General features: G+C 44.2%; 8 protein-coding genes and 2 long non-coding RNA genes across 20 annotated transcripts; 5 read left to right on the forward strand and 5 right to left on the reverse strand.

Moving 5' to 3' along the window:
- Positions 1-747: 747 nt before the first annotated feature.
- On the forward strand, positions 748-4,409 carry LOC113124211 (proline-rich receptor-like protein kinase PERK2). Of its 2 annotated transcripts, none has more exons than XM_026296741.1 (5): positions 748-937; positions 1,059-1,164; positions 1,991-2,114; positions 2,654-2,715; positions 3,299-4,409. In XM_026296741.1, exons 3-5 carry the CDS (start codon positions 2,057-2,059, stop codon positions 3,992-3,994), a joined length of 816 nt encoding a protein of 271 aa, XP_026152526.1. In that variant the 5' UTR covers positions 748-937; positions 1,059-1,164; positions 1,991-2,056; the 3' UTR covers positions 3,995-4,409. The 2 variants fall into 2 exon arrangements, with proteins under 2 accessions (XP_026152526.1, XP_026152527.1); XM_026296742.1 differs by lacking the exon at positions 748-937 and having other exon boundaries at positions 979-1,164; positions 3,299-3,856; positions 3,948-4,409.
- Positions 2,273-3,367, reverse strand: LOC113124215 (uncharacterized). Its single transcript, XR_003295010.2, has 4 exons — positions 3,279-3,367; positions 3,003-3,179; positions 2,573-2,688; positions 2,273-2,431 (listed from the first exon to the last, which is right to left on the reverse strand). It is a non-coding gene; the product is annotated as an uncharacterized LOC113124215 (long non-coding RNA).
- Positions 4,410-5,194: 785 nt separating the features above from the next.
- LOC113124210 (septin-1-like) lies at positions 5,195-8,863 on the reverse strand. The gene is made up of 3 exons (XM_026296740.1): positions 8,765-8,863; positions 7,805-7,850; positions 5,195-7,652 (listed from the first exon to the last, which is right to left on the reverse strand). Exons 2-3 carry the CDS (start codon positions 7,813-7,815, stop codon positions 6,785-6,787), a joined length of 879 nt encoding a protein of 292 aa, XP_026152525.1. The 5' UTR covers positions 7,816-7,850; positions 8,765-8,863; the 3' UTR covers positions 5,195-6,784.
- Positions 8,864-11,903: 3,040 nt separating this feature from the next.
- On the forward strand, positions 11,904-20,824 carry LOC113124433 (RILP-like protein 1). Of its 8 annotated transcripts, XM_026297277.2 has the most exons (10): positions 11,904-12,441; positions 14,051-14,198; positions 14,742-14,860; positions 15,139-15,384; positions 15,553-15,702; positions 16,473-16,523; positions 16,596-16,753; positions 16,965-17,072; positions 17,362-17,449; positions 18,386-18,523. In XM_026297277.2, the coding sequence occupies exons 1-10, from the start codon at positions 12,154-12,156 to the stop codon at positions 18,389-18,391; spliced, it is 1,362 nt and encodes a 453-aa protein (XP_026153062.1). In that variant the 5' UTR covers positions 11,904-12,153; the 3' UTR covers positions 18,392-18,523. The 8 variants fall into 8 exon arrangements, with proteins under 8 accessions (XP_026153062.1, XP_026153060.1, XP_026153061.1 ...); XM_026297275.2 differs by lacking the exon at positions 17,362-17,449 and having other exon boundaries at positions 18,386-20,824; XM_026297276.2 differs by lacking the exon at positions 17,362-17,449 and having other exon boundaries at positions 16,599-16,753; positions 18,386-20,824.
- A 687-nt stretch (positions 20,825-21,511) lies between these two features.
- LOC113124434 (N-lysine methyltransferase KMT5A-A-like) lies at positions 21,512-26,599 on the reverse strand. 2 transcript variants are annotated; one of them, XM_026297284.1, is made up of 7 exons: positions 26,377-26,599; positions 25,139-25,274; positions 24,687-24,939; positions 24,507-24,594; positions 24,304-24,363; positions 23,511-23,701; positions 21,512-23,272 (listed from the first exon to the last, which is right to left on the reverse strand). In XM_026297284.1, exons 1-7 carry the CDS (start codon positions 26,383-26,385, stop codon positions 23,062-23,064), a joined length of 948 nt encoding a protein of 315 aa, XP_026153069.1. In that variant the 5' UTR covers positions 26,386-26,599; the 3' UTR covers positions 21,512-23,061. The 2 variants fall into 2 exon arrangements, with proteins under 2 accessions (XP_026153069.1, XP_026153068.1); XM_026297283.1 differs by having other exon boundaries at positions 24,507-24,597.
- Positions 26,600-27,232: 633 nt separating this feature from the next.
- Positions 27,233-29,576, reverse strand: zcchc9 (zinc finger, CCHC domain containing 9). Of its 2 annotated transcripts, none has more exons than XM_033325462.1 (6): positions 29,508-29,576; positions 28,290-28,697; positions 27,852-28,002; positions 27,684-27,776; positions 27,525-27,593; positions 27,233-27,436 (listed from the first exon to the last, which is right to left on the reverse strand). In XM_033325462.1, exons 2-6 carry the CDS (start codon positions 28,686-28,688, stop codon positions 27,324-27,326), a joined length of 825 nt encoding a protein of 274 aa, XP_033181353.1. In that variant the 5' UTR covers positions 28,689-28,697; positions 29,508-29,576; the 3' UTR covers positions 27,233-27,323. The 2 variants fall into 2 exon arrangements, with proteins under 2 accessions (XP_033181353.1, XP_026152366.1); XM_026296581.1 differs by having other exon boundaries at positions 28,290-28,707; positions 29,508-29,570.
- On the forward strand, positions 28,741-32,396 carry LOC113124765 (low choriolytic enzyme). Its single transcript, XM_026297867.1, has 10 exons — positions 28,741-28,752; positions 30,172-30,204; positions 30,294-30,359; positions 30,490-30,539; positions 30,764-30,833; positions 30,905-31,019; positions 31,192-31,364; positions 31,803-31,884; positions 31,960-32,081; positions 32,236-32,396. The coding sequence occupies exons 4-10, from the start codon at positions 30,495-30,497 to the stop codon at positions 32,394-32,396; spliced, it is 768 nt and encodes a 255-aa protein (XP_026153652.1). The 5' UTR covers positions 28,741-28,752; positions 30,172-30,204; positions 30,294-30,359; positions 30,490-30,494.
- Positions 32,397-35,735: 3,339 nt separating this feature from the next.
- LOC113124124 (alpha-2B adrenergic receptor) lies at positions 35,736-37,316 on the forward strand. The gene has a single exon (XM_026296579.1). It carries the CDS (start codon positions 35,736-35,738, stop codon positions 37,314-37,316), a length of 1,581 nt encoding a protein of 526 aa, XP_026152364.1.
- Positions 37,317-43,480: 6,164 nt separating this feature from the next.
- On the reverse strand, positions 43,481-44,304 carry LOC113124126 (uncharacterized). Its single transcript, XR_003295003.2, has 3 exons — positions 44,119-44,304; positions 43,828-43,930; positions 43,481-43,580 (listed from the first exon to the last, which is right to left on the reverse strand). It is a non-coding gene; the product is annotated as an uncharacterized LOC113124126 (long non-coding RNA).
- A 17,590-nt stretch (positions 44,305-61,894) lies between these two features.
- Positions 61,895-66,059, forward strand: wdr45 (WD repeat domain 45). Its single transcript, XM_026296609.1, has 10 exons — positions 61,895-62,259; positions 62,532-62,606; positions 62,680-62,784; positions 62,904-63,009; positions 63,095-63,189; positions 63,365-63,444; positions 63,527-63,735; positions 64,394-64,495; positions 64,588-64,733; positions 65,030-66,059. Exons 1-10 carry the CDS (start codon positions 62,211-62,213, stop codon positions 65,137-65,139), a joined length of 1,077 nt encoding a protein of 358 aa, XP_026152394.1. The 5' UTR covers positions 61,895-62,210; the 3' UTR covers positions 65,140-66,059.
- The last annotated feature ends 1,569 nt before the right edge of the window (positions 66,060-67,628 follow it).

A 67,628-nucleotide genomic window follows, 5' to 3' on the forward strand; every position in this document is an offset into this window, starting at 1 on the left:
CTCCTCAGAGTGGCACCCAGCTGAGCGGCACCGTGGCCGGTCTGCAGGCGGAGAGGGAGGTGCTGCTGCGCTCGGTCAGGGATCAGGAGGCCGAGCTGAAGTCCCTCATACAGCAGGTGCAGCTCCACCGGAGCTCCCTGGACCAGGAGAGGCAGAGGAGCAGCATGGACCTGGGAAGCCTGCACTCCCAGTTACAGCAGCAGGTGCTGCGTCTCTGTCACATGTAGATACGTTGATGTGGTTTGATGCCACCTAGTGGTTTGTCCTGGAGCCGCTTCGATGCCTGGGAGACTCTGGAAGGTGAAGGCGGTACCCAGGTACTGGTTGGCTCCCAGTGGTGACCCCATCCACACCCTGACACCAACCTGGTATCCTGCCTACACCTGAGCTGCAAGTCACAGCAGAGTCTCCCAGGGCTGCAGCTTCTAGTCAGCTCCATCTGAGTGACCTTTGACCTGCTGCCTCACACCAAACACCAGCAGCCACACATCATTTCTGCTCCTTGAGTTAACATGAAGTCTCAGACTGTCAACAAACTACATAAGAACATGAATCCAGACGTACAGATTCTATTCAACCCAAACCAAACATACATGGGAACATTAGTTAAAAAGGAAAATCATCTTTTCTGAGTGACATCTGAAATCTATAGATCTATAGTCTATATGTGTTTTCACTGTTTGGGATATGTCTACACTGGCTTCAGCCTCAGACTGTGGCCTGGTTTATACCTGTGTGTGTGTGTGTGTGTGTGTGTGTGTGTTTATGTGTGTGTGTGTCCCTCACGATGAGGTGATGACAGTATCTAATGTTGATGTGTCGTCTCCAGATGCCAGTGGTTTGCTCAGAGCGGTCACCCAGTTCTCCCACCTCGCTGCTGATACGATTGTCAACGGAGCAGCAACGTCACACTCTGCTCCCACCGACCAGGCCGACCGTGAGACACACACACACACACACACACACACACACACACACACACACACACACACACACACACACACACACACACACACACACACACACCTGTTCTGATGGTCACGTGTTCTGGCTGTCAGAGAATCAGCTGATCGTGTCGTGGGTGAAAACGGAACCTTCGAGGAGCTCATCGCCTGTTCCCATGAGATCGCCGGGAGCACCGCCCAGTTAGTCGCCTCCTCAAAGGTACAGAACCTGCTGCTTTGTCTAATCACCGGTTAACTCAGACACCTGATACGTAACTTCAGGCAGAAACGGGGTCAGAGTTCGGTCCAGTAAAAGGTCCGGCTCAGACCATTTCAGGTCAGGTGACAAGTAGCAGGATTCGGGTCAGGGAGGAGTTTCAGAACCATCAGAATTTCAGAACTCATTTTTGAATCCGGTAAGAGGTTGCAGACAAGGGTTGAGGTCAGAAACTTTCAGAATTGCTACTCGGTTTGGATCAGACCGTGAGTACCAGACAGGAGTTAAGTCAGAAAAGGTCAATCCTGAGCCATAGTTCAATCAGGTCTGGCAGGGTCACTAAACAGTCCAGGTGCAAGATCAGGGATCAGATCCACAGGCACGGCTTAGTCAGAATCCGTCCAGTAACAGGGGTCAGGAGAAGATCGATAGGCAGAATCAGGTCCAGAAAACAGAATCAGAGCACAGTCCGGGTCAGAGAGCAGGTACAGGCCGACGTCAGGCAGAAAGGCTGGAGACTGATCACTCAAGGTAACAGGTGCTCATATCCTGCAACAGGTGAACCAGATCCTGGTAATTGCCAGGCAGACACAGGTGAAACCAATAAAACTGATTAATCCAAGTTACCTGAAAGTAACTGAGGGAGCACAGGAAATGAATATCAAAATAAAAGTCTGGAGCAGGAAGTCCAAGAACCAGGATCCTAATGATGAATTATGAGTTTTGCATATTTGTTCAGCTGACACACATGAGAGTAACTAAAACTAGTGACTATAATCAGCCACATGGCGACTACAGGTGCAGTGTGATTTAGGATTTTTACTTCCAGGTGAAGGCGGACCGCAACAACAAGAAGCTGTACACGCTGCAGCAGGCGTCCCGGCACGTCAACGACATGGCTGCTGTGGTCGTCACCTCCACCAAACATGGGCAGCAGCAGATCTCGAATCACGGTGAGAGAAGGAGCTGACACCGGTTTACAGCATCCACACCAGGAGCTGCCAACATGAAACCTATTTTATTTTTATTGGATGTTTAGTTTGGGAGCAGGGAAAACACTAAACACACAACAGCAACATATTATTACCTGATAAAGATGAAGTCCAGCCACAGACCAACCTGCTGGTCCATGTGGACCAGTGTCTGAGTCCACCTGTTGAGTCTCAGCCCAGTGTTCCCTCAGTTTGAGCTCTGGGTTTGGTCTCCACCACCTCCTGAGGGAAACCTCTGGATCTTTAGCTGCTAAATGCTCCACTATGTTCACCAGCTGCTGTTTCATCAGTGAGAGCAGGCACAGAAAATTTTGGTGAGTTAAAACCAAAACAATGAACCAAAAGACACTAAAATGATCTGCAGAGAGAAACTACAGTCGTGATTATTCTGGGATGGTTCATCTCTCGACACCTCTCACATTATTACTCCAGTTTCATCCACTGTTGTTTTGACCAGTGCAGCGTTAAAGCTGCTGTTGCTGATGCTGCTGTTGTTGCAGGTGTTATGGACTTCTCTGGCCTGTCTCTGATCAAGCTGAAAAAAGAGGAAATGGAGACTCAGGTCAGTTTTTCATTTTATTCACATTTTGTCTGGAAGTTTCTGCAGCTGACAGGGAGCATGGAAGTAGCTCAACAAATAGAAATTTATAACCACGTGTTGAGTCAAATACAAGACTTTAATTTAAAATGTGCATCAGAACAGAAACAGTAATATTTCTAATGAATTTTGTGATTAGTTTCTAAATTTAATCTTCTGTCCTAACACAGTGTAAAGTGGCTGCTACATGATTATGTTGAGGATTTTGGAAACAAATAAGAGTCAATTATTATTTTAAGATAATTTCTCACCTGTTTTTGTTGCTTGTTGTGACATTTCTTTGATGAAAACACCTAAAAGCATCACACACGTCTGGTGTCTGAATCCTGCTGCAATGTGGCGACAGCAGAGACGCCTCTAACCAGCCAGATGTTCTTATGGCTTCAGTTTTAAGGACCTGCTCCTCTGCTGCTGTGGCTTCGTTGCACCTGATTGGAAAATAGCACCATCATGTGGACAAACCAACTAATGTTCCCACAGTGACAGAAATGTGCATGAGTTTCACTTCCTGCTGCTGATTTTCTCACCTGCTGTGTGACTGTGTCAGGTCAAGGTGCTGCAGCTGGAGAGCCAGCTGGAGCAGGAGCGAGTCCGTCTGGGGGAGCTGAGGAAGAGGCACTACGAGCTCGGAGGCCCCGGGTCAGACGGAGGAACAGCGGACGACGCCGAGAGCTTCCCACCGCCGCCGCCACCCACCCTGCTGGACTCCACGCCGTTACCTCAGTCTTTCTCACAGACGCAGCCTTATCTGAACACCCAGAGCTTCACACCGACCAACACCTTCGCTCCGACTCCACAGTCATCCTTCCCCGTGTCTCAGTCCTTCCCCCTGTCTCAGTCCTTCCCCCTGTCTCAGTCCTACACACCAACAAGTGTCCACACTCCCTCACAGCCCTACGTCCCTGCTCAGCCTTTCACACCAAACCCAGCCCAGAGTTACCTCAAACCTCAGGCTTTTCCACTGTCACAGTCCTCGACTCTCACGTCCACGTCTCCCAGCCTCCCCCAGCCCCAGCCCGCCCCCCACAGCAGCTCAGAGGCCACAAAACCAGCCTCAAAGAAACACAACATCTTCACCAAATCTGGAAACCTGCTGAAGAACGCGGTGAGTGCTGCCTCTCGTCTGCTACAGCTCAATGTTCATCACATGCTGAGTAAGAGACGTGTTCATGAGTCTGTTTCTGTTCCGATTACAGTTCAAACGGGGGGAAACCGGAACAGGAGACTCCTGAAGTCAGACTGAGGAAGACGATGATTCGACTCTACGGCCAATTGAAAACAAAATGTTGAAGTTTAACTGATTTAACTTAAGTTTCCTTCTGATTTGAGTTTTATTTTGAAATCCTCTAATTCATTTCCACATGATATTTGTGATCACACTGAGGTTTATTTCCTGGGACTTGTCACTGTTTCCAACCAGTCAAAGTGAAATTCCTGCAGTGAATTTATTAAAACAATGTTTGGTTGTCACAGACTGACGTGTTGTGTTTCTAATAAACTGTTTGTATTTGCATGTTTTTCTCTTCCTGTGCACCAGGTGGACGACAGACACCGACACTTTGAAGAGAACTGAATAAAAACACATCAGAGATGCCAAACTCCAACTAGTCAAACTATGAAGGTCTAACTGTTCTCTAAATATGCAGTCGTTCTGAAATGATTTGTAGGTTCTTGTTGAATTTGATGGAAATGATTTTACACAAACCTTTAAATTGTTTAGAACAGACTGTTGTGCAGCTGTATTCAGATGTGAGGACGTTTTAAATGTGTATTAGTTGACGACCTGTGAAATTATATACAAAGATAAACAGACTGTCAAGTAAAAATAAGGTTTAAATAGAAAAAGTCAGAATAAAAGTAAAGAACATGCAGGAAACAGAACAGAATAATAAACTAATAAACACTAACAGACCAGCTGTCACTGAACCTAAAAACCAAGAATGAAGGAAGAAGGTGGTTGTTGGGTTTTAAACATCACATGAACATTATTTCACATAAACACAAATGTGTGTAATTTATTATATTAGTGGAGCAGGACGTCTGCCAAAACCTGAAGCTGAACCTCCAGATGCTTTTACATGGGATTAAATTTCTTCAGTTTGAAAACATCTGGAACAATTTGATGTCAGAAGTTGAATTTGACTCATTTTCCATGGTGTGAAAATCAAACGTCCCCACATTGAATCAAACACCAGTGATGAGCAGCAACATGTGATTCTGACCTATACAGTCTAGAGCTATAACACAGGGTGTTGGCATCTTCACCTCATGGTTCAGCAGCAGCACAGCTGGACACATGTTGTTGCTGAGACCTGAAGGAAGCTCAGCTGTGATGCTGCTGGGTTTCTGAGCTGAAAGAGGCTCAGGAACAAAGACCAACACACATTTACTGGAGACTGAAACAGCAGCTGAGGATCCAGTGAAGACACTGGGACCAAACTGATTCATGAAGCAGAGATTTTATTCAGGAGTCACAGGAAACTGCAGCAGCCAGGATCTGGTTTCATGGGCAACAACAGGATCCATGAAAAATGTCAAAGTGAACCAGGAAAACAACCAACCATTTTACTTGATGTCAAAAATATGAGCACACACGTCATTAATATGCTGATCCACAATTTAAATGCATTGATAACACACCATCTGTGAGCTGAACAACCAATCAATCAATCACCAATTCATCAATCAGCTACAAGTAAAAATGAACCTTAGCAAGAATCAATGAATATTCCAAGACAGATCAATAATAAACTGATATACAAAATATGATAAAGTCTCCATCAATAATCAATCATAAACAAACTGAATATATATCAATCATCCAATCATGAAGCAGATCAAAGATATTGATCAAAGGTTTAAATTGAATCTAAAAATGAAAAAGGTCCAAATGTGCTGAAAAACAGTGAGAACAATGAAAGTGGATAAAGTTGTCAGGAGAACGCAGAGAGAACGTCAGAGAAACGTTGAGCTGACAGAACATAAAGACAGATCCATGGATGTTGGTCCAGCTCAGTGGGACTTTAGTTGGTCACATCAGGGAGGGAGCTGCTGTCACTGACTGTGGTGCTGAGCATCAAACACCAGGGGGCGCCCTCAGTCTGGCTCCCAGTCCACTCCTTGTTAAAAGGTTTCTGTGACCCCCTACTGTCATTACTCAGACCAGGTTTCTAGCTTACATGGTGTTTAAGAGAATACGAGCTGATTACATTTCTTCATTACAGTGACATCACACTGACTGACAGGACAATGAATGAACCTTTGTGGTGTTTAAACATCTATATGGACAGATCACATCTGGTTGGTTACACTGATGATTGATTAGATTTTTTTAGAAAAATGTGTTGCAAGTGCTGTTAGTTTACTGCTCATGTATCTCAGAGCTGTTCTGGTTCCTTCATCCACTCTCCTTTCCATCTCCTCCAGCTTCCTGACCTGTCTCCTTTCTCCTTCATCCCCTGGATCAGGAAGTCCAAGTGGACATGAGTGGACACTGAATCCACATTCAGAGCGATCTGCTCCAGCCTGACAACATGTTGGTAGGCCTCTTCAAGCAGCTGATTTTTAACTGCTGTCAGGTTTCAAGAGTTTCCAACAGGCTCAGGTTCTTCTCACTTTCAGCTTTATTCTTTTCATACTTTTCTTTCAGCTCCTCTAAGGTTTTCTCAACTTTCCTGGTCTTGGTCACATAGATCCAGTTTTGTCTAACATGATCTGACACAGGACACTTCCCACTACATGAAGTACAGTGACCTCCTTCCATGACCTCACAGTGTTTAGGACTCCAGGCCACTGTGCATCCAGGATAGTGACAGTTCTCCTCACAGACAGAACAGCAGGTAGCTTTTGTGTCCCACCAAGCATTGATAGGTTCTTTATCTTTGTAGACCTCATCCACTTCTACTGTGAACTTCTCGTTCTTCTTCATCTCTTCTTCATGTTTCTTCAGAGCTTCCTGAGTCTGTTTGATTTCTGTCTGTTTGAGTTCGATCAACTTGATTCTGTCCTGCAGGTTTTGGATACAGGCTGTCAGTCAGATGCGTGAATTCAACACTTCCACTGTCTTCGTCAGCCTGTAAGGTTCACATTGTTCCAAAAACTTTGTGAACAGATTCATTCCTCTCTCTGTTACTCTCCATGCCGTCTCTAAGCCGAAGTAATCTTCCTCTGTTCTCTCTTTGTTCTGACAGTTATCAAACAGAAAGTGAACAGGCTGATTCTTCTCATTTCTGGCACATTTAATTTTTGCAGCTTCAAGAGCTTGAAGAGCATTTTGAGGTTTTCTTCCATCAGAGTGTGTGATCAGAGCTACGATCTTGTTCTCCTGGTCTTTTCCAAACAGAGACGTCACTGAATCAAAGATGTACCTCATTCGTTCACTCAGTCGATTATCAGTGGCCTTCATCACCAGACCCACTGCATTTAGTTCATGAACTCCGTCCTCTGAGCGGAACAAGTCCAATAACCTTTGACTGATGATGACGTCATGTTCGATCCCTCTGGTGTCTCCAAATCCAGGAGTATCGATGATGGTCAGAGAGTACGGCAGAGTTTCACCTTCAAAACCAAAAATCTCGTACACGATCACGTCTGATGTCTGACTTTCTGACTGACGTCTGTTTTCTGTCTCCACGATCTCAAACCAGATGTTGTGGTCAAACTTCACTCCAATGGTGTAATTGAACAAACTGTTGATCAGAGTAGATTTTCCTGCTCCTGTTTCACCAACAAGTAAGATGGTTTTGTTTGTCTTCTTCTGATTTTTCTCACCAACAGTTTTTCTGGTCAGAGTTCCCAACTTCTGTTCCTGTGGTCTCAGCTGGTAGACAGCAGGAGATCCTGAACGCAGCAGAGAACTTTTGGAGATGATGTTCTTGTATTTTTCTGAGGCCTCACTGATCCTGGAGAAAAAACAACAGTGTTTAATTCTTCATCTTCAGTTACCACATTAAATCAGACATTTCTCTGACATCACTGTTGTTTATCCTTCATGACTTTATCTAATTGATTATTGTGATTAGTTTTATTGGTTAGTTGTGTTGATGTTACTCACTGTGTTGCCATGGTGATGCCTGCTGGGAGGATCAAACTGATGGTGTCTGGAAAGAAATGTGGAAAATATCAGAAAATCTTCATCACAGCTTCATCAAACAATCAAATGATTTTACAAACTAAAACTATAATAATTACAGTTGAATCTGAAACTGTAACATTGATGATAAAGATCCATTCAGACTGTTCACAAGCAGCTTTAACTTTAACACTAGACTGGAGGTAGACTTGCAGGTATCTGTGAATCCTAGAGTCACAAAGATCATTTCAGATATCTGCTGTCTAATTGTTACTGGTCATAATTTAAATTGTGCAAAGGCAATCAGTCACTTTTTGTCCATAACCGGATCCAGGGGACTTTTACAGTCCATAGTCCTTGTTTCAGCTTTGAACCTTCAGTTTCTGTTTGACTGGCTCTGAGTGCTGTGGGGAGGGCTGATCCTCACACACTCAGAGTGAATAGAGCCAAACCACGGGCTGAACCAAACCAGTCCTTCAGTACTGGGCACAGTAAACAGCTGCTGGACCAGCTGGACCAGCAGAACACAAACACGAACACACCTTTATAATTCAGTTCCCTCTGCATTATGTCCTTTACACAGCAGAGACCATTTCACATGGCTTCATCTCATCACATCCTGATTCTTTTTTCACCTGCTGAGTCAAATCTATCGATGGACTATGGACTGTGGGGAACTCAGCTGCCAGAACCAGAACCAAGAGACACGGCTGCACCACATCACAATTTAGCTCCTGTAACTTTTCTAATTGATTTGGAGATCACACAGATGTTAAACAGTTTGGAAGCTGAATATTGAGAAGTGCTCTCTAAACAAAGACACACACTGAGAACAGCTCACAGTCAGTAGCAAACAGTCCTGTTACTGCAACAACACGTCTGATATAAAGTCAGTCGTATCCTCTCACTGCCTTTCTGCTGATGAAGGTACAGAGATCTTACCTGGTGCTGTTGGTTTGGTGAAGCTCAGTGATGCTGAGGAGCAGAAGGAGCAGAGAGGAGTCAGAGTCACAGACTTTATATCAGCAGCAGGGAGGGTCACATGACTCTGTGGTCACGTGATTTCCCCGAAACTGGCCGACTTCACAGAAGCTGCAGCCCCCTCTCCCATCTCTCCTCCCTCCACCATCACTTGAACTGCTGCCTCATTCCTTCACTTCCCTTTTCTACCTGTGCCAAACACAACAGGCAGCAGCAGATAAACCAAATGTCCATGGAGCTGAAACTCTGCAGGTTTCCTACAGTGTCTGTGGAAACCATCAGGGACAAACTGTGAAGCTGCTGCTCACAGACAGAAGCTCCAACAGAGCACAGTTCACCTGCACAGACTCTTCACACACAAACTGCTGATGGACTGATGGTTGGAAACCCTCCCATTCAAACTGCTGCAGCTTCATAACCACAGGGGGGACTCAGCTACAGCTGCACCATCAGCTTCTTCCTCCACTTCATCTCACAAAGGACCTGGACACAATAAAAACCCGTCAGTGATGCCAAACCCAAGAGTTTGTTCTGATTTCTCAAACATGTGTTCTGACAGTGTCACGGTTCGGTGTGGTGTTGGTGAGAGAGGAGAAGTAGGACCCACGTGCAGGACACAATAAGTTTATTCCTGGAACTCGGGAACAACATAAATCTCCGCCACTCGGCGGGCGGGCAGGCAGGCAAACAACAAGAAAACTCAAACCTTCTCCTCGGGTTAGCATTACAAATGCTCCGACAGGGAACAAAGGGAAGAGGGAGGTATAAATAGGGGGGAAAACACAACAGGTAATCAAACAGGTGAAACTAATAAACACAGATAACTAATGTAAAGCTGCCAGAGAACAGAACAGGGGGGGAAACAGGAAGTCAATACAAAATAAAGGTCCTCTGACAGGAAGTCCCAAGGGGACTCATGACAGACAGTCCACACAGTGAATCTGTGAAAAACATTTCAGAGAACATTTCTACACTTGATGGATTTTAGGTTCTTGTTGAATTTGATGGAAATGATTTTACACAGACCTTTAAATTGTTTAGAACAGACTGTTGTGCAGCTGTATTCAGATGTGAGGACGTTTTAAATGTGTATTAGTTGACGACCTGTGAAATTATATACAAAGATAAACAGACTGTCAAGTAAAAATAAGGTTTAAATAGAAAAAGTCAGAATAAAAGTAAAGAACATGCAGGAAACAGAACAGAATAATAAACTAATAAACACTAACAGACCAGCTGTCACTGAACCTAAAAACCAAGAATGAAGGAAGAAGGTGGTTGTTGGGTTTTAAACATCACATGAACATTATTTCACATAAACACAAATGTGCTTAGAAATGTGATTAAATCAAATTTTGATCTTGTCACAGTGTGTTGGCAGGTTAAACAGGAAACTGCTGCAGGTCTTTAGTTGTAAAAGTATAAGAGTGAGAAGAAGCTTAATCCTCACAGACAGCTCATCTGTCATTTGTGTCATGCGCAGAACAAAATGCAGTCTCACCACCATGGAAGTGACCAGAGTGAGGAGGAGGAGGAGGAGGAGGAGGAGCACCGCTGTCTGTCAAGTCGGAGCAGTTGGAGGAAAATACCGGAGTCAGTAAACACTACCTTCAAAATAAAAGCACATTATATGTCTGTACACTAATAAAACCTGGGTCTCATTAGTTAACAGCTGTATTACAGTAACAAATCAATTATTCACCATGAGGTGTAGTGGAGTAAAAGCAAAAGCAGAAAAATTAAAGTACAAATACCTCAAAATTGTATTTAAGTACAAAAGTACCATCATCCAAATGTACTTGAATTAGAATCCAAAGTAAAAGCCACATCAAATTTGCTGACGTTAACTACATTATATACTTCTAATTTGAAGTACTTTATATACTGCTGGGTAGCTGATGTTAACTACCTTATATACTTCTAATTTGAAGTACTTTATATACTGCTGGGTATCTGATGTTAACTACCTTATATACTTCTAATTTGAAGTACTTTATATACTGCTGGGTAGCTGACGTTAACTACCTTATATACTTCTAATTTGAAGTACTTTCCATACTGCTGGGTAGCTGACGTTAACTACCTTATATACTTCTAATTTGAAGTACTTTCCATACTGCTGGGTAGCTGACGTTAACTACCTTATATACTTCTAATTTGAAGTACTTTATATACCGCTGGGTAGCTGACGTTAACTACCTTATATACTTCTAATTTGAAGTACTTTATATACTGCTGGGTAGCTGACGTTAACTACCTTATATACTTCTAATTTGAAGTACTTTCCATACTGCTGGGTAGCTGACGTTAACTGCCTCATATACTTCTAATTTGAAGTACTTTATATACTGCTGGGTAGCTGACATTAACTACCTTATATACTTCTAATTTGAAGTACTTTATATACCGCTGGGTAGCTGACATTAACTACCTTATATACTTCTGATTTGAAGTACTTTATATACCGCTGGGTAGCTGACGTTAACTACCTTATATACTTCTAATTTGAAGTACTTTCCATACTGCTGGGTATCTTGGGAATTTCCCCCCAGGGATCAATAAAGTTTGATGATCAGTCTGTATTTTGTTGGATCCATCTGATCCTGAAAAGGATCTAAAGTTTATCAGATAAATGTAGAGCAGGAAAAAGTCCAAGGTTTGACTCTGACATGTAGTGAAGTCCAAGGATGAAGTAGTACTACATGGAAATACTCAGGTAAAGGACAAATACTTCATAACTGAAGTGATTACTGAATGGGTCTATTGGGAACGGGCCCCTGTAGAGAGACTCAAAACAAGACAAAGGGACCAAACAAGTCAAACTAGATGCAAATTAACTAAAAAGAGAGAAAAGATTCAAAATGAGTAAAAGTTGACCCACAGGAGCCAAAACCAGCTTATGATGAGACAAACTCTGACCACAAACAAAATGATGTGCGTCTCTTCCTGGGCAGTTATTCAAACACAGCCTGATGTCTCCATATGAAATTATATGAAACGCAGCACTAAAGTTTATATTTTTATATTTTCCATCACTGACAAAAAGGTCCAGCAGCGCAGCACTGTTATTTTGAAAGTGTGCCCGGAAGTGATGTTTTATTTTGTAGAAATTCCCGGTGTCCGTCAGCCCGGAGACGGGACAGCGGCACCGACCAGGACCCGGGAGGACAGCGATGGGACACGGCCGATATTTATCCCAAAGAAGACCCACTACAGGCCGGGGCAGCCGGCGCTAATGGACGGCCGATAGCCGGACCGTTTTCCGCCGCTTTGCTGTGTTCGGGTCCGGGCGGTAACTGGAGCCGGAGGAAGTTCCAGGTGGAGGAAACCGAACAGGAAACCGGGCAAACATGGAGGGCTCCGGCTCGGCCCTGGAGAAAAATGTGGCCGACCTCACAGTGATGGACGTGTACGACATCGCCGCGGTTGTGGGTCAGGAGTTCGAGCGGATCATCGACCAGTACGGCTGCGAGGCTCTGTCCAGGCTCATGCCCAAAGTGGTTCGGGTCCTGGAGATCCTGGAGGTGATGGTGAGCCGCAGCAGCATCGGCCCGGAGACCGAGGAGCTGCGGCTGGAGCTGGACCGGCTGCGGCTGGAGAGGATCGACCGGCTGGAGAAGGAGAAGAAGCACCGAAAGGTCTGGTCCCGACAACGGGTCCGGTCCCGACAACGGTTCCGGTCCACACGTTCACACATCAGTTTAATTGACACCGGATGTTTACAAGCTGCTAGAAAACAAAAACAAATAAACAAACCAGACTGTTGGGCCCAGAGTTACAAACTGTGATTTAACCACAGGAGGTTTTTACTTCGAAAAATACTAGTACTATAAAATACTAAGTACTACTAACCTAAAATACTGCGTTTGAAGTACCAGTTCACAGTATTTATACTTCATTACAACTTTACTATTATGAGTAAGAGTCCTGGACTGGAAATCTGACTACAGGAAAAGTACCAGTACCACAAAGTAAAAGTTCTCTGTTAACAGTACTATATATATATATTGTATCAAATATTATATAGTGTGTTCAAAATAAAAGTATTAATACCACATGAAAACAATACTCTATAAAAATAAAAGTTCCACTACCAAGCAGTAATAACACTAGGTGAAAGTACCAGAACTACATAGTAATACACAGTTGAAGTACCAGTACCAGTACGACACAGTAGTACAATAGTACTCCATAATAAGTGAAGCTCATGCACTGAAAGAGTTTCCTGCTGTGGAAAGACTGAAGAACGTGACCTGTCTGCAGTGCAGACTGTTCAGACTGTATGTAGACTGTGCAGACAGTCTGCAGACTCTGCTGTGCCAGTCACTCAGCTCACTGCTATAAAAAAGTTCTTACGTCAGCTTCTCGTGACAGTGACTGACTAACTGGGTCTCATGATGTTTTATGTCCTGGGACATGAGCAGGATTTATTTTCTTTCGTACTTTGGTTAAAGTTTGTGACACCTGCTCAGGAAGATGAACCAGGACAGTCAGTTTTTATTTAAGCTGCAATAAAATCTGGTCTTGAACACAAACCCTGAACTGAGAAAGAAAATAATTTTCAGCACAGCTGATTTCAGCCCAGGGTTTGTTGTCAGACCAGTGTCAGACCTGCTGGTCTTTCTGAGACTGTTTGGTTTGGCTGTAATTTGTCCGTCAGCTGAGGCTGAGTGTCATTAGCTGGTATTTGAAGTACATCATCATCTGTACCCCCTTAGTCCTTAACCAGGGTCCCAGGGATCTGCTGGAGCCTATCCCAGCTCTCTCTGGGTGAAAGGCAGGGGTCCACCCTGGACAGGTCCCCAGTCCATCACAGGGCCACATAGAGACCAACAACCTCACACACTCACACTCACTCCTATGGGCAATTTAGAGTCACCAATCAACCTGACATACATGTTTTTGGACTGTGGGAGGAAACCAGAGTACCTGGAGAAAACCCACACAAGCACAGGGAGAACATGCAGACTCCACACAGAAAGGCCCCTGATGGGTTTCAAACCAGGAACCTTCTTGATGTGAGGCAACAGGGCCAACCACTCAGTCCACCGTGCTGCCCGGCTTTGAGATTGAATGTACAAATGAAACTTCTGAGCAGATGATGGTGCTGTATGAAGTCAATGCAGTTCAATAAGAAGAAAACACGAATATCTCCAACCATCAACGTCACTGACACAAACATTAGATGTGAAGGGATGTTGGCAGATACAGTTTAATGAAGTTTAACAGGACCCGTGTTGTGTTCAGGAGCTGGAGCTGGTGGAGGACGTGTGGAGGGGGGAGGCTCAGGACCTGCTCTCTCAGATCGCACAGCTGCAGGAGGAGAACAAAACCCTCCTCACCAACATGTCCATCAAAGACTCACTGAGCGAGAACGACCTGCAGAGACACGAGGGTGAGGACGAGGACACACACACACACACACACACACACACACACACACACACACACACACACACACACACACTCATTATAATACTAAAGAGCTTTACGTCATGGATCTCTGAGGGAAGCATGTTAGAAAAACATTTTTAAACAGCTTGTTGTTGTTGTTGTTGTTGACTCAGTACTTGCACAACAGTAGTAGATGGAAATTAGCATTTTGGATGGAAACTTGTCCGTCTGACATTCCCAGCCCTCTGAGTTGTGCACACAGTCAACACTAACACACAAACACACACTAACACACAAACAAAGGAAGCCTTCTCTGTGTCTGAGGGCGAGCCAGTTTCTGCATCAGAGGCCGCACTGTGGACAGACCAGCCTCAGTCCACGGTCCACCTGCTCAGCCCCCACACAGATCAGGGTTCCTCTGCACAGATCTGGCTTCTCTCTGAATAAAGACGGATTATAGGGACCACAAACAGTTTCTGAAAAAAATCTTGGCCTCTTGTGATTGTGCCCCCCTCAGTGTCTCACCCTGTCTCTGTGGGTCCAGGTATGAGTGAGAGAGAGCGGCAGGTGATGAAGAAGCTGAAGGAAGTGGTGGACAAACAGAGAGACGAGATTCGGGCCAAGGACCGTGAGCTCACGTTGAAAAACGAAGACATAGAAGCAGTAAGTCCACAGTGAATGTCCATGTTACAGTGTGTCCACTCTGATCCACCTGCTCCACATCACATCAGAAGCCATTAGTTTGCATCTACGTGTATTTGGTCCAGTTTGATTATTTGGAGGCTACTGACTCGTTTCATGTGCTCAGTATGAGTGACATGTTTTAGAGCAAAGTGGAATTCTGGGAAATACAGTCCTGGAGTACTTTAATTCTCAGCTAATGCGGCTTTAAGGGGATGATTCTTCCAGTTCAGTCCTGCTGATGTGTTTTGTCCCTGCAGCTCCAGCAGCAACAGTCGCGCCTCATGAAGATCAACCACGACCTGCGCCATAAGATCTCTGTGGTGGAGGCTCAGGGCAAAGCACTGATCGAACAGAAGGTGGAGCTGGAGGCCAGCGCTCAGGCCCGGGGACAGGAAGTCTCTGCCCTTCGGCAGGAAGTCGCACGTTTAAAGGAGCGACTGCAGGGAGAGCTGCCTGCACAGAACCTGGAGGAATCCGCAGCTCATCCTCCCTCACCTGCAGAGGTAACACCAAAGCCTGAGAGGTAGAATGTAGTCTTAGTTTCAATAAACCAGACATTTTCTCCAGCTGAGGCCCAAACTGTAGGTCCTTAAATCGCCCAACGTGTTACTGAACACAAGCTCAGTGAAAGTCACAGTGAACAGAGGAATAACTCTCTTTTACTCCACCAGCCTGGTAAAGCTGCTGAGGGCTGGTCACACAGACCTGAGCCCTCTGAGCTGATGCCGGGGCGGCTCGACCCGGCCCCGCGGCCCCCACCTGGTCCCCTTAGCCCAGAGGGCCCCGAGGATGAGGCCGAGGACGAGGCAGTGTTGCTTTGGGTAAAACAGACATGCTAGTTAGGAAGCAGTGGTGTGATTGTCCTGACTCTAACACCAACGCTCCCCCCAGAGGAAGGTGGACTAACACTGAGAGACCTGCAGAAGCGGCTCTGCATGAGTGTGTGACAACTAACAGGGAGTCGTTAGCCTTTTCACTGCTCCAACAACAGGAGACAACTGCACTTCTAAATATAGATCAGTCGGGCAGCTCAGCCTCTAACAGCACGTGACCTTCATCCTCAAACACTGACAGCACAAACAGGAGTCCAGCTGACGCTGCATGGGTCCGTCACATGGTCCAGTGTTCTCCTCAGAAAGGACCAAACTGATACTTCACAGGTTCTTTGTTTGAGACCACATTTGTACAAACCATTAAAGCCCAGCATTGGGTCACAGGTTTTCATACAAAGTCCAAAAGCTAAGGTGACTGAGGATTAACATAGAGCCCCGACAGTCTGTCCTTGGTAGCCTGTGCCTTGCTCAGGAAACCTTGACCCCCCCACAGGTTTTCTTACCCAGAATAATGTCCCCTGGGTCACATCACAGAGCAGTCGTGCATGAAGAGATTCCATATTAAGAATTGTGGTCTTGGTTTGCTCCGTGCATGTGTGACGCCTGTGAGCTGCATGTAGTTGAATCCTTGAGGTGTTGGACAGACTCAGGTGTGTTGAGTTAAAAAAGCAGTTCAGAGGGAGGAGGGAAGGCTCAACCAAACAAACATGCAGGAACAAGGTGCAGTGTCTGATGTAGAGTTCAACGTTTGCCACCAGGAGGCGATGTGCGATGAGGACATGCCTGCTGTGTTCCAATATTTCACCAAGGTATCCTCACTTCTTCCTGTCCTCCTTCCTGTCCTTCTCTGGTTCCCTGGGTGTGATGCATTTCTCTCTCAGCAGGAGGCCTTGTGTGAGGAGGAGACGGGAGCTCTGGACCCAAAGGACCCCAACCGACCCCGGTTCACCCTGCAGGAGCTGAGGGACGTCCTCCATGAGAGGAATGAGCTGAAAGCCAGAGTGTTCCTGCTGCAGGAGGAGCTGGCCTACTACAGAAGGTGGGACAGGCACTAAAGCAGCGTCACCAACACACCAGCCACAGGCTGCACTGGCTCACCGACAAAGGGAGGCCAGCTTAATCCAAAAACCATCTCGGCCGGTGGAGCAGTGGAAACAGAGCAGAGACCGGAAGGACTGATGTCGAATTTAATAAATATATTAGTTTGTTTTCCATGAATGACACTAAAAACATCATATTTGTCTTTGCAGCGACGAACCACCAGAGGATGAGACTCTCACTCCGTCTCCGTCTCCCTCCCCTGAACTGAGGACTCGTTCCCGCTCTGCAGCTCAGCCAGAGTCAGGGATCAAACGCCTGTATGTTGTGCGCACACACACACACACACACACACACACACACACACACACACACACACACACACACACACAGAGTAAACATCCTGGCAGCGAAGGAGAAAATGCTCCATGTGCTTGCAGCAGTTTTTGTTTTCTGTCAGACTCAGCCTTCGTCTTTTGCCTTAGTGGGAACTTTACATGAGGTCAAACACCCCATGTCTCCCCCGTTTGTCCCCCCCCTCCTCCCCCCTCTGTGTGTGTGTGTGTGTGTGTGTGTGTGTGTGTGTGTGTGTGTTTGTGTGTGTGACAGGATCTTCACAGCCATTATGCCGATGGTGGCGGCTGGTTTGATCCCAGATGACCCCACTTTACAGCCAATCAGACGTCTCATTTCGCTTGTATGAATCTATATTTTCTTGGCTTCGGTCTCCATCCTCATGCATGTGCTGCCTTTCACAGCCTAGTTTCCACCCTTGCCGTATTCTGATTGGCTGATTGTGGGGCTGTCTCGTTACCATCATCCAATAGGATGGTGGCGGATCATAAAAATCAGCCAGTCAGAATAGACGTATCATCTTTCTGTCACTGACCTCAGTAACTGCTGGTTCCCTGCAGCTGCACTCACAACATAACTCTGCACTATAGACTCACTTTATTATTAACACCTGTGCACCTGCCTATTGATCAGCCAATCACGAGGCAGCATTGCCATTCATACTAAAGTTGAGTTTTTAAGAGGATAGAGAAGGAACAGGACCTCGTGCTGGAAGAGAAAAAACAGATTCTGTTTGCAGTGGCTGCTGGGAAAACTGCGTCTATGTCTTTGTACATCAATAACCTGTCACCCTGCAAATGCTGCAATCAGCTCATCACACTGTGACTCCAGGTCTGACTGGCAAACAGGAAAAAGATTTTCAGTTAAAAAATTATTGATTAAACCTTCAGAACTACAAACTGTTAACGCATCATTTCCTAACGAGGGACAAATAAAGGCCCAGTCTGGCCTCCACAGCACAAACACTTCCAGTCCCTATTTATCCTCCAGCCTGACGTCTGCACTAATATCCAGATGGCTTATGTGAAATGTGGTTTTAAATGCCCCAGACAGACCCAAACAACAGCACTGACACCAGATAAAATCTAAGATAATCCTCATCTGTGTTGTCCTTTATGTAGAGTGTCTATCAGGCTGTAGCAGTGAACTTGCCTGTGATGGACTTATTGTTCTGTGTAATAGTTTAACTCTAACCCAGATTAATGTAGAACTGACCCTCACTGCAGACACCATGTGCATGTTCCTGCAAACCTCTGACACATCTCCTCCCCCGGCTCAGGTTTAGTTTCTTCTCGCGGGACAAACAGAGGACGCCACAGCGCAGCGGGCAGTTAGACGGCGGCCTCGGCTCCTGGCCAGGGAGGGACGACGTGTACACGGAACAAGCTCAGGAGGCCTTACAGCACATGTGACCCCCAAACAAGCTCCCCCTAAAGTCCTTACACTCCGTGTCCATCAGGCGAGGCTGCGACTGACGGACCCTGTGCTGCAGGTGGAAAACTGAATAACTGACGGATCAGCTGAATGAAGCTCCACATTAGAACAAGTCCTCTTATTTAAACACAGGAGAAGGATCTGTCTGTCAGTGGAGCAGCAGACAGACTGTTAAAACTTTGAACATGCCAGAAAATGTTTTAGTGACTGGAGGATTTCACAGAATCGAGGAGGAGAGAGTCAACTGAAGTTGCAGGAGGGAACGTGGGAAGTTGATGCAACCAAAGTGGGTAAAGACACGTTGCTGAAGGTCCAGTGGAACCGTGGGTGAAAATCACCAGATGAAGGTTTGGGACACAAAAGTGTATTTTCAGTCTAAAACTCCAGATGTCGACTTTATCACCTAAACACTAAATGACGTTAAGATTTACCGAATGAAGGTTTTATGATTCCGCAGAAACAGAAAACACACAATCGCTGCAGTGTTCCACCTTTTCTCTTTTGTGCCCCCTTCGTTTATCGGAAGCATCAGTTCTTGTTCATGTGCAGCTGTAGTTCAGCAGAACATCTGTCTGCGAAATGTTGCATAGAACCACAGTTTAACAGCTGAGCACAGAAAAAAACTGCAGAGGCACTTATTTCTAATTATGACATGCAACACACAGCAAGAATAGAAGCACCTGTCAAAAAAATAAATAAAATATAAATAAATAAAATAAATAATAAAAATAGGTTTGATAGCAATAAACATACTCATGGTCAGTCAAAATGAGGAGCTACTGGATTAAAATCATCAGTTATTAGTAAATGATCATTTTGACCTAATTCTAACATTGACAGTAATTCACTGTAGTTTTAACCAAGTGAAGTCACACCTTAACTACACAGGAGTCAGAAATCATAAAGTAAAAATATTTGTTTCAGGGGAAAAATTACTTTTCAACACAGTTTTTATTAATTAACTATTTTGAACCTGAATATTTTTAATGTTTATCTTCCTGTTTTCATCAGTTTTTCATAATTAAACATGTCTCTGACTCAATAGATGCAATATTTGACTTTCACTAATAATTTCTACTAAAATCCAACATCCAGAACCTCAGAACAGCCTGTAAGTCTCTTTAACTGTGCCAAAGCTGTTTACTGCACAGCACAACCACCATCTGAACCAAAGCAGCTTCTGATCAGATGCTTTTTCTGATCAATATCTATATCAATACTATTCAGACGCTCCAACATGCAGCTCGATGTAACAAGTGTCTGTGTTAAGTTTCCTGAAACAGCACAAATGATTCTGACTCAGTCCCATGTACTGCTGCCACCAGCACCACAGACTTAATGTGGATTCATCCGCGGCTGAAAATAGTCCCCAACAAATGCACGTACTCTTTCCCTTTTAAATAAGACTATACAGTATGTTGACTCACAGCTTTTATACAAGAAGCTACAGAATAACATCAGCCTTCCTTTACAGTCCTAGACGTCTTCTGTTTATGAACCACTAACTAGAACCTATTTAAATGAAGCAGAGTTAATAAATATATTTATTCATAATAAAATGACAGATTCCAGTCCAAACTTCTACAAATACAAGATGTTTTAAAGGAAAACTAAACCAAGTTTTAAACAACTATTTTTCACACAAACGTAGAACAAACACAGAAACTTGCAGCTGCACATTTAGACTTGTACTCACCAGGCGTGTGCACGGTGACTTGTGCTTTTATGCATCATTCATACAAGGCCTCCAGTAATAAAGCTGAGCTGAAGCTGAGCAGGAAATAAACTCAGCTTCGTATGAAAAACAGGAAGTTGCTTCATAAGAAACGCTTCAGTCTTCCAGACTGGGTTGAGGTGATTAGCACAAGCTCCAGAGAAGTTTGTGAAGTGGTGGAAGCGGATTAGAAACCTGTGTGATTTCAAGTTTTCAAAACGATAAATGTTTGCTGCTTGTGTTCGCGGCCTGACGCTGACTGATGAAGTGTGTGTCTGTGGTGTGACCGTGTGTTTTCAGCTAAACCTGAGCGTCAGAGCAGCTTCTGCTGCACATGTTCACAGATATGACCAGAGCATCATGTTCTTCAAAGGGATCAGGACCATTTACACATTTAAAGGGAAAAACAAACATAAAAAGATCAACAAATGCTCATTACAGCTCATTATTATTATTATAAATAAGTCAGTGTTGAAATGGATATTTAATAGATGCAATGAACAGATCAGTGCTTTGTTAAATAAACTTGCTTTTATTCCGTTTCTTTGATAATAAAATGTCTATTTGAGACGTCTGCTTTTTTATTTATCCTGCCTTCACTCAACACATCAGGTACGAGATGAGAACAGTTTTCACTTTGTCGTCTTCCAAATTAAAATGAAACTGATGTGCAGGTTACAGGTCGACAGGCGAACTGACGACATGAGCTAGTTACTGTGCACATACTTTGATTTTATGATGAACAGATTTACTGTGTTTAGTCTCAACCATGTCTGAGTCTTTTTCACTGACAAACAACAAACTGCAGCCTCCAGGTGGAAGAACAACTAGTTCACAAACTCAAACATTATCACCTTCATGAAGGAGGATTTTCAGCAGGACTGTTGGATTAGACCAACCAGGTCCAACACAGGGGGTCCTAATAAACTGACTAGACTGGGAATACTGAAAGCTGTCCCACATCTATGACTGGGCCTTTGTGCCAACACTGGTGATGCTGCTTTGTAACAGGATTTAAAACAATCCTGTAATTCATAGAGACGTAACTAAAGAGGATCCTGGTCAGCAGACTTTTAAAAACAAGCTGCTGCAAATCACAAAAACACGAATTCAGAGGGTTTAAAGGAAAAGTTTGACATGTTTGGAAATATGCTAATACACACATCAAATCGAAACCAGATCTAGGACCACATACGCTGGTGGACCAAATCTGGTTTGGTCTGTTCACACTGTGGAAACATCAGGTCTGGGTCTGTATGAGTGAGAACAGCAGCTGTGATGTGGACACAGCTTAAATTTTATTATGTACAGAACTGGAAACCTCTGCACTTTTAACCATTTGCTTAAAACAACAAATAATTAGTCCCGGTGACGTTCAAGCTAACAGGATCAGACACCAATAAATTAACCGCAAAGACAAATAGGAGAAACCAGTTTTCTGCTCTTTGACCTTCTGGCTACAATTCATGAAAAACCCTTTGAAAAACCTACTAAAACAAAGTCCTGTTGGTGGTTCAGCTGTTAAATAATGGTTGAGGTGTAGAAATCTGCAAAGACCTACAATAAAGAGGAGTGTAACAGTTCACCGAAGCCACAGCTGCAGAGGCTCATGTCCTCTGTGCATAGATATGAAATCTATTTCATGCATCCATGTGGTTTTTGAGCAAATAATTTAACCTGTTGACATTTTGGGAAATCTGCTTTTTCTTGTGAAGTGATAGATGCTCAATATGAAGCTGCAATCAAGAGTCAGCTCAGCTTATTTTAGCATAAAGACTGGAAGCAGCTGGGAACAGCTGGAATCTTATTTGGAGTGTAAAAGGTTTTTAGGTGGTTCCGTTTTTCCTTAAATACCAATGTGATAATGAAACTTAATGTTTCTTATTGAGGTTGTAGTTTATACCAAACTGCATTTGACTGAAATACTTTTCCCATCCTGTGTTTGTAGAACTCGATGTGCAAACATTAGAGACACCTGTCGTCATAATGTTGACGCCTCTGAACTACAACAACAGGACGTTCTACTTAGTCTGGTTTTTCTCTTCCCACCTTCACAAACAGAGTAAAAACAAACAGATTCCCTAAAATGTCAAACTGTCCCTTTGGGTTTGCATCAGCAAGCAAAGAATATATTTACACAGTGCAGATATTTATATCGACTAAATACGTAAGTTCATGTACAACACAATGTAAAATGATCTGCATCATTTGAATGTTGGACATGATAGTTCAAATGTTCTGCAGATGCTAAATATAAAAAAATACATGAGCTAAAAGCTAAAAACAAAAGTTCTGAGGACTTTGTTTGGTTTGGTGAACCATTATTCTCCTGCTATGTAAGTTGGTGTGAGATTTAATGCCTGAAAGTAAATTCCACTCTAACAGAACATATTTTAAAAAAGAGGCTGTAAATTGCATCTCATGGTTCTTGCTCTGGGGCCATAAATACAATATTGCTAAGTACCTAACAGCTATTTTTAAAAAAAACAAAAAAACAAAAGTCAATATAAAAATGCAGAGCACTAATTACCACCTGCATGCTGCAGAAGCATTGGTCTATAGGAAATACAAAATATACAAAAGAAATGTGCTGCAAAACAAGCAGAACGTTTCATATACATGTATAAATAAAAGTACAGGTGTCATGTGACCCCCCATCAACCCCGGGCCCCTCCATCATGTACTAAACTCCCTCAGCTCCATCATTATTGGAACAACACTGGGTTCACAGTCTGTTTCTGAGGCTCTTTGTACACTGGCAAATGAGAAGCACAATTAAAACGCAACAAGGTCCTTTTCCTTTCTGATCAGTATTTGAGCCAGGGGTGGGCCGCGATGGAGGCTTTGCTGCGGTCCCCATAGTCATAGAGCAGCTCCTCGCCCTCATCGATGTCTCGAGAGGCCACGAGGATCAGGTGAGGCACACCGTTGATGTCGTGGAGTTTCGTTTGGCAGTTTCCATTTTTACTGTGATTTATCAACCTACCCTTTCGACCGGTTTCTTTTGTAGCGTCCACACTGTTGACACGAAAACATTCACATCAGTCTTTAAGCTGAAGACGTTTAATGCACGTGCACAACGTGCTCGATAACCAGCTGCTCTTCATTTGAACACCTTTCTGCCTCAAACGACTAAACATCGTCTTGTACTTACCAGATGTTCAGCACTACAAAATCTTTGCACTGAACTTCAAACATCTTTCATGGAGCAGGTTGTCAGCCAACACTTTGACATACATTTAAATGTGTAACATACCAGTATGTTTTGCAGAGGTACTGGAAGTAGTACATGTAGCAGCCGGTGGCAGGGTTCTGAGCGTACTCGGCCTCCTTCTTCTTGGCGTCGGTGATCTGCAGCAGCTCTCCGTGATACTCCACCACGTACTCGCCTTTCTGGAAAGGCCGAGTGGCAAACACTGCTCTGCCCTTTCCTTCTACTTTCCGCTCCTTCAAAAAGATGACAGGTTTTCTGTGAGTACACACAGCTGGAACATTAACCATCAGGAAATCTTCATCTTGTGGAGTCTATTGCGTCTCTGTTTCATTCAGAGCAAACTGCAATTTGGCCGTCACATAAACGAGTGTGACAATTAGAGCTGGACACATGTCAGACAGACATGGAGGTGAAGGAACAGACAGATCTGATGGATAGATGGATGGATAGTGCGTTTGTGACACAAACATAAATATGAAACACTTATACCATCAATTTATAGAAGAAGACATTTAAAACAGAAAACTCCAGCCAACAGAGAAAACACTGCACTGAAGAGCAGAGTGTGAACTGATGAGCTCAGTTTGTTGCTCTGATCGTTTCATCTTTGTTGAAGTTAAACATGGCCCCTAATGATTAAACCTGATTAATAATAGTATGGTTGGTAAAATAAAACACACAAAGCCTGAAGTGAACTGTGAAACCTTCTGGAACCAGGACCAGGCTGAGCTGGAGGAGACTTTTCCTTTTAAAATCTACATTATTACAAGATGTCTGGCTGCTAACATGCTTTATGAACCATCTTCAAATGGCAGAAGCAAGAACCTCAGCGTACCTCCATTCCTTCCTCTATTCCCTTTGTGATGAGATCATCTATGTGCTTCTTTAGTTCACACTGGGGAGAAAAAGGAACAAAATGAGACTGACAAGTAGCAGCCTGGACTTCTCTCCCTCTCTCTCACACACACACACACCAATACCATCACCAACAATAAAAATACTGATGTGCTGTATGTAACAGAAACACTTTAATTTCACCTTTAGCTCCGTTTTACTTTTTCTTGAGCTTCGTCTTATTTGATAGAACTCAGTAAGTTTTCGGTTCTGGGAGTTCTTCCCGGCTGCACTGCTGTGGAAAAGGCAAACACAACAACAACCCTCACAAACATGTCATAAAAGCAACAGATGGGTGGAAATGGATAAAGAGGCAGTGCGTACAGTCTTCGAGGTGGTTTCTTTCCTTTGACCTTGGGGTGGGCATCTCTCCTCTGATGTCTGTGGCGAGCGCCACCGCTGCTGTTCTTGGTGTGAAGAAAACTGTGAGAGAGGCTGTTGCTGTGAGGCAGAGAGGGACTGGAGGGGGAAGGAGGGCGGTGGAGCTGCGGAGGTGATGGCTGTTCACCTGACAAGCAGGGTGAACACTGGCTCTTTGAATCGTTTGGCGTAGTGCCGATGGCGTTTGTTCTCTTGTCTGGGAGGAAGAAGGAAAAGGTGAATGAAAAACATATACATTATGGCTGGCAGTGTTATTACCTCACAGTTCCTACATTTTCATATTCAGACACACAAAAAAAGAGTGATATGTGTATGTGTGTGTGTGTGTGTGTGTTCTCTGGTGGTTCATTTACACACTGAAACTCTTCCCTGGAGGCTGCAGCAGAGACACTCACCCTCTCCCTGCCCCTGAGCATCATTTGGCTGGGAGCTTTGTGGCGAGCAGCCTCCATCAGCTGTGGTTGTATCTTCATCATGAACTGGTGATGTGGACTGGCTGCTGCTTAACACACAGCTGTTGTCTGTAATATCCTGCAAATGCAGAGAGACAAGTGTAGTTTAAGGTCCATATTAACTTTAGAGCAACAAACATGAACAAGCTTGTTTTTCCACTGTTTGCTGAGAATTTGATCAATACTATTCCCACACCTGTCTGATCAATACACACTAGGGCCGCCCACCCCTGCTCTTGGTGGAAGATACCATCTCAGACGAGGTTGGGAGGAGGGGAAGACAAATTTAACTGTAATTTCCAGCTTGTGATTGACTGAACACATTCGATCCAGTTAATCAGCAGTGGGCAGGGCAGGGATAGCTGGGAAACGAGCAGGGAAGTGGCCCCTGAGAAACATGAGCTGCCCACATTAAGCTACAGCCAGGAGACACTTAGCTTAGCTTAGCATAAACACTGGAAACAGATGGGTACAGCTAGCATGTCTCCATCCAAAGTCAGATCTGCCCACCAGAACTTCCAAAAACCAGAGATGAGTAGTATTTGTTGATTCCACAATACAGAGAAAAAAAATGACCATATTTCATTTTATACACATACACAGATACACATACATGTAGTACTGTACAAATGTTTTACTGATGTTTAGATTCACTGTGGAGCACACACAACTTTGTTCAGAGGTAACGACATAAAACCCAGTACTGCCTTTATTTCTAGCAAATATCCTTAGACTGTTGATAACTCGTGAGAAGCTGATTTTCTACATTCACACTGTGAAGTAAAGTCCCTTAACATTGTTCTGCAATACAGTAACTTAGTACTGGACTAAAAGTAGGTGGGTCCCTGAGAGGGGACCATGCTGGCTCCACATCTGGTCCTCGTTAGAGTCCAGACAGGCCTCTGGGCTCTTTTCCAAACTAAACACTAACTAAACAGCAGTTTTCTGTAGTTTTAGACAATAACTCGCTGAAAACGACTCATTTCCGTCTTAAAGTGCTGATGTTGTCGTTTGGCCTAATGTTCGCAAACCACCATGGTACCGACACTAGTTCACTTACAGTCACTTACAGACTCTAATATTATGTTTCAGAGACAATTAAACACAAGAACATGAATCTCCTTCTCAGATAAACTAATAATCCACTTTGATTAGCTCCAACTTGCTAACACTGAACTTACCTCGCTCATGTCCGAATTGTTTTCGTCGCTCTTCTCGCAGTTTATCTGAATAATAAACGGACTTTTCCACCCGTCCACAGGTTCACCTTCTCCGGCTGCTTTGGCGGTGGCCTCCCGACACGCTGGCCCCAGTCCACGGAGACTGTGATCCGGTCTGTGCGGTTTAAAGCCCCAGAGGTTCAGCTGATGGAGCCTCCGCAGCTCCTGTCCGCCATTTTTCTACGCGTTTACGAAGCGGTAGTGACGCAACGACGTAACGACGTCCCCCTCTCTATGGCAAGGTTAGTCACGTGATCAACGAAGGAAGCCGAATAAGGTGGTCGGTTACCGAACAGAGACGAAGAAAATCGCATCATATCACTAATAACTAAAAATCCACCGTTTTACAAATATATATGTTACAAATATATATGACATGTTTTTGTTTAGGTGACGTGGTTATTTAAAAAAAGACCCAATATCATTGTTTACTCTACTATTTTTGTGGGTTTTAAAGAAACACAATTTCCCATGAGCCTTAGATACAAACACGTCACAGACGCCCTGGGAACAAAACAGAAAAGTGGATTTGTTTTAATTAAGGAAATATTAAAATCGAGTAACATCTCGCAGATGTTTTATTTTACATTATTTCTTTTACTGTCATAATATTGAATTTGGTTTTAATAAGTGTAACAAGTAAAACTGTGACCTAAAATTCAATGAATTGATTTACTCAGCAGACAAACGCAGTTATCAGCTCTAGAAAGGATGAGTGATTAGATCAGATTAGACTGTTGTAATCAATTAACACAAAAACAGAACAAATACTTTTAAATCAATCAACTGTTCAAGCACTAAAATAAATCAAATCTGGTTATATACAGAAAGTGATTTATTTAAAAGGATTTTATACACAACATGAAACAGAAAGTATGAGAGATAAACATGTGAGTTTCTTCTACTGGTCAGAACATCACCACCTTAGTCTGTTTGGGTTTGGCCTTCTTCACTGGAACATGGACTTCCTCATGGTCTGCACTCATATTGTTGGACAACCAGCCAACGGTCACAGCATTCGCTAGAGAGAGAGAGCCAGAAGAAGTTATCATTTAGATCCAGAAGTACAAGTCGTAACAAAAGCGTCACAGTGAAATGGTTCCACTCACTTGCAGCCTGGTGCTCTGGACAGTCCTTCTGAAAATGTTCCACTGAACCACAAACACGACAGCAGCCTCCTGCACACACAGGGACAAATGTTTGTTTAAAAATCAAGTCACATTTCGTTATTTAATTAGCAGAAACCATGTTTGATATGATGTTATTACCTTGTGCATAAAGCCCTTTAGGATTATCTGGGCAGGACCTTGACAAGTGTCCAGTCTGTTCACAGATGAAACACTTTGCATACGGGTAATCGCCTGAGACAAACATTTTAACGTTATTAAAAGGCATTTAAGTATCATCTGTAATACACGGCTCTACGCTGTCCTCACCCAGACCAGGGTCCACTTTAGCTTTACATTTGTGGATCTCATGTTCGGTGGAGCCGCAGCGGTAGCAGATGCCTCGGCCCATCTCCTCGTCTCTGTCTGCCTCGGGACAGTCGGCCAGACCATGCCCAGGCTTCCTGCAGTTAAAGCACAGCTGAAGAGGGAAACAGAGGAAACATGAATAATGTTGTTTTGGCTTGATGACCCAAATATGAGTTTATCAGGAGGTCAACATGAAAACCTGCATAAATAGGAAAAGTAACGAGTGCAAAAGTGGGCTCCTGCAGAATTACAGCATCTTCTTGTCCGGAAAAAAAACTACAACATGTCCCTTTAATTTCTCTGTGGCTCTGAGTGTGTAAAAGCACTGAAGTCCTCAGGGTAGTCCTCCTGAGAGTACGATGTGACTGTTTTTAATCCAAATTAATTTTAACTCCTCACCATCTTGTTTTTCTTGTCTTTCTGCCTCTTTATCCTTCTGTCCTCTCTCCTCTTGTCTTTCTTCAGAGCGATCTCCACTTCCTCCCTGAGCTCCTGCTCGCCCCCCCTCCCTCCTTCAGGCCCACGGGGCAGCGGCTGGCCGCTCTGCTTCAGGTACTCCAGGAAACCGTTCACGTCTTCACTGACATAATCCTTCTTCTTTCGGTTGGGTTTTTGCACAGTGGAGCCACTGGGCTGAGTCCTCCTCAGGCGGTCCTGCTGAGGTCCCGGTTTAGTAACAGGAGGGTCACCGGACCTGCCTGCACGGCCTGCTCCTCCTCCTGCTCTCAGCTGACTCCATGGAGTGGCCTCGGCCGGTTTGTGTTTATGGACGTTGTTGGCTCGTGCCCACCTCGTCATGGCTGCGCTCTGGATGAGGCTAAAGGAAAACTGCATTAGATGGAAACTGCAAAGAAAACTGCTTGTAAGAGGCTTGTCTCAGTATTATGTTAGTATATTGACTAGTACTGTAGTATGTTAGTATATAAGGTGTACTGTTTGAGTAGTATGGTAGTATACTGAGTAGTACTGTCTGAGTAGTATGTTAGTATATTGAGTAGTACTGTTTGAGTAGTATATTAGTATATAATGTGTACTGTTTGAGTAGTATGGTAGTATATTGAGTAGTACTGTTTGAGTAGTATGTTAGTATATAAATCGTACTTTATAATTTGTTAGATTAACCCTGTGACCTGCAGTAATGTACAGTTTTCTACAGAATATTAATATTATTGTACTGTGTATTTTCTACAAACTAACAGTTTATACTTTGATTATACAGTGAAACCACTGTCAAATAGAAAATATGTCAAATGTCCCTGTAGGATTTATAAAGTCCTCTCTGTGTATCGATCCATCCATGTACCTGATCTCAGCTGGACTCACAGGTTAATAATCTGGACCATGTTCATTAAACCTTAATGACAAAGCTGAACATCACAGTCCACATTCAGACACCTTCCATCTACACTTGTCTTTGTTAGCTTCATATTAAACATCTGATTCTTTTCCAGCTTCGCTTGACCTGAAGGCTATTAGCATGTGAGCTAGCTGCTGTCAAAAACAACGTGCCTAACGAAGAAACCCGAACACACGAACGCGGCTCGTATATTAAACCACTTTCTCTACCGAAACTATTGTTTCAAAAGAATATTCACAAAAAGCTCAAACATCTTTTACCTTTAGAGACTTTCAGCCCACGTGTTTGTTTTCACCGGAAGTGTCCTGTCTTCTTCTTTGGTTACACTCAGCCGGATGGCGCCACCTGGTGCTCGTGTCAGTTAACGACAACCCCGGAGAACCGCAGCTGCGCGTGAGTGGTCGGTTTATTAGGAACCCCTGTGTCGGACCCGGTCAGTTTATTAGGAAACCCTGTGTCGGACCCGGTCGGTTTATTAGGAACCCCTGTCTCGGACCCGGTCGTTTTATTAGGAACCCCTGTGTCGGACTGATCCTTTTAATCCAACAGTCCTGCAGTGAATCCTCCTTCATGAAGGAGATAATGGTTCAGTTTGTGTTCAGACTGTTTCACAGCCGCTGATCCCCCTGGAGGCTGCAGTTGTGACTGTTTCTATTATTTTGTCCACCCCACTTAAATCACTGAAGCCGGGCTGCAGGACTATAAGTGTCTGGGAACCAGCAGCTCACAGGTGATTTCATTTAACGTGGTAATGAGGTGAGGCTGAAGGAGACCGTGTGTTCTGGCCTCTGACAGGATGCTGCCTCTGCTTCTCGCTGCAGTTTTATCTGTGGGAAACGCTGAAGATGGTAAGAAGTCATGGTGTTGGACTTTACTCTCAGGAGAAGCAAACATCTGGTTTCATCCTTGTGTGTTGTGTTTCAGTCAGGTCCAGTCCTGTGCAAGACGACAGAAACGGTACCGTTTGTTAAAATCAAGCTCGGGTTGATCCATGTTCAACTGTGTGTCACGTATTTGTTAGTTAACAAACAAAACTGTTTTCTCAGGACTTTCCAACCAGTCGCTCACTGAGGCCTGGGACTATATAAACTCTAACCCAGAGACTTTGGAGGGTGAGCCCAGTATTTAAGTATTATCAGCCAAATGTACTTAAAGTATTAAAGTACTAACTGTATCTGATGTTTTTGGATCAATATTCTAAAAATATTGATCTAAAGTTGTTTTGCTGTTTGTCTTTGCCAGAGCTGATGTCCAACGACTCTACAATGTATGAGGGCGACATTATTCAGCCAGTGAGTGAAACTACATCCACACTCATTTATAAAAACGCTCTTTTGTTTTACCAACAAGAACAGGAGGCCCGTCTGTTTCCAAAAACCAGCTCCAGACTGGAACAAAGAGTCCACTGGTCTCTAGATCCTTTACTTTCATCTGCTTCAGTTACTTATTATTTGCATGTAAAGACCTGATGATCTAAGTACAATATACGTGCTCTGTCCTTTATTTGGTCCCACAGAGTGACAGGAACGCAGCAGGGAACACGTGGCCAACAGTGGACATACCATACGTCATCAGTGAGGAGTTAGGTGAGCAGCAAGAAAACAAGGTCCCAGTGCTCACGTTTTTTTTTGTTTCACAGCTTTTGTGTGTTTTCCAGCCGGACGCACAGCTGACATCCTGTCTGCTATGGCCATGGTGTCTGAGCACACCTGTGTGTCCTTCCACCAGAGACGATCTGAGACCCACTATCTGATCTTCAAGAAGAGCCTTGGGTATGTGCAGCTTTAAAGGACACGTCTGTGTTTTTTAAACACTGTTAGGAATAATTATCAGATTAGTCAGTTCACGTCTAAACTTGTTAAAGTAACACCACAGGTAAACTACTGAACATCTGGTCTAGTGAGACACAAAACCACCACAAAGACTCAATAATTATCGTTCCAGCTGTTCTTCATATGTGGGCTTTGTGGGTGAAGAGCAGCCCGTGTTTCTTGGGCCCCTGTGCATCGTGGGTAACATCGTCCATGAGCTCCTCCACGCCCTGGGCTTCTACCATGAACACACGAGGGCCGACCGCGAACAGTACATCACCATTTTTCCTAAAAACATCATGCCAGGTACAGTTTCTGGGCTCTGTGGCTCCTTTTAATTCACTGAAAACACAAACATCTGTGGTTTCTGAGCCTCATCCAGGTCAGGTTAAGATTTTAGGGAGAGAATGTGGTGTCCTCAGCCCCTGAATCCAGAACCTGGTTCAGCTTATGGGTCTGAGCCGTAGACCTCCATTGTTCAAAGACTATTAAAAACCCAGCAGGGAGCCACAGTGCTGACCTGGCTCACATGGTTCTTCCTCACCAACAATGGGAGGCCCGTCTGTTTCCAAAAACCAGCTCCAGACGCTGAGAACGGCCGTCACTGTTTACAGGCTCTGAAGGAACCAAGAGTCCACTGGTCTCTGGTTCTGCTGGTTTTTAGGAAACCATCATCAGAAGCTTCTTCCTTTTTAAGCGTTTGAGATTTGTCTGTTTCCAGTGACTGTAACAAACGTGTTGCAGGGATGGAGAAGAACTTCATAAAGAAGAAGGGTCGAACCTTCAGCCTGCCGTACGACGTCACTTCAATCATGCACTATGGAAGGTAAAGTGAGCACAGTAAGAAAAGTGTGTTTCTCTGTGAAGCAGCGTTTGTGACTCTGCTCCTGGTCTGTGGCAGAAAGTGTTTTTCAGCCAACGGACAGGCCACGATCGTACCCGCCACCAATGCGAAGGCCATGGGGCAGAGGGAGAGAATGACGCAGACAGACATTCAGAAAGTTCGTCAACTCTACAACTGTGGTGTGTGTGTGCACCTTTAGTTTTCATCACAGCCTTTATTAACCTGTCAGGTCATCACAACACTAGTACTGAGTCACTTTCCACCACTGCAAACACCTGTCTGAAAACAAAACTACTCCTTTCTCTAGTCTTCCTGTTTTGCTGCTTCTTGCAGATGAAATGGAAAACAAGCCTGAGAAAAAGACGTCGACCGTCAGACCCGAGTCAAAGCTCCGCACCAACACAACCAGCCCCAGGAACGTTTCTGCTCACACACCTGCCGCCCTGCAGCGGCTGGATCTCACCACCGGAGGGCGCAATAGCAGTAATAACTGACTGGTTTATTAATAAACTACAGGTTCATATCTGATACTTGTCATGTGCAAACCGACATGTGCTTTGTAAACAACAAATGGGCCAACGTGTGGCAACAACAACCTGCTGCAGAAAGTCCCAAATAAAAATCACTTCTCTTCATAACCAGAGAGTCCAGAAAACCACATTTTTCTCCATCTGCCAGTGCAGGACAATATTTCACAACGTTCAGGACGTGTCTAGAACATTCAGCATCTTGAAACAAAAAATAAAACGAGCTGCAAAGAGAAATGAAATGAGCAACAGAGTCAATATGTTCACAGCCATAACCTCATAACACAAAACATCAAGTAACCTCAGAGTATCGGCTCACTCACGGTCACCATCAGTTAGTGACCCAGGCAGTAATGGGAAGAAATGAAGTACATTAACTCAACTGCAGTACTTCATCACAAATTTGAGGTACCTAAGTGTTTCCATTAGTTTCCACCGTACATTTGACTGTACCAGGGTAAAGTTATGTCTTCAGTGTTTTGGGACTTTTACTGAAGGACTGAAAATGTTTCCACACTGAGTTTTGGAAGAGGTGACGAACTGAGTCCTGATCCTGCAGTGACTGGTACATTTTGTACTTTTACTGCAGTAACAGTTTGGACTTTTACTTAAAACAGAGAATTTCTGATGTTGTTGTAAAACTGAATTCAAGCTGAGAAACTGTGGGTTTGAAAACTGCAGTGAACTGTGAAAAAGTCCACGCAGACACAGAAGATCTTGCACTTATTCCAGCTCCTGTCGAGCAGGTGTGATGAATTCAGCCGTTCGTGCTGCAAATGATCAATGACTGTCACAGAAATTCCCACACAGCAGCTCGTGAAGCATTTGTCTGGTGTCTCCTGCATGTGTCCGCCCACAGATCGGCCCCTGCAGCCCTCATATGCATACATCTCCATCACATTAGGTACTCAGCACAGTCCTGCTGGGTCCCTGTTGGTGAAGTCATGGCTGCAACACACAAACAGACCCAGTCGGTTTAACAGGAACCCCTGTGTGTGACTGGGTCAGTTTATTAGGAACCCCTGTGTGGGACCAGGTCGGTTTATTAGGAACCCCTGTGTGGGACCCGGTCGGTTTATTAGGAACCCCTGTGTGGGACCAGGTCGGTTTATTAGGAACCCCTGTGTGGGACCCGGTCGGTTTATTAGGAACCCCTGTGTGGGCCCAGGTCAGTTTATTAGGAACCCCTGTGTGGGACCAGGCCAGTTTATTAGGAACCCCTGTGCCAGACCCAGTCAGTTGTGTTCAAACTGTTTCACAGCTGTTCGTGCAGTTTGTGCTGCTGCTGGACTGGACTCTTTAGTATAAATAAGACCAGAATAAATGAGCAGACTACAGTAAATGAAGTCGTTTTCCTCACTAGAGCATTTTTACAGTTGGTACTGAGGATCTGAATTCTTCCTGTGAGACTGTTAAGACCATAGAAAACTGAAGCTGCTTCAATGCTATAAAAACGTTTTGCTTGGTTCGTTGATAAATTGATGAATCACTGCAGGTTAGTGAGTAAAAACAAACTATGTAGAATAATTCAGAACACAGTAAAATCACTTTTCTATCAACATATGACAGAACAAAGCGGAAATGATCGGAGATATTTGGTGTTTCTCCTTGTTAAGTGATAATAAAAACGACTTTCTGTTTAATATTCTGGCGGTGACTGATGGTTTCGACTTTAAAACAGCAAGACCGGGCTGTGGGCTGGAAGGTCTGAGAGGCTCGACAGGAAAATGAAGAGTTCAGTGTTTCTAATGTCTTTAAAGTCACTTGTTTTCCTACATGTGACGCTCGCAGGTGCGTATTTCACCTTTAACCTGATTCCCAAAGTGGAAACGAAGCGCACGGCACTGCGCGTAAAAAGGCGCATCCTCATTTATCCGGTAACATCAGCTCCTGCACGTCTCCCTCTGCGAGCAGCCGGTCCCCCCGGACCGGGACTTGGAGAAAACACCTACACCTGATCGTATCTGCTCACGTTATTCTGTTCTCATGTAATTTTACAACCTTCCGATCTACTTTCTGAGAAACGGACCGAAGTGGAGCGATGGTTTTCTCCTGCTCTGTTCCTCCCTGACAGCCTGGAGATCAGAGCGGACTTCCTGCCTCGGTTTGCTGGACACCCAGTGGTGCAACCATCCCCGGATACTTTGGTCTCATTTCTCTGGATCCGTGTAAGAAGATAAACTTGTAAAGTTCCTGCCAAGGAATGACGCACAGACGAGGTGAACACGGACATTTTCCAGTGAGTAAAGATTTAAAATGATTTATTCAGACAATGTATCAGGCCCTTTGTTAACTAATTAAATTAATCAACGTCCTGTGATCACGCAGCGTCAAATATCCTGGAGAAAGTCTGTTTTTGCTATAATCCACGTGTCCAGACACATGTTCACATTAAACATCTATTTCTGCAACTAAGACGCAGCATTTTAAAGCAGCTGGACCAGAACAGGAACAGTCACCGGCTGGAAAATGAGTTTTTTAGTAACGAAACCAACAAACTGAACAAGGAGCTGCAGAAATGTCTTTAGAGATTTAATCATTTTATTGGAAGGATACGGACACTGAGCCCTGAGGAGCCACTGCCCGTCTAATCTGACAGCTGCTGCCCAAACCAGGGCCCAGGGCCCTCCAAAGGGTCGCCAGATCAATCTGAGGGGTCCTGACTGTTTCTGTTCTTCTACTTTTATTTAATCTGATGTTAAAATAAAGTTTGATGATCAGACTGTATTTTGTTGGATCCATCTGATCCTGAAAAGGAACTAAAGTTATCAGATAAATGTAGAGCAGGAAAAAGTCCAAGGTTTGACTCTGACATGTAGTGAAGTCCAAGGATGGAGTAGTACTACATGGAAATACTAGGTAAAGTACTAATACTTCAAACTGTGGTATTGTGCTGTATTTGATAATACAGTTACATAAATGTTACGTATCATAATCTGCAATGTGTGAATCCAATTCTGTCAATTTGGCACATTTATCCAAAAACCTCTAAGGCTTATGGGAAATGGTGTTTATTAAAAACCACAAAAAACATAAATATGTAATTTTTCACCACACGATGTGAAAAACCCTTTCACAGCTACACATGACTGAGCTATATAAGATTTAAATATGTTGATTACACACATTTGTTGACCAGAGTTTTGAAATGTGTCTTCTGTAGATCTCCCTCATGGTGTAGAGATCCCGTCACTTAGACTGATCCAGCCCGAGTCCGTCCTCCTGCCGGGGAAGTCCTGGTTCTGTCATGGTGTTCAACAGAAACATCTGTGATCTGTAAGAGGCTGTTAATAAAGTTTCACCACCATGGCAGCTGCTCCAGACGCCCCCTGCCTATCGGAGCTCGGTGGACTCCCCAGCAGGAACGTCAGCTTCATCTCCAGCACCCGCCCCTGCAACCGGAGCACCATCAGAACCTCGCCCTACAGCCCACAAGCCACCGCGGCCTTTGCCATTGTCATCACCTTCATGATGCTCCTGACCATCGTCGGTAACATCCTGGTCATCATTGCTGTCCTGACATCCCGATCCCTGAAGGGGGCCCAGAACCTGTTCCTGGTGTCCCTGGCTGCTGCGGATATTTTAGTGGCCACGCTAATTATTCCCTTCTCGTTGGCTAATGAGCTGCAGGGCTACTGGGCCTTTAGCTCCATTTGGTGTGAGATTTACCTGGCGCTGGATGTTCTGTTCTGCACCTCCTCCATCGTGCATCTGTGTGCCATAGCTTTGGACCGCTACCTGTCCATCTCCCGGCCTGTGTCCTACGGCGCCAAACGTACTTCCTCACGCATCAAGGCGGCCATCATTGTAGTCTGGCTGATCTCAGCCGTCATCTCTTTCCCTCCTCTTCTCACCCTGGACAAGAGCGAAGGAGGTGAAGAGGTGTGTGAACTAAACAGCGAGAGCTGGTATATTCTCTACTCCACCATCGGCTCGTTCTTCGCCCCCTGCGTGATAATGATTCTGGTGTATGTGCGGATTTATCAGATCGCCAAGCAGCACACTCGCTGCCCGCCCGGGCAGAAGCACAAAGCAGCAGCGGAAGGAGGAAATGCCAGCGTGGCAACAAGCGAGCCTGTGGCGAAGCTATCAGATCAGTCACAACAGAACGGGGATCAAGGAGGTACAACTGGCAGCCAGCGAGATAAAGTCCTGACCAACATGTCTGGCTCAGATTCAACCCTGTCATCACTTCAGAAGGAGAACATCATGAGCCAGGACACCCAGCACTTCCTTCCTCATCCAAGTTCCACTGCAGCCCAAAAATCCTCCTCGTCTTCAAACCTCCAACATGACAGCCAGATCCTCTCAGCTGTTCCCCACAAAGAGCCCCAGAAACGTAAAGACGAAGGGGGCGGAGAGCTTCACGACAACACCTCCAGCTCTGGCTCTGAGCTGGAAGGCGGTGAGGATGGTGATCTCGGAGAGGGCGGCAAAGAAGAGGCAAACACACCTGAGGCACAAACTTTGGGATTGCCCCAAAGAAAAGTGTTTAAAGTTCAGGTGCTAAACTTGGCCTGCAGATACAAAAACACCATGGCCACATCATCCGGCACCAAACTGGTACCCGAGGGAACACCAACGATTCAGGGGACGCCAGTGTCCCGCCGTAAAGCCATGGCGAACAGGGAGAAGAGGTTCACCTTCGTCTTGGCCGTGGTGATGGGAGTGTTTGTGATCTGCTGGTTCCCTTTCTTCTTCTCTTACTCTCTGCAGGCAGTGTGCCCCCAAACCTGCAGCATCCCTAACCCCTTGTTCAAATTCTTCTTTTGGATCGGCTACTGCAACTCCTGCCTCAACCCAGTCATATACACCATCTTCAACAAGGACTTCAGGAAGGCCTTTAAGAGGATACTGTGCAGGGACGCAAAGGGCACGTTCTTCTAGACAGGAAATTATGGCCGACTAAAGACCTTCATCAAAAATGACTTTCATTTCTTTCTGTGCTTTCTCTGCGTGGATTGACCTTCTGCAGTGTCAACATCAACACTTGTACATTAGGGAGGAAATTGCATCCATTTTCTCTTCTCCGTGTGTTTCTGTAAGCTGAGTCAGAGCTGCACTGACTAAGGGGCAGATTTCACAAAGCCACAGTCAAGTGGTCGAATCAATTATCTTTAATGTTGTTTAAGAATACGGCGTAATTGTGTATTCAGTGATTCTGAAGAAGAATGATTGATTATGTTTTGAAACGCAAATGAGGAGGACACAGGGTCTGTGTTCAGTAATTTAAAGTGCAAACAGAACTATGGTGGTGCACGTGTGTGCATGCATGGGAATAGAGGAGAGCAGCCTAAGGGTCTTACTGGAAGAGAACAAATACCACTAAGTGTCCTTTATTGGAGATAAAATGGGCACTCAAGGAACACAAGATCAGGAAAAATGTGAGCATCCTCGTCTGAGCCTCTGCTTCTCGCTCCTTCCTTTTCCTATTTCTTCCCCGATCTGACGCCGTGACCTCGGACGTGTTCGTCATGATGGATAGAGCTTTCTGTCTCTGTGTATTCACCATGATGCCAGAGGCTTTATTGGGAAAAACTAAAGCAAAAAGCAGAAAATCAGCTGAGGTTTTATGAAAGATGGAAAGTGGGAAACATCAAGAGCGAAGGTTCCCCCAGTCCCTTGAATCCCCCCCCCCCCTTTAATGGCTTTTCTCCTCTAAACTAAAGATGATGCAGGGAGTCAGTGCATGTGTTTTAGGGTGCAGTGTGTTTTCACAGGGTTTCTGCAGCTCATGACGATAAATTAATTAGGATTATTTATTATCAACATTAATTTATTGACATTTATGTTTGTCAGGGTTTCCAGGCTGTATATAACTATACTTCTCAGTGATACAGTTAATAGACAAGAAAGAGAGAGACCACAAGGACTCAGACATACAACAAAGATCCACAAAACAGCGACAAAGGGACTGCAAAGAAATACAAAACTAGGAGGTCCTGTGTAGGAGGAGTGGGGGGGCCTCTATGAACAGGGATCAGGTTTAAGTTTAAGGTTTTTGTTGGCAGGGGAAGGATAAATCTGAGACCTGTTGAGGCCGTTATTTAAGAGAACTGAAAAGACTTTCCCAGACCTGCAGACCCACTTTCATCGAGATGATTTAGATTTATTTGCAGTATTAAGGGACATGATGGACAGGGAGCTGCATATGTTTCTGTGAGCTCTCTGCCAAAGCAATACAGACTGTACGTGACCTGAGCTGACCCCGGCAACGAGCTGAATCCCTGATGAAGATGCTGATGCTCCTCCTCCTCCTCCTCCACTGGACTGATCTGATTTTGTGGGTGTGTGAATACTGTCTGTGTGTGTGTGTGTGAGACTGTGTTTGTGGCTGCATGTTTTTAAAAACCCACTTCTTATCTTCTAAAGCCACCAGACATTAGCCTGACTGAGTCTGCATCCAGTCCTGTATATACATGTGGAATAATAATGATGCTGTTGGAATCAGCTTTTGTGCCGTCGTAGCTTAAACATGAACCAATATTACTGCCAGTTGTTTTAAAGTCCAACTGTAATTAAAGTGCATGTTTTTTTTCTCGACCTGCTCTCGACATTACACGTCCTGTGTTGTGTTTGGAGGAACCGCTAAGAGCCGACAGAAAGACCTCACACTTCCGACACGAGACATGTCAGCAAAATGCAAATGCACCACAGGTAGCGGTCAAATAGAAAGCAACACAACAAAGGAAGCTAATTTACGTGGTATTCCAAGCATGAGCAGCTTTAGCACTAAGCACAGCCTTTATCTTGAGGCTGAGCTCATTAGTGTTGGAGGATTTTGGTCAGGACCTGAAGATAATGATGGTTTCAGACCAGATGTGACCAGATGTTGAGACTTTAAGACTTTAGTCATTAACTCTATTCTCTGACAATGATGATCATATAAGTGTATAGCTGCAGCACAGCTGTGCACAGCTGGGTTATGTTCAGAGGCAGATTATAGTTTTCAATGACTGAAACGTTAAAGTGGAGCTCAGGGGCCCCAGAGACCAGACTCCCACAACAAACCACAGACCAGCATCCTTCTCTAACTCAAACCATGAAACAATCGATACAAGTGAACGTTACACTGCGAGACCAGATACTTTGGTGGGAAACAAACGTGCAGGCTGAACATTTCACTGATACATTCACATCTTGTCAAACATCTTGTAATGGCGTTTCATCATCATGTTAATGGAGGAGATAGGCCGGTCACAAATATACTGCCATTGCATATCGGTTGTATTTAAATGTAATTTTAGGAAGATGGGTGTTTCACACTGACACTGGCTAATGTACTGTGGTAGGTTCCTCCAGTCTGGACTCTCCCGTCTCTGAGTGACAGATCTGTCCAGACGACTTTCTAATTTTACTGTTGAAGCTCAGCTTGAATTCATTTTGCTGCATAATGTCACAGTTGAAAATGTTGTTGTGACACTGCCCTCACGCCTCCCAGCACCCAAAGGACCTTTCTTACCTTCTACAATAAAAACAGTTTTATTTTTTTCTGATTTCAGACGGACTTTAGGTTTTGAACAGCACTACTACTCATCATCGCCATGTATCTCCTTTTTCTGCTATTTCTGCTCTTGTGTTGTTGTGTCCCAGTGCTATGCTTTTATTTTGAAATTGCTCCGTATTAAGGGTTAAATAAAGGCCATGGTGAGTCTATTTAAGCACTGATAGCGCCTGCTTGCTTGTTTCAGGGGAGAGTGGGTGGGATCGACTGTGAGCACTTACAGAGCAGAGAATAATGGAATCAGACAATTTACCACTGCTGCTTTCTGTCACAGTGTTTTAGGAGAATTATGTTTGTCTGATTCACTGACTTGTGACCCAGATATAATATAGATAATATTGGCATGGAAAGAGAAAAATATGATGAAGAAGAACATATTCCATCTGCTCCGAGGCAGGGCTTTGGCATCGCACATGAACACTATCAGAAATGACCAAACAGCTTCAAAACACAAAAATAAAATGACAAAATTAAAGGTGATAATTAACTGAACAAGCACAGGATGTGTTGTTTATGTCTTGCAGTGAAGACAAACTGATGATTTAAAGGCAGTGACAGGTGTTAAAGCCTGCCAGTGATATAATAAGTGGGACAGCTCTCATTGTCTCCTGATGAACGTGTTCTGTCTCTTGGGGCTGGGGAGAGAAAACCTTGAGCATTAATTTAAGCCCCTATTTGTAAGACTGAATATATTTACTGCACAGAAGATAAAGTGGATGTAGCGGCAAAGCTACAAATCTGAAGCCAGAGCTGCCGTTTAAAACCGGCTCGATCTTTTCCTCTTGGAGACAGGAGCTTTCACGAAAGGAGCTGAGGGCGTTACCTTTGACCCCCTATGTTGGGCCAAACACCAGCTCAGGACAGGCCTAACAGATCTATGTGGTCAGGTCTAGATGTTAAAACAATGTGGATCAGGTCCAGGTGCTAAAACTACAAGGTCAGGTCCAAGTGCTAAACCTATGAGGTCAGGTCCAGGTGTTAAGACTACCAGGTCTGGTCTAGGAGTTAAATCTATGTGGTCAGGTTTAGGTACTAAAACTACGAGGTCAGGTCTAGGTGATAAACCTACGAGGTCAGGGCCAGGTGCTAAACCTATGAGGTCAGGTCCAGGTGCTAAATCTACCAGATCAGGTCTGGGTGTTAAAACTATGAGGTCAGGTTTAGGTACTAAAACTACAAGGTCAGGTCCAGGTGTTAAACCTAGGAGGTCAGGTCTGGGTATAAAAACTACGAGGTCAGGTCCAGGCGTTAAATCTACCAGGTCAGGTCCAAGTGCTAAACCTACGAGGTCAGGTCCAGGTGTTAAAACAATGTGGATCAGGTCCAGGTGCAAAAACTACAAGGTCAGGTCCAAGTGCTAAACCTACGAGGTCAGGTCCAGGTGTTAAGACTACCAGATCTGGTCTAGGAGTTAAATCTATGTGGTCAGGTTTAGGTACTAAAACTACGAGGTCAGGTCTAGGTGATAAACCTACGAGGTCAGGGCCAGGTGCTAAACCTATGAGGTCAGGTCCAGGTGCTAAATCTACCAGGTCAGGTCTGGGTGTTAAAACTATGAGGTCAGGTTTAGGTACTAAAACTACAAGGTCAGGTCCAGGTGTTAAACCTAGGAGGTCAGGTCTGGGTATAAAAACTATGAGGTCAGGTCCAGGCGCTAAATCTACCAGGTCAGGTCCAAGTGCTAAACCTACGAGGTCAGGTCCAGGTGTTAAAACAATGTGGATCAGGTCCAGGTGCAAAAACTACAAGGTCAGGTCCAAGTGCTAAACCTACGAGGTCAGGTCCAGGTGTTAAGACTACCAGATCTGGTCTAGGAGTTAAAACTATGTGGTCAGGTTTAGGTACTAAAACTACAAGGTCAGGTCCAAGTGTTAAAACAATGTGGATCAGGTCCAGGTGCTAAAACTACAAGGTCAGGTCCAGGTGTTAAAACAATGTGGATCAGGTCCAGGTGCTAAAACTACAAGGTCAGGTCCAAGTGCTAAAACTACAAGGTCAGGTCCAAGTGCTAAACCTATGAGGTCAGGTCCAGGTGCTAAACCTACGAGGTCAGGTCCAGGTGTTAAGACTACCAGGTCTGGTCTAGGAGTTAAAACTATGTGGTCAGGTTTAGGTACTAAACCTACGAGGTCAGGTCTAGGTGCTAAACCTACGAGGCCAGGTCCAGGTGTTAAACCTACGAGGTCAGGTCCAGGTGTTAAACCTACGAGGTCAGGTCTGGGTATAAAAACTGCAAGGTCAGGTCTAGGTGCTAAAACTACGAGGTCAGGTCCAGGTGCTAAACCTACAAGGTCAGGTCTGGGTATAAAAACTTCGAGGTCAGGTCTAGGTGCTAAAACTACGAGGTCAGGTCCAGGTGCTAAACCTACAAGGTCAGGTCTGGGTATAAAAACTGCAAGGTCAGGTCTAGGTACTAAAACTACGAGGTCAGGTCTAGGTGCTAAACCTACGAGGTCAGGTCTAGGTATTAAACCTACAAGGTCAGGTCTAGATGCTAAAACTACGAGTTCAGGTCTAGGAAAAGGTTTGGGTCTGATTAGCGGTTAGCTGCGGACCGTCTAATGCCACTTGATACACTGACCTAATGCTAGTGTTAGCTTAGGTAGCTAAACTATGCTAACATCCAGGTTCTGTAACCTAGTCAGGTCCAAGCTAAGAAAGAACTGAGTCGGTCAGGTCAGTCCTGTCAGGAAACAGTGAGTTTTATTGTAGGAACAGAAGCTGTCAGGTCGAAGTCTGGTTACTGAACTTTCCTCTCAACACCAACGTCATCGAGAATAACTCAGCTCAGACGTTTAATGAGAATATCGAGACATCATAAAGTCCATTCAGGTGTCAAATGATCTCACACTGTGCTAGAGAAATGTTAGAAGACTAGAAAATCATGTTCGTTTCTGTATATTTATAATGACGGTTTCATAGCTGCAAGGCATTATGGTACTGGGTTTTTAATGTCTTTTTTATGGCGCCATATTAAGCCTGTGCCACGTGACATCATTTGTCACGATGCACAGTGATGCTTCATAAATCACTTAATAACTCAGCTGCAAACAGTCAGCGCCATCAAATCTGACAGCTGAGCAGAAACAGGCAGACAAACACCTGACGATAATGAAAATGCTGTTAAACCGTGTGTCCGGTCGTCACGTCAGACCTACTGAGAAACCAAAAGGCCCCACAGAACTTCAGCTTCGCTGCTTCTGTCGTATCAAACACACAGCAGATTGTTGAGTCTCTTTCTAGATGTACACACAGTCCTTCCATTCATGAGATTGTTTACAGTAACGCAAATACATGGAGCTGTTGTAGTAAATAACCAAATGTGGATCAATCCGCTGCTAAAAGTAGTCCCTAATAACCAGACACAACACAGTGAACGCAGGAAGTTACTGGGACTGATAAACAAAAAGAGCAAATTTGCAAAAATCAAACACAAATAAATCCAAAGGATGAAAGAACAGTATCAAGGAAGAAAATATATACTGACTTTGATTATAGCAGCTTTGAAGCTGCAGATGTTTGCACGACTTCACTTGTGATATTTTAAATGTGCACTTTGTTTTTCAGTCTGGATGTTTTCATCTGCTCCTTCGTGGCCTGTGGTGCTTTCACGGCAGCTACCTGAGCCTCAGGCAGGCGTCACGCTGCTGCTGGAGAAGTGACAGGTGTCAGTGGGAGGAAGCTGACGGGCCAAATGGCAGGTGGCCCCGGGGGAACAAACACTGTGATTTCCTTTAAATCGCTGAATTTGTTATGGCGACAACCTGGTTTACGGTTTGGGTCTGAGTTAGGCAGGCAGTGGTTCGGTTAGGGTTAGTTCAAGAAGTTAACGTAAGTGCCCACAAGGACAGAAAACAAAAGTGTGTGTGTGTGTGTGTGTGTGTGTGTGTGTACCTCCGTTCTCATCCTATTAGTCTTGGCAGAGATGGTGTCTGACATTTAACCATGTCACAGCAGACCCCCGAGCACAGTGGGTACTTTCTAACAGGATAACGTCCTTATTTGTTAGAACCAAACAGAATTGGATTACACACACACACACACTCACGCACACACACGCCAGCAGTACATTTATTTTTAGGTCCTTAAAGCAGTAAAATAAATATATTTTAAATAATATTTTTTAAATGACAAACTGAAAGCAGTGGTTAATTTTCAGGTGTGTGTGTGTGTGATGTGATGAACCTGCATCTGAGCTGAGACTCAGTGTTCAGGATTCTGGTCCCCTGGTTCTGGGCCTCAGTGTTCCAGCAGCTGTACAAAGCCACAGTCCTCTACCTGCTGAGCAGCAAACAGCAGACAGACACAGTCAGAGACCAGCTGGTGAACATGGTGGAGCATTTAGCAGCTAAAGAGCCAGAGGTTTCCCTCGGGAGGTGGTGGAGACCAAACCCAGAGCTCAAACTGAAGGAACAGCACAAAACAAAAATATTAATTTAAAGTAGAGCTGTTTGGCACTCAGATCTTCTCACTCTCTTTGACTCTGATTATCAAGGGCAATAAAAGAAACCAAAAATAACTTTTCTACTAATGTCACTAAATCTTCTTTAAGTGATGTTTGTTCTAACGTCACACCATCATTAGTTTTTTTGGATGTTTTGTTATATTAAATATTTACATTTACTATATTTTACCAACATACATTTTCACTTTTGCCTAAAAAGCTAATTACAGCAGGTTTTCTTTTAATATATATCTATGCTCCACATAAGAACAAACAGTCATGTAGTTTTTCTGTGGGTGGTGATGATTGGTTTATTTACTACGCCTGCACTCCCAGGAGTTAAATAACAGCTCTGGACAGTCAACAGCAGCACTACAACACTAGAGAATATTTTTAGATGGACGAGAGTTTCTAGAAAACACGGTGAGAGGCTGAAGTGTGTGTGTTGGAGTGTGCACCTTCAGAACAGGCTGGAGGGCCGTTCACCAGCGCAAGTGGGACATAATTGATTTTGGGATGTTGTTCAGTGTGGATATTTACATCAGTGGCAGCTTGTGGAGAGCTCAGGGTTACAGCTGTTAGTCATGCATTTATGCTGCTGGTGAGAGGAGCGATCTCTGTGCAAAGCATTGTGCTTACGCTGCACAGTCGGGGTCACAGAGGCGCGTTGCTTACACATTTCTCAGGAGGGTTTTCCGGATGTTTGGCTGTTTTTCGACTCGACCGGTTGTCGTCTCTGCTCGCTGTGCTGCCTTCGGCCATATGTCAGGAGAAACACGTTTGATGATTGTAGCTGAGTAACTGCACCGAGTTAGAAGCAGCTGATGTGGAGGTTACCCTGGACGTTGAACGCAACCTGCAACAGAAACGTAAAGTCATTTCTCATTCGAAAACAGATGGGCCTGACTCGACTCCTAACAGCTGCTGATTCATCCTGATGACAACCCACTTCTCCTGATGAAGGCTGTGTGATGTGAATGAAAGCTCCAGGAAAAACACTCAGTTTCAGTCAAAACCTAATCACATGGGGGAAACTCTGCTGCATCTACATGACAGATAGTTTTAGAAGAACATGCAGTGAGCTGAGACGTCAGCCCCAAACGAGCTTTATTACAGGACCTGAAGCTGTTGAAGTGGGACCCAGTGCGAGTCCACTTAGTCTAACCCACAGTGACCTGCAGCTGGATCAGTCAGACAAACACACACAGTAACATTAAATACATTATGGGCTAAAAGCCTCTAGAAGACCAGGAAGATCATTTGTTCTCAACGTTTTCAATCCAACTTAAAATGCAGAAGGTGGTGAAAGTTGTTAGTTTGGTCCATACAAGGTTTTTGACACTGTGTGTCTGTAAAACTGAAATGACCAGTTTAAGTTTGTGCCTCCTTCAGAAAGAACCACTGGTGACAGGCTGCCATGTCTGATGAACTGTGGAATCTATGGTTTGAGTAGATTTATTGTGCGTCAGGATGTTCCACAGAATGAAATCTGTTTTTTATCGACTCTTTTCTTTTTGAAAAACTCCGGGTGTGTCCTGGTGAAACGTTAATGCACAGGCTCACATTATTTTTCCTCCTCAACAGACAAATTCTCCTAAAAAATATTCTCATCTGTGGGTTTTTTTTTTTTTATAAAAGGTGGGATGTAAACTTTCAAAAACTAAAAACTCGATGTTGATCTTCTCCCCACACTCTGTTATCTGCCATTAGCAAACACTAACAATCCATCATATGATGTTTTGGAACATTTTGGTCCTTAAGCAAACTGGGTTTTTGGAAGTGGAACAGGTCTGTCTCCATCAATCTGTTTTTCGCTCCCTCCTCTCCACCTTCTCATCACATCTGACATCAATCTTTGGCCATTTTACATTTCCATTTCCCACTCCTCTCTTCTCTCTGCACCGAGGGTTTTATTATCCACTCTGAGCAGAAGCGGATCGTTTCTGAGGGCACTTTTCCTCGCCACTGTCTTCCATCATGGTCTCCTCCTCCGGGTCATTCTGTGTAACTACCTGCCCTCAGCTCAGCCTCAGTTAGACTCCCATAGACACCAGTGGCCCCCGGCTGCTGCTGCTGTCAGTGTCTCCACAGGTTATGGACGTGCTGCCTCCAAGCACCTTTTCCAAGAAGAGACATCTGGGCCAAAAGTTTCCCGGCTCTGAGACCAGTCCATTACAGTGTGGTCACGCCATCAGTGACTGGTATCAGTCATTATCACGGCCATAAATAAGGCTGATGTGGCACCTCCTGCACCTCTGCTGATGTGGTAATCAGGTGACCTCTACTGCCTGTTTGACACAAGCAAAGGAGGAAATGAAGTGATGTCTTTAAAGTCAGTCCGGACGAGCGGGTGATACAACATCAGGCTCCATGTGGACAAACCACAACAGCACAAGTCTGAGGTGTAACTACAGTCTGATAACATCTGTGCTCCCTGATGGCACCACTGCTCAGTCTGTGATCTATCAGGGCGTTTCCTGAGCCGCTCACTCAGAAAATGTGGGTCAGGGTCTGAACCTCACCATGGAACTAGAAGAGAAAAGAAAAACATCCTAAAACCACAGGGTGAGCACTGAAATGTCATGTTGGAATTAAACACCTCTGTCCTGCAGGAAAAGTCTGATGTTTCCAGAGAACATGAGATCAAAATGTTAGTCACAGGCTTTAATAAATAAATAATCTGCCCAATACTTTGGTTTATGCTGCAAAACTAATGCTTCCCCTCAGCCTCAGCCCAACGCTGCGTTTACTGCTAATTAGCAAATTGCCAGCGTGGCACTAAACTGTCTTTATGACGTCTCCGATGTGCACCAGCAGCAGGATTTCTCTCCTGCTCCGTTTGTTTTTGTTTCACTCAGTGTCAGCTGTGTGTTTATTGTGAATACAGTCAATGGTTAATTTCAGGTTATTGCTGAAACTGAGGGTTTCACAAAATAAAATAAAATTCCTTTTGAAAGAAGCAGCATCACACAGTATGTATGTAGAGGGATGGAGAATGTGAAAGATGTAGGTTAAATCACTGGGTCTAATTGATTATTCAATCACAGAGCATATTGGTGATCAATCATGTGATCACTAGAGGTTTGCTGATAAAGGTTACACCTACACTTCTCTGTCAGTGGCAGTGAGTTGGGTGATAAATGAGCTTTATCCTTCTGTTTTCTCCTTTGGAGCTCACTGAGCTCTCATTCATATACATTTGATAAATACAGGCCCTGCACTCAGGTGGTTCGCTGCAAGTCTTACGAGGTTTCTGTTCCCTGTGAAAGTGGGACTGCAGGAGCCACGACCGGACTCTGAATGTCTTTGAAACAAATGATTCTTCATCAGAAACTCAGCCCTCGTCCAGGATCATCTATTACAGTCCCCGTCCCAGAGATTACACAGCTCGTCCACCTCTTCTGACACGTCCTGGACTTCAGGTCCTGGTTTCTGTCCTGACATCTGCAAGAAAAAAACAGCCAGGAAGCAGCTGAGCCCAGTTTGGAGCCACAGAGTTTGAGGACTTTGCAAATCCACTTTTTGACTTCAAAAAATGAACAATGCTTCACTTTGTCATTGTGATGTTATGGGTGTAAATGGAGACGCCGGTTGTAGGTTTATGGCAGTCATTAAAATATGACATTTATTGAGACTTGGCTCTATGTGCTGAAAATACGGACGAGTGTGAAGGAGACAGAAACAGGATGGAGCCTCAAACTGAACTAAAACACAGGAAATATAGAAACATAATTACGGACACAGACATATGGCTCCCTGCACCAGCCCAACGGAGACAGGCTGGCAAACCAAAGGCTCGGAAAACATTAATGATGATAGCCATTAATTTCAGACCACTGTACAGTCATCCATTAAGGACGGCCAACATCAAGACGGAAATGAAAGCGGTTGACAGTATTATTAACCACAGGGAGCTCTATCATGACAGAGACAGCAGCTGGAAATGCCAGCTCCCAACACCACATTACTCTTTTCTAAAAAACACACAAACATGTCAAACTGCTCAGACACGCAACTCACGTGTGTGTTTGTTTTTCTTAACCATCAAGCTCCTGCGGAAAAATCCTAATCAAGTAAAAACATCATCTCCAGCCGGCTCCATTAGCTGGAGAGGAGGCGGAGGACCAGGTGGAGGAGAAGGCAGGAGGGAAGGGAGCGAGAGGTGAAACATGGGGGAGTCAGCCGTGAAAAAACGACTGAAAATTGGACCTGAAATAGGAGGATAAAAGGTGGGTGGTGCCGTATGGATTTAACAGGCTGCTGCAACACAAAGACAGTGATGAAACATATGAAACAAGGATTCATGGAAAGGATTTGAAAATTTGATTTGAGTACCATCACGCTGTCATCACAGAGTTTTCTCTTCCTTCAGTCTCAGGTCCAGTCTCCAAACCTCCGTCCACCTGTTAGACAAAGGAAACCACGTTCACTGTCAGACTGAAACTAATGAGGGAACAGTTCCAGGACATTAGGCCTGGACACGTCGTTTACCAGCAGATAAAGAAGAAAGTGAAATTACACTAAAAAGAAATAAATAAATTCACAGTGTTTATTCTTTTCACTGTAACGTTTCATCAGGTTTTATTGGTTTAAATGGTTCAGCACTTTCAGATCATTGTTTAACTAACACCTCAAATTAAGGTATTTGCATATATTTCCCAGCATGCATTTCATGAAGCTTGCCCAAAAATCCTTGATACGTGATAGAGGTTTCTTAATTTCTTATTATACATTAGAGAATGTTTTCATTCTGATCCAGAGGAATGATGAAGGTCTGCTCTTCACTTCCTGTTGTGTGTCCCAGTCCAGAAAGTCTTGATGGGCCTGGACCGGCTTTTCTCTGCACAGTCGCACTTTATCACGTGAGTCCAGTTTACGGGTGGACTTCTAGCATCATGCCTGGAGAACTGAAGGTGTGAACACAATAGGCCATTTCAGCCACTTACACTGCATGTGTGAATGTCTGCAGAGAGAAACAGCCTCAGCCTTATGAAACCGGCTCGTGGGAGTTTTAGGACTATCAGACAGTGTTCTGAGAACAGTCCTGTCATCTTCTGAGTATTTGAATAGACTCTCCATCAGACGTCCGTTTATCATAATTGATGTATGAATTATGTATAATCTAGTCGATCTTTAATGCTCCTTTTTCCTCCGTTCGCTCGGTTTTGTCTTCAGGAAGCAGCTCACAAATGCATTTTTTTTTTCCTCCTGCAGTTTCTGACACAACAGGCACCGGCAGACAAATGATTCACTCTCCAGGAAGATGGGCGCGATATTTAATATGCCGCCATTAAGAGCACTGCCCACACCCGCCTCTGGAGAGCTCCCACATTGTGAGCTTCTCCCCTGTGGGACCTTACGTGGGTGCTATTAACTCTGCCTCGGTGTGGAAAGCCATTGTGCTGCTGTCGTTTCCATTCAGAGCAGGTAAATGCACCATAACGCTGCTATAGCATATTGTCTACCTGCAGGAGACCCCTCCTCTCAGAAATGTAATACAAAGTACATCACGTACCTTTGGGTCTGGACCGAACTGGTTTTGGAACTTTTGCAACCACTTATCGCTGAGATGCAGCTGGAATAAAGTGAAATCACTGTGACATTTCCCTGTAAATGCTGGAGCCTTTCTCTGCCAGATGTGCAGTGATACACATCTGCAGCTGTTCACAAGAACGTATGTAACATAGGATGAACAGGAGGAACTAAAAGAGCACCTGAGAGAGACGTGACAAAGAAGAGGGAGCTGCAGATACACACATGTGCTACGCAGCAGTCGTGGTAGTCTGCACGCACACACACACACACACACACACACACACACACACACACACTCATAATTTGCCAGCTGCACCGTGGCTGGAAGGGAAAAAACAGCCATCACAGGTCAGAGGAAACAACTCGTGCTGGATGTTTCTTCGCTGGGTGAAGTCCGACTGCTTCCAACCAGAGAAATGCTGCTTTTCATTTCCCTGGTTTCACTGTCGCTGCTCTCACACTGCACAATATTTCAGTTACTGCATCAGCAGGAAAATGCTCCTTCATGCTGCAGACACATAAACAGTGTCCTCTGTCTTTAGACTTGTCTGGTCTAATATATTTATATTGTACACATGCTTTCCAGCTCTGTCTCTCAGGAGGTTTCCCCTGCAGCCTGACTGATGCTCTGTACGTTGCATCTTTGGTGCCTCAGGATCACAAACAAACCCTCAGATCCTCCTTCACTCCAGCAGTTTTCAGCAAACCGTGTGACCGTGAACGCAGCTTTATTTGGTCTGACTGCTGAACAGATCCTGAACCTAAGACCTTAAAACTCCAGAGTAGCCCCAGAATCCCTGAGATAAATATTTACAGACACCTCGGCACTCTCCGTCTGCACCCAAAGGGGAGAGCAGAAAGCCTGTGAAACAGTCCGCAATGAGACTCATCTGCATGTCTAACAGAAAGAGTGAATGGAGTCAGAAATTCACTGCTCCAGTTCTAATACATAGTGTGTGTAAATGAATAAGAATGAACCATCTAATCTGATCTAATCTAGATAAATAATAAAGGAGCAGCATTGGCAGTTTAATACTCTGACTGTCCTTTCTGAGTCCATTTCAGCAGCAGTGAAGTCTGAGTGTCTGACTCATCGCTCACATCCCTGATCCATTACATTATGGATGTAATATTAATAATTACGAGGGTCACTGAATCCTGCACCATTAAAAATCTGCAGTACAGAAATCAATATGTATAGATACAGACGTGCAGCGTATAAACAGCTCGGCACAGAGTGGATGCAGCTTTGTGAGGAAAGGCAGTTAAACAACATCACGTCAGGGACAACGACACCTTCATCCACAGTGACGAGTCGGTGCAAACGTCATGGATAATGGGAACATCACAGACTTAACGTAAACACAGGAATCAGAAATATCAAATGACGTCATGTATAAGGGCAAAGACTTAGATGCAGCAAATTCAGCATCACATACATGGAAACATGGCAAACAAAGCCCAGATGTGAGCAGCTGCTGGCACCTTGAGACACAGGAAGACACAGGAAAGCACAAATGTAAATGTCTGATATAAAGAGAGAAAAGCAGCTGCAGCCTGTTCTGGGTTCACAGTTCACTGAGTGTCAAGTGCATATTTCAGTTTAATGAACCAGTCTGCTGTTTGTTTGCTGTTACTAAAATTACCACATATTGTGTCATATTGTTCTACTTTCTGCTGAAATGACCATTTCATTATTTACACACTTGTATATTTTGTGTGTGTGTGTGTGTGACAGAACATGTCACATCTGCAAAAACACACACGACAATCAGTGTTAAAAGGCCACAGGTGTGTGGGCAGTAACCAGGACATCAATGTGTGTGTGTGTGTATAAAGATGGTTTATGGACTTGAAGACACGGGATGACCCAGTGTGGCTCAGCTGCTCAGGACAGGAGTCAGAGAGACCGACCCACAGACAGTAACACTCCTAAACTTTCTAATTAGCAGTTAAGACACTGAGGGTAAATTAGCCAACAGCCGCCCCACAGGGCTGGAGTTACAGGCTAATGTTCCTCCTGCTACTGGGTGTGTGCAATCTGCAAATGCACCAAGAAAAAAGCAACATGAAAAATGATCAGAAATATCCATTCATTACTGAGACTGCTGACCTAGCTGGTGGAGGCACACAGCAAAAAGATCACTGAGAAATAGATTCAATCTCCCATTATCTCTCTTCAGCTCTCTGCCTTTATCTTTTCTCATCTTTACAATCTATTTCTCTCCCACCGCCTCCTCTGAGTGATTCCTTCATCACAGCCATCATTCTTCTATGAGTCACTGGGAGCGTCTCCCTCCCTATTTCTCCTCAGATTGGTTAATCAGCCAGAATTGGTCACCCCTGGTGCCTCCCCCCACCCCCAGCATGGGCCGAGGGTGAGGGATAATTGGCTTGTGAGTGTAAGAACTATGGCTGTGAAGTGACTGTTCGTTGTTTTCGTTGGAGCGTTACCTCTCCAGGTCACCATAAAGAGGAAAAATGGCCAAACAGATGCAAAGTGACGACAAACAGATGTAAAGTGATGACAAAGTGCTGGAAAATAACCACAAAAGATGCAAGTGAAGACAAAGGGGATGCAAAAATGATCAATCTGAGCATGGATAGATAACAGACCCCTTCTTTCTAACTGGCTCCCACCATTTCAAACCGGTCCAAAGAGGAAGCTTTCAGCCAGCTGAAGAAAAGCTTTTGATTTTGCTCTGCAGCATTTTACATTTTGAAATGAACGTCTCTAAATTTATACCACACATTTCCTACATGCAGCATTCCTCGTCTTATTCATTCCCGTCACAGTGGAACCGGATGTGTGCACAATGCAAAGAAAATTGTGGGAGACTCACAGCAATCTTTGACAATTTCCATTTAATTGCTTTGGCTTTGAGTGAAGGGAACAGGCTGGCATTTCCGAGAGCACAGGGAGCAGGAGAAGAGCTGCACCGCCACATTCGCAGAGACACTTTTATTGTGTGCTGGCTTTTCTGGGTCCGAAAGGTGAGGCTGATTAGAGGTTTGTGGTGACCCGCTGCCATCGCTGAGTCTGGTCCCCTCACTGCCGTGTGTGAACTCTTGTTTATGCCACAAAGACATTACACTGGGTCCATGTGAAAGCTTTTCACGTTACTTTCTGACTCAAACATTAAAACACGAAGCCCCGTCCGCTCTGCTTAATTACTGTTTATGTCTGTCAGTCTTTCACACACACAGTTTGTGATTACAGAGGCAGATTTTCCATCAAAACTGTTTTTGAGTCCTTGATTTCAGACTAAAGCAGCTTCTCAGGCTTTGGGGATTTTTTTTTCAGCTACAATTACAACTGTCACTTGCTCATTTTGTCGACTGGTCTCTGCCTGTGAAACGTCTGGTCCATACAGGTGCTCATCTCAGCAGCAGCAGCTGTGTCGAAGCTGCTTTAAAGCTCTTTGCAAAAGGAAGAGACAGGTTTTTACACTGACTGACTGATATTGACTTAAATGAGACAAACGCTGCTCCTTGTACTGCAGAACCTGCCTGAGAACCGTCCCTCTTTTTAAGGCTCAGGCCTGAGTCACACTTGACCTCAATAAATCTGTGGCAGCTGTTTTACTTCTATGCTATTCCATGTTTCCAGGCACAGGTGGAGGAGAGGAGCGGACAGGTGGGAGGTCGGTTCGGGTGAGGCAGAGCATTAAACTCATCCACAACCACCTTCCACGTCGTGGGACACAAACAAAAACATGTCCAGCTGAGCATCAGAAAAAAAGAGACAATATCTTTTCTCTGTGACTGAAACAGGATCAGACCTGTGTTAACATAGCCACCTCAAACTGTGTTTAACAAAGTCATTTGTTCGAGACACGAATGTGGAGCGTGACAGTGAAACGTGTGAGGTGACGTGAAGTCTGGCCGGTGTGGAGGCAGGAGGTGGAGCTGCTGTAGCTCAGACCGAGGCGACGATGAGCAGAAAGAAAACAGGTGTCAGATCAAAACCTGCCTGATGGAGCAGGCTGTGGCAAACAAAAAGTGGAGGAGGAGGAGGAGGAGGAGGAGGTGTGCACCTGTCAGGCTCACCTGTGGTGGACGTCGGCGTCGGGTGTCATCAGATGTTGGGGAGGAGGTGATGAGGTGAGGAGCTGAGGGGGAGATGGAGGCACAGAGGTCTGGAAGGAAAAGACAGTTTGAGTGGGAGAATTTAGTTTTAGTGAAAATCTTCCTCTCTAGTCAGTTTGACCCACATGTGGTAGAAATGCAAATTAAAACACATCTTCAATGTTTCCTGCCAATTTATAGAATAAACATAGAGACAACAACTGCTTCTGATAAAACACAACTTTAATATAAGCACAACCAGAACGACAGGATGGATCCAACATGCAGGAGCTGAGATGGCACTTCAGTGCTGATAAATAAAATGAGACTTCTGGGGCTGGTGATCCAGTCTGTCGAGCTAAACAGCTGCTGGAGCTGATTGTCCAGATGCTGCAGAAGAAGAGGAGCTGATTAAAGGAGCTCCAGATGTAGATCAGACCATCAGAAACCACATGGGAACATGCTGACATTTGTGTTAGTGTCGTGTGTTAATGTGAGGAAGGCCACGGCCTCCTCTTCGCTCCACACTCACCTGATGTCTGAGTCATGTGACTCATGGACGTCGGTGTTTATTCCCTGAAAACACAAAAACTACAGATTTTTTATAATGTGCAAACTGAAAATGAAGGAGTTGGATGGAAACCCACCTTCTGCCTCCCTCTGAGCGCTGATGTATTCTGCACCAGCTCCACATTTGCATGAGTCATGACTATTGTCATTATCTGCAAAGGACCAAATGAAGGAAGGCGTGCCTGTCAGCCTCTCTGCGTCTTACAAATCTTGTTGGAAATCTGGTCACCATTTTTTTCCCAGGGTGCCCTGCTGGAGCACATATATTGCATCTATTACATTAATTCATGACTTATCTGACATATGCCGTGTCACCCAGAGAGATGGAGGACACACCTCTTTTTAAACCAGATACACGAGGCGGAGGAAAGCGGCGCGGTGCCGTCACGCTCCCCTCACCAATATAAAAGTAAGAACACACACGAGGAAAAGGAAGAGTCAGGCTGAGATGGAGCTTTGTACGAGTGTGTGTTTTCCTACCAGATCATCTGTCTGTGTGGTCTCCAGTTTATCTGGTGTGTGTGTGTGTGTGTGTTTCTCCTGGACGTGACAGGGCCACTGTGGCTGCAGCAGTCAGACCTCAGACCTCTGCAAATTCCAGCTAACGACCTGTTCTCATCTGTGAATATTTCCCATGAACCTCTCTGCAGGAGAAGTTTAGAGGAGCTACATCTGAAACACAGATCACACATTCAGTCCTTAGGTAACAGCTTCTGCATCATTAATGATGAGGGTCACAGAGTCTGAGCTGAGTCTGAGCCGAGTCTGAGCTCTGGCACTGAACCCTGTGAATACTGCATGTCCATGTTACTGATTCAGGGAGGTCTTCATATGATCTGCTGTTGGACATCTGTCCCCTGCTGACACAGCACGTTCACACACCTGTAAAACACACCTCACTGACCTCACACACAGATGTAAAGTATATAGAGCAGCAATTAACTTCCCCCAGTGCAGAAAACCTTTACTTTCTGTGTATTAACACGTTAAATCGTCCCATCAGCCTCTGCTTTCATTAACCTCGTCTCATCAAGAGCTGGAAGCAGATGCAATATGACAATAAGACAATAAGGGAAGTCGTGACGGAGGAAGGCAGTAGAAAACTCTGCTGGTGGGATATTGCAGCCAAACTTAATAAGCTCCGTTTAATATTAATATATATTCGGCACTTCAGTGACGCCCACACCGCCGCATTTATGAAGACAAAGTGAGATATTAATGAAAAAATATGATCCTTTAATCGATCCGTGGGCTTCTGTCTGTCATATTTGTCTCTTTATTTGAGACACGGTGTTCTTCCTGCTGCTTTGGACTGATGCTTTGTTCTGTTTGTCACCTGGATGTTAGCATAGGTGCCTTATCATAACTGTCTGCTAAAAGCAAGCAGTTCTGTTTGCATGACAGATGTGCAAACACGATAATAACCGGATGATCCATTACAGCACGGTGCGGACTGTCTCTGCTCTGTCGTTTACGCACGACGTGTGACTTTTTCAGTTTTCCTCATGTGCCAGGTCAGGACTCATTACAACAAGGATCCAGGGGGAGGAAGTTAAGTGGCCATCATGACTCTTGGGATTCAGATGTTCCATCATTATTCGCCTAATTTGTCACAAATGAGCAGAGGATCCCAGCCTGAGTCACTGTTGGACACCTGCCCTCGGCCCCTGAACCTTGACGGGGTCGTCTGGAGCTGGTTTTTGGAAACAGACGGGCCTCCCATTGTTGGTGAGGAAGAACCATGTGAGCCAGGTCAGCGGTGTGGCTCCCTGCTGGGTTTTTAATAGTCTTTGGACAACAATGGAGGTCTACGGCACAGACCCATAAGCTGAACCAGGTTCTGGATTCACACACATTCATTGGTGCTGTCGGTCTGTGGATGGGATCTGGACTCAGTGACACACACACACACACACACACACACACTGACTCACTGGCTGCTGCCTTTAATGATTTAGCTTCTCCTCGTAATAAGAGCAGAGATGCCTCGTGGAGCCCACACAGGGGCCACTAAAGGCTTTGCTGTGTCTTCAGCTGCCGAGCTGAGCTAACAGAGCTCCGGCTCAGCTCGGCAGTGGAAGGTTGTTATCTGGTTATTGTGTCGAGGTTATTACTCACGGCCTCGTGTTCAGCTCCAGCTTCAAGGCCTCTTTGTCTCTTCCCACAGCTGGACTGAAGGTGAATAGAGGAGAATGTAAAATGAGCTGCAGCTCCTTCTTCCAGAGCTTGGAGATGGTGATGGCTCCATGCTGCCTCCACGCGTTGATGAAAACAGACCTACAGCACAGATGGAGCATTAAAAACTGAAAGATTTGCTTAATTAAAAAAGACGACAGCAACAATAAAGGTTCATTATGTTGGTATATTTGGTTAATACGTTTCTGAATATCCAGGGTCTCATTGGGAGAGACGTTTTCTTCAGTGCCACATTGATCCACTGATACTTTTCTGTACCACCTGCTCAAACAAGCAGCCAGAGGTGAAAATGTGCAGCTGCTGCACCTCTGTCCAGATGTTGTGTACACAGGACAGTAGCAGCGACAGGATTATTGATTTGTGCTCATCCTTCACCATTTGCATTAAAAGCGTGCACTCTGCTGGTTTAAAGGACTGGCACCATTTTTTATTCCTCTTCAAGAGCTGTTGCACATACAGTAAATGCTCACCCTGACAGATTACCCCCATCCAGCCTCTTTAAAGTCTCTGCATGATATTAAGGCTTTCTCGACACATGCATTGGTTCCATTATGGAAATAACAAGTGGAGCATCTAAAGTGACACTTAAATTATACTGAGGTTTCTGACTTTCACTCCCAATGATCACATTTAATGACAAACTGTTAAAGGAAATATTCCCTGTCAAGTTCAGACGCCCTTAGAAAACAGGTTCTTCTTCACTGATTGTTTATTTTGCAGGTCGTCATTACCTCTTCCTGAATGTGATGCTCATTTCACTTTAACCTGGTTCATCTCTTCCAAGTGAGATTGATGTCATGGGAAAAGCAGATCGATATCCATGTTCCCCTGAGGAGGGAGATTAATGTGGGATGAGGAGCCGCTTGAAAAGCACTTAAGTGGAACACTTCCCCCCACCCCCCAAAGGAGATCATTCAGTTCTTAATTAGCTGCTAATGGGACAGAAGGCGACAGGGAGTGTGTGCATGTGTGTTTGTGTCATATCAGCATTTAATAAGACTGAACCCCCCTGAATGAATTCTCCTGTGGGCTACAGAACAGCCAGTGTCTCTGAGAGTCATCATTTAATGATGATGATCTGCCTTTAACTACACGGCATCACAAAATAGAAGCAGGAAGGTGTTTAACCTGTAGATGCTTATCTTAGCATCTGATCACCTTTATCTAATCAATAATCACCCAAACGTCTATCACAGTCTGTTTCCACCTCCTTCCACCAAGCACAGACTGTGGCTGAATCTGAATCCTGAATCTGAAGAACCTTCATCCAACTTTCCATCAATCCACTGTGAAACCACTGGAACCTGACATTCCTTATAACGACAGAACCTGCCTGAGAATCCTGCTGTTTTTAACTTTTCTTCAGCGTCACAATGATCCAGTTACAGTCGTCTGTACATTTATGTGTTTACTGCAAACAGGAGCCGAACACAGTGAATTCTGCCGCTTCAATGGAGACAATGTGACCTAATGTAAATACACAGGGCCTGACAAATGGGCTCATGTTGTAGCTCGGTGTAACTGAATCCACTATAACATTAGGCTTCCTGTTTACATCCCAACAGTGCCATGGGAACTGTAGTTCTAATAGTAATAAGAAATCCATTCATGTGAAGTTTATTCTTCCTGATCACAACACGCTCCAGTTTCCATTCAGTCTGTTTTGAATCGTGTCACGAGGCCACAGTTGTCTGGGTTTTGGCTCGGCCGCACACCCGCAGGCGACATTATACAACAGGTTTAACATCATATCTAGATGTTCGATATGTTCAGTAAGACACTATTTTTACACCGTGAGTCTACTCACCTGTAAAGCAGGTTACCAAACAGTTCCCGGGTTCCTGTGGAAACAAAAACAGCAGCCTGTACGTTACTGAAGTGGCCCACACACAGATATACAGTACTCCACAGTACAGTCGGTAATGTGACTCATATGCTTACACAACAGCTAGTCGTACAGAAGCTTTAAGGTATAAATGTGGAGGAAACGTCTTCCTGTCTTTGTGAGCCTGAGCTCGTAGTTTCTGGGGCAAAGCCACGAACAGACTGAGCCCCATCTGAGCACACTGGGCTGCAGAGAGAGAGTGGGAGGACACGCCATTGTTTTCGAAAACAGAGTTTGTTGGAGTGTGTGAGTCAGCTGCTCCTGTCATGCAACGGTTAGAGAGAGCTTTGTTTTTTTCCTGCAGCGAGGTGCTGTTCATGGAGGTGATTAACACCGATTGATCCTCAGGGGAGAGGACGGATGGCATCACACGTCCCTGCGATGGGGGGCAGATGTTTAAGCAGCTGGCCAATTTCTGCTTTACTGAGAAAACACACAGCAGGAAAAACTGTTCTGCAAATATACACTGTACAGAACAAAACGCAGAACTGTAGTAACGACGAGAGGTTGGCACCAGGTCGTCACCGCTGCCGGTGCATTTTAATCTGTGTGACTGATTTACATTAATACAAATTCTTCCATTTTCCAGCAGTTATTGGCGCTCCAGATATCCTGTGAGCACCCAAATCAGATTAGACCAGATTAAACCAGATCACAAGGTTAATTGCAGGTGACATCATAGCTTGTTGGGGCAGGGGAAGGATGTAATAAGATTATCTACTGATATTTTACACCACAACTTCATCCTAGATTGTACCTTCTCTGGCACATGTCCTGACCCCGAGCAGCTGTGGCTCTGGAAGGAAGCTCTGATCGTTTCCTTCAGCGGTGACCTGACCAAAGTGATGTCAAGTGTGTGCAACAGAAACCTCGTCCCCAAGAAATTACATTTATGTCCTTCACATATTTGATCACACAAGGAAACCCTGTCAGGTAAATACAGAAAAAGTCATCGTGGAGTGTTTAGTACATCGACATTTAACTTTCTCCAAAATGGCTTTTGTTTGCTAAACCTACCAACACAAAGTCCTGCACTTTGTTGGACCACCATCCAGCTAAACCACCTCCTGTGACCTGTGTGCAACACAAACACGCAGCACGACATCTGTGAACGTAACTTATGTCCCGTCTCTTCTAGACTCTTTTAATGAGAGTCAGAGTTACTGTATGTGGGGTCTCTTACAGTCCATTTCCATTTCTACTGTTTTCAGGCAGAACATCACTAAGAAAGAGGAAAAACTGTCCGTCCCTCAAAAGGGAACAAAGAGGAAGGACAAACAATGGATGGATGAATATTCTGATTCCTACATTCGTTATGATTCATCCTGTACAAACTATTCAGACCTCGTGCTTCTTTTTCTCTGCTAAACCAGGACTTACATGCAAATGTTTTATTATTTTTAATGCACATGGTATTTTGCTATTTCTCACATGCAAGTAGGAATTTTGGCCCTGATGTTAGAGAAAGGTCAAGGGGTCACACACTAGCACTGATTCTTTAGCATTTAGCTCTTCTTTAGCTTTACATGGACACCACTGTTCAAGGCCTCAGCAACAACTAAGGCAAAACAAATCCTTTAACTTTTGATTTAGCAAATAAAAAGTTTGAGCTTTTCATTTAAAGACAATATCCAACCATAAAATCTGAGATTTATATGTGTTTCTTCTGTGGTTACTGAACCATCACAACCACATTTTTTAAAATTTTCGTCTATTTTTTCTGACAGCTTGGAAGACGGCAAACTTAAACAAAAAGAATAAGTGTATGAGAAGATGTGGTTTTCTCCGTACAAGAGTAAACAACGCAGATATGAAGAAAAATGAGAGGACGGCAGCAGCTTCAGAGTTCAGAGACACATTTGACTCATAGGTGAAACTGGGGAAGGTTAAACAAAGAACTCATTCATTTTCCAGGAAAACATGATCAAAATCATAAAGTTAAACTGATTCCCAGCCTGTAATCATGTAGAAACTGATATTCAGTTTGCTAATTAGCCCCTCACAGTGTTTCCAATATGTCCAGGTCCAGCCTGAATGTGATGTTTAAATATAAGTCGAGTTATAATATAAGAAACAAGCACATGATGTGTCACTTGTCTCAATAAAATCTGTTTAGGCAGCCTGCCTGCCTCCTGCACTCAAACCTCCCAGTCTCATTAATGTGAGCAGTTTGGTTTGTTCTGGAGACTCATCACAGAAATGGAGAGCTTTCATCATCAGCCAAAAATCCAGTCTGTCTGAGCAATTAGTCTGCTCCCCAGAGGTTTGCGCTTGATAACCGAGTTACCAGCCAAACATTTAGGATTATTTCAAAGAAGGCAGGCAGTACAGTGTTCGCCTGAGCTGCTAATCTAAACTGGAAACTGTGAGTTTTCAGGTTTTTCATTAGCAGTATCTGGATATTTGTTGTGCAGAGAAAGTGTGAAAATATTCTCAGAGCTTTTTCTCATGTTAAAAACAACTTTCTTTAAGGTCCGGTCTGTGCTTTAAGTCAGGCTTCATCTAAAGTTTCTCATGTCGACTTGGACAGATTTTCTGTTTCACAGTTTTAATTTGTCGAGTGTCGTCTTATTAAATATAACTCGATGGTCTGGACTGGGGCCAAAGACTTCATAAGCAAACCTTGAGTGGCTCTGTGCTTAGAATAAACCAGGAGAAATGACTTGATGTCTTGATATTTATCAGGGATTTCAGTTTGTGTAGGACATTTATATGCTGAGGACTTTTTTATTGTCCCTTTTACAGGAGGTGAAGGAATCTTTACTGTTGCAGGAGCAGAGGTCTCCATTAAAATAATAGAGATACTCTGCTAAAACATATAAAACCCAAATGTACAACATCTCCGACCTCACTGGCATTTTAGTGTCTTGGTAACAGAGACTGGATTATTGTTATTTCTGGTTCTGTTCTGCTTATTAAGGCTGATCAAATCTGAACTGAAGTGAACTTTAGTGCAGCTAATGTCACAGCATCTCAATGATGTGAATTATTCTTCTTGAATGAATGGTCTGTTACTGTAAATATAAAGTTATAGTAGGAACCTATATATATATATATATATGTTTATATTTAATTTGAAGCCTTTTAATAAAATGATAAATGTAGATGTTAAGTTTTACTTTTAGTTTTTAAATTAAAAAAATATTCGGTTTTTCGGATGTTTTAATATTAGTAAATATTATGAAATCTGTAATTTATGACCTTATGACTCCAATAAAATCATTTTAATTTGTAGGAGGAAGCGGAACAGAACCGGAAACACGTGACCCAGACGTCAGCGTTGGAAAAACAAAAACAAATCTCCCTGTTGTTTTTTTACGGTTTGTGTTGTTTACCGCTTCTAAAACCATCGGTCCGGTCCGGGATCTCCGTGGTCTCGGTGGTCCTGGTCAGACTTTACACATTTTACCAACGTCGAAGTGAAAACTGCAGCTTTTGTCCGAGGCTAATGTGGCTAAGCTAACTCGGCTAACAGCCTGAAGTTCGTCTCAGACCCAGTCGCTCCTGTTTTTCTGTCCCGGGTCAGGTCTTGGTTCCAGGTGACGCCGTAGTTTTACCGGTAACGGGACCGGAGCAGCCATGGCTCAGCAGAGAGGAGTCAACAGCCTGCAGTTCAACCAGGACCAGAGTGAGCAGACACGTCTGGCCGAGGCTGGACCAGCCTGTCAGCCCAGATCATCAAATATCTGATCGATATATCGATAATCCTGTTGTCTGTTTGGACTGAGGATGTTTTGATGTCTGTTATTATATTAGTCTTATATTATTATTGTTATATTATCACTGTATTGTAAATCTCATGCACATTGGTCTTCATTAATGTCATTAGTTACATATATATTAGTATAATAATCAATCACCTGCATCATCATCATTTATTGTAACTTTCACCCATCACAGGCTGTTTCTGCTGCGCGATGGAGACCGGGGTCAGGATCTACAATGTGGAGCCCCTGATGGAGAAAGGCCACCTTGGTGAGTGCAGCTCCAACCTTTCAGTCAGAGTCGGTGGTTTTGCTGTTACACTTCTTTATGTGTTGTGGTCCAGACCATGAGCAGGTGGGCAGCGTGGCCCTGTGCTCCATGCTGCATCGATCCAACCTGCTGGCCGTAGTCGGAGGGGGGGTCAATCCCAAATTCTCTGAGATATCTGGTGAGTTATTACGAAACACTGTGGACCAGAGACTAAACTAATGGTCTGTTTTTCGAGGGGGAGGTTCAACTGATTTTGATGGTTTTGTGTAAAACGATCTGATCTTTGTTTAATACCAGTGCTGATCTGGGACGATGCTCGGGAGTCACGAGACCCCAAAGACAAGCTGGTGCTGGAGTTCACCTTCACCAAACCTGTTCTAGCTGTTCGCATGAGACATGACAAGTGAGTTTACCGTCGGCGCCGGTTGCACCTGAAGTCGCCGTGTGTGCGGCTCGTCTGACTGCTGTCGTCTTCTTTGTCTCTCCAGGATCATCATTGTGCTGAAGAACAGGATCTATGTGTACAGTTTTCCCGATAACCCTGTTAAACTGTTTGAGTTCGACACCAGAGATAATCCCAAAGGTAAAGAGTCCTTCTCCTCGCTCAGACACCTGTTACTGGAACAAAAAGAAAAGCAGGAAATATTCGTATATGAAAAACAACATTTTTATCATCTATGCATGAAAACTCACTAATCGATGATCAAAATATTAACGGGGTTAACCGATCAGATAATCATTGCACCTCTTTCCTCCAGGTCTGTGTGATTTATGTCCCAGTCTGGAGAAGCAGCTGCTGGTTTTTCCAGGTCATAAATGCGGCAGCCTGCAGCTCGTTGTGAGTTTCAAACACAGAAACGATTATGAAAACGTGTCGCTGGTTCCAATGAAAGGTGACGTGAAATTGTTGTTCTCTTCAGGACTTGTCAAACACCAAACCTGGTACATCCTCAGCTCCTTTTACCATCAACGCCCACCAGAGCGAGATCGCCTGCGTGGCCCTGAACCAGCCCGGCAGCGTGGCCGCCTCGGCCTCTCGCAAAGGAACGCTCATCCGTCTGTTTGACACCACGACCAGAGACAAACTGGTGGAGCTGCGCAGAGGAACCGACCCGGCCACGCTCTACTGGTATGTGCTGAAGGGAGGATGGATTCTCACTGCTCCACACATGATCATTCAGTCCAGCTCAGCCCAGGAAAAACCTTCCTAAGGCTCTGTGACTGGAGAAAACGCCTTATTCCCAGAAGGTGAAAAATCCTACAACACCCAGGATGCATTGTGCCCATCGCATCCCAATGTCGCATCCCAATGTCGCATCCATTGTAGTTCTGTTTAATGCCAACAAGAGACGAGCCGTAATGGACGAGCATTTTAGATTTAGTCATCATGGTGTCCAGGTTGGAGTTCCACTGGGACTTCTGCTTCTTCCATGGTTTTTGGAAGAGTTTCCAAAGAGCTCTGCACACAGGTCACACAGAGGTCACAGGTCACACAGAGGAAAGATCACTGGTCCTGATATGAAACGTGACAAATGTGACAGATACATAAACAGTATAGTTTTCAGACAGACTTTAAAAACTTATGCATCGATAGAGTTAAGTTGTTTTTGTTAAAATGATTCTCACATTGTGTGAATCTTCAGTCTTCATTTTTCATCCCAGGGGAGTAGCAGCCTAAAAACTCTGCACTGCTCGTGAGTCAGGTTTGGTTCCTATCGCTGCTGTTGGTTCTGGAGTTTAGTTCTGACTCTAGTTTCTTCCTGTTTGCTTTGTTTGTTGTTCTCCAGCATCAACTTCAGCCACGACTCGTCGTTCCTCTGCGCCTCCAGCGACAAAGGCACCGTTCACATCTTTGCACTCAAAGACACCAAACTGAACCGGCGCTCTGCGTAAGACCAGCCGCTCACTCCTGTTTCCTTTTGCTCACAGTGCTCTTCAGAGGCTGTTCGGTTCACGTGTCTCCTCCCTCTTCCTCCTGCAGATTGGCGCGTGTCGGGAAGGTGGGTCCCGTCATCGGTCAGTACGTGGACAGCCAGTGGTCTCTGGCCAGCTTCACTGTGCCGGCCGAGTGCGCCTGTATCTGTGCTTTTGGAAAGAACACGTCCAAGAACGTCAACTCCGTCATCGGTGAGGAAACACTCTTGTTCAGTTGACACACGTCACTTGTCTGTGGACTGATGTGATAGATGAATTCATTTCTGAGTGAATGATCATAAACCAGGTGATCACACTTTTACCACTGGCTGTTGTTGGACTGTTCACTCAACAGATACTTGTGTTCTCCCCTCAGTGAAGCAGTAACCTCCTTCCTCTCAGCTTCAGCTGGACAATAATGAAACGTCTTTAACCAACAACAAATAATCTTTTTACCAGTTTGTGTCCTTGTCACATCTTCACGTGTTGTTCACTTCCTCCTCCTGCAGCCATATGTGTGGACGGGACCTTCCATAAATACGTCTTCACCCCCGATGGAAACTGCAACCGAGAAGCCTTTGACGTGTATCTGGACATCTGTGATGATGATGACTTCTGAGGAGAGAGCAGCGAAGGACTCGAGGGAGACGAGGAGATGACGAATGACTGACACCCACTTCATGCTGTGGCCTGTTTGTAAAGTCCACTGTGTGTGTCATCAGCTGTATCTGCAGTGTGTAGCGGTGACTTTTCCTATCGGCCGAGAGTCGGGCCGGTTGATGCTGAAATATTAAACGCACCTGAACCTTGGAAGGAAAGTCGGTTGTAAAGAAGTTTATTTATACAGCAGCGTTTTAGAGACGAGGTCAAAGTCAAAACTGCAGTATTTTCTACTAAAACGTAGCAGAACTGAAGTGTAAACTAAAAGTACTGATTCCTAAAGAGCCTTAATAACAACCTATAATAATGCATTTACATAAATAACAGTGCTGTATGAAGTATGGGGCAGCCCTGGTTAAATTACATAGAGCAACATGTGGAAACTAAGAGCAGCCACTTCTCACACAGCAGAACCAGAGACGTGCAGTAAATGTTGATTCACCTCGAGCTCGGTCCAGACAGATACTTCAGCAGCTTTACCAGTGACGGTCTCTATTTGTTCGTATATGTGGCACAGCATTTTTAGATGGCTCCTGTTTACCAGTTTGTTATTGTTGCATGATCTGATTGTGTTTATTATTCCCACAGGACAGTCTTCAGTCATTTATGCACTCGGACTAGCTGTGGTTATATAATATTCATGATTATTATTGTTCCTCAGCCTAGTCTGATATGGAGATACACATATTACATATATCATTGTTGGCTTTTTTCTATTTTTTGTGCTGCTTTTAATTTATGTGACACTTTAATATAATCAGGTTTAGGGTCAGTGCCAGCAAAATACTGCTAATGAATATGAGCAGTGCTTAGTACAGATGTTTAGTGTCAGCGAGTTGTGCTGCTCCATTTATTACATAATGACTAATATCAATGATGTTCTCACTGCAGTTATTCTCCTCTTTTCCCACTGACGATCATGTAGTTTAGCCTTTAAAAATACAGAGCGACTTTTATCACAAACCACATCAACATCAAACTTTACACCACAGAGCTTCTGCTGCCTGCATCAGTCCAACACGTCAAACTCTGCATCCACCTGAGGCTTCGACCAGTCCGAGCTTCACTGTCTGGGAACACGAATCTAAGTGGTTTCCCCGACTCCACCTGCCTGAGATATTTCACTACACGATTATTAGGCTGCATCCTCTGAGTCATTTCAATAAAATCCATCCAACGTGCTTTGTAATGCTCTCGTCTATCTGCTCAGCTGAATCAAACACAATGCATGAAAGAAAGAACACAAAATAAAGAGCATGTCGCTTTTCTGTCACAGTCATAGTGTCAGACATCCTGGGTCTTTGTCCGACAGAGGGCACCAGTAATGAACATTAATGCACACGCACACGTAGAAAATGAGAACGCAGCACATACAGCTCGGCTCCGCTCATGAGTCATTTCTTTGTCATTAGGAACATCCGTTCTGCTTTTCAGGCCGTTCGACAACATCACAAACATCAGGCAGAGCCGCTGCTATAATGGACCATTGTTCTGACTTACAATGCTCGTCTCTATCAAAAGAGACAAAATGAAAAGAAAAACTTAAAAAGGATGAAAATGTCTCATCTGTGTTCTCTCCACCTGTGCAGAGGAACAGCTGACGTTTAGGGACGTTTAGAGACTTTTTCATGGAATAAAAGTTAGAAACTGAATAAACTGCACAATTAAAACTGTTGAAACAGGAGGGAGAGAGGAAGGAGCCTGACGTCTGTATAGTTAGATTTAATAGGACAATAAAAACTGTGCATCTACTGTGAATATAGAACTTACTGATATATGACAACTGATAATAATCCAGCTGTAGAGAACTCCATAGACAAATGTTACAGTTTAAGATTTTCATTCATATAACTGGAATAATGAACATGTTAAACACCAACTCATGGCCTCATAGGACCTGACTGGTCATGTGATGAATTCAGTTTACACATAATCCACCTGTTAAATTCTCCTTCCCTTAAACTCTCACATTTTCCAGCTCATTAAGACTAATTTCTGTCACATCTCTGACCGTTGTACTGGAAAAAGTTGCTAAATTCTAAAGGGGATCTGGTGGTTGAACAAAGCAGCTTCGTCTGAAGGTTTTAGTTTTGCAGAACCATAATATGAAGCAGGTGTTGCTGAATAAATGTTAAGTTGATGGATGTTCACTGTGGATAAATGTATCTGAGAGTGTATTAAAGAGCTCAAGTGCCTCTCAGTACAGTCACTCAGCACTTCCACAGCACACTACACTCACAAGTTGATGGATTGACAAACTCATCTCTGGCTGCAGAGGACACTTCACTCCTGAAACAATTAGTCTTTTAATTTTCTGACAGGAATTTACTGCATTTCATAAACCAATAGGTGATTCAATTAAAAAAACCTGCAGGTTAATTCTTAGTTTTCCAGATATTTTGATGATGAAATAATAAACTACATTATTATAGTTTTAAAGTTAATCAG

This window comes from Mastacembelus armatus, chromosome 12 (assembly GCF_900324485.2).
Source record: "Mastacembelus armatus chromosome 12, fMasArm1.2, whole genome shotgun sequence".
Lineage (NCBI taxonomy): Eukaryota > Metazoa > Chordata > Actinopteri > Synbranchiformes > Mastacembelidae > Mastacembelus > Mastacembelus armatus.

Excerpts from the sequence above, each read along its gene's own strand:
- LOC113124433 (XM_026297275.2), top strand. The coding sequence starts at position 12,154 with ATGGAGGGCTCCGGCTCGGCCCTGGAGAAAAATGTGGCCGACCTCACA. Across the intron at positions 12,442-14,050 it reads AGGAGAAGAAGCACCGAAAG|GAGCTGGAGCTGGTGGAGGA; the intron begins GTCTGGTCCCGA and ends TGTTGTGTTCAG. Across the intron at positions 15,703-16,472 it reads ACGAGGCAGTGTTGCTTTGG|GAGGCGATGTGCGATGAGGA; the intron begins GTAAAACAGACA and ends GTTTGCCACCAG.
- LOC113124211 (XM_026296741.1), top strand. The coding sequence starts at position 2,057 with ATGGCTGCTGTGGTCGTCACCTCCACCAAACATGGGCAGCAGCAGATC. Across the intron at positions 2,115-2,653 it reads GCAGCAGATCTCGAATCACG|GTGTTATGGACTTCTCTGGC; the intron begins GTGAGAGAAGGA and ends CTGTTGTTGCAG. Across the intron at positions 2,716-3,298 it reads AAGAGGAAATGGAGACTCAG|GTCAAGGTGCTGCAGCTGGA; the intron begins GTCAGTTTTTCA and ends TGACTGTGTCAG.
- LOC113124124 (XM_026296579.1), top strand. The coding sequence starts at position 35,736 with ATGGCAGCTGCTCCAGACGCCCCCTGCCTATCGGAGCTCGGTGGACTC.
- wdr45 (XM_026296609.1), top strand. The coding sequence starts at position 62,211 with ATGGCTCAGCAGAGAGGAGTCAACAGCCTGCAGTTCAACCAGGACCAG. Across the intron at positions 63,190-63,364 it reads CACCAGAGATAATCCCAAAG|GTCTGTGTGATTTATGTCCC; the intron begins GTAAAGAGTCCT and ends TCTTTCCTCCAG. Across the intron at positions 64,734-65,029 it reads GAACGTCAACTCCGTCATCG|CCATATGTGTGGACGGGACC; the intron begins GTGAGGAAACAC and ends CTCCTCCTGCAG.
- LOC113124765 (XM_026297867.1), top strand. The coding sequence starts at position 30,495 with ATGTCCAACGACTCTACAATGTATGAGGGCGACATTATTCAGCCA. Across the intron at positions 30,540-30,763 it reads AGGGCGACATTATTCAGCCA|AGTGACAGGAACGCAGCAGG; the intron begins GTGAGTGAAACT and ends TTGGTCCCACAG. Across the intron at positions 31,365-31,802 it reads TCCTAAAAACATCATGCCAG|GGATGGAGAAGAACTTCATA; the intron begins GTACAGTTTCTG and ends AACGTGTTGCAG.
- zcchc9 (XM_033325462.1), bottom strand. The coding sequence starts at position 28,688 with ATGACGAGGTGGGCACGAGCCAACAACGTCCATAAACACAAACCGGCC. Across the intron at positions 28,003-28,289 it reads AAGACAAGAAAAACAAGATG|CTGTGCTTTAACTGCAGGAA; the intron begins GTGAGGAGTTAA and ends TTCCCTCTTCAG. Across the intron at positions 27,777-27,851 it reads TAAAGTGGACCCTGGTCTGG|GCGATTACCCGTATGCAAAG; the intron begins GTGAGGACAGCG and ends TGTTTGTCTCAG.
- LOC113124434 (XM_026297283.1), bottom strand. Across the intron at positions 24,598-24,686 it reads AAGAAACCACCTCGAAGACT|CAGTGCAGCCGGGAAGAACT; the intron begins GTACGCACTGCC and ends CCTTTTCCACAG. Across the intron at positions 23,702-24,303 it reads GAATAGAGGAAGGAATGGAG|GAGCGGAAAGTAGAAGGAAA; the intron begins GTACGCTGAGGT and ends ATCTTTTTGAAG.